We start from the raw sequence: 72,089 nt of genomic DNA, 5'->3' as shown, positions 1-72,089 counted from the left end.
AGTGATGATCCTTCTTTCTTTTCTCATACTGATAATTTGTATCCCTTCTTCATTATTCTTGTCAGCCCGGAGAGACGTTTATCAATATTATTAATCTTTTCAAAGAATCAGCCTTTGGGTTTTTTTGCTTTTCTCTATTGTTTTCTGTTTTCAATTTCATTTGTTTCTGCTCTAATCTTTGATTTTTTTTTCCCCTGCTTGCTTTAGACACTTAATTTTCTCTTCTCTTTCTAACTTCCTAAGGTAAACTAAAGTATTAATTTTTAGATGTTCCTTTTATAATATATGCATTAAGTACTGTGAATTTTGCTCTAAGTAGTACTTTTGCAACATCCCACAAATTTTAGCAACTTTAAAATTTTTTTTTAACCGATGTATAATGACACATAAATGTTACATTAGTTTCAGGTATAAGACATAGTGATTCAACAACTCTTAGTTAGGCTTTGCTCACCACAAGTGAAGCTACCATTTGTTACCATACAATTCTATTACAGTACCTTGACTATATTCCACTTTGTACCTTTCAGCCCCATGACTTATTTATTTCATAACTGGAAGCCTGTATCTCCCAAACCCCTTTACTCATTTTGCTCATTTACCCATTCCCATCCCCTCTGGCAGCTCTTAGTTTGTTCTCTGTATTTATGGGTCTGTTTCTGCTTTTTTGTTTTTTGCTTGTTTATTCATTTGTTTTGTTTTTTAGATTTCACATGTAAGTGAAATCTCATAGTATTTGTCTTTCTCTGTCTGATTTATTTCACTGAGCATAATATCCACTAAGTCCGGGGCGCCTGGGTGGCTCAGTGGGTTAAGGCCTCTGCCTTCAGCTCAGGTCATGATCTCAGGGTCCTGGGATCGAGCCCCGCATTGGGCTCTCTGCTCAGCGGGGAGCCAGCTTCCTCCTCTCTCTCTGCCTGCCACTCTGCCTACTTGTGATCTCTCTCTGTCAAATAAATAAAATCTTTAAAAAAAAAATCCACTAAGTCCATCCATGTTGTTGTAAATGGCAAGATTGCATTCTTTTTCATGAATGAGGAAATATTTTTTGTATATATCTACCATGTCTTCTTCTTTCATCTGTCAGTAGACACTTGGGTTGTTTCTGTGTATTAGCTATTGTAAATAATGCTGTAATAAATAATTTTAATAAATTTTTGTTTTCGTTTCATTTAGTTTAAAATATTTTTAAATTTTTCTTGACACTTCTTTGACTTATGGGTTATCTACAAGTGTCTTATTTAACATTTATATTTCCAAATATTTGGGGATTTTCCAGCTATCTTTCCTCTTTCTGATTTCTACTTTAATTAAACTGTGGTCTGAGAACATACTTTATATAAATTTCATATTTTTAAATTCGTTCAGATGCGTTTTATAGTCAAAATGTGGTCTATCTTGGTGAATGCTTCCTAGGATTTAAAAAATTTTGATTTTAAAAATGAATTTTAAAAATGAGGCAATGAATTCCTCAGTTTTTATTTGTCTCAGAAAGTATTTATGTCTCTTTCTTAGACTTGAGAAGAATGTATATTCTTCTGGATTGTTGGATGGAATATTTTATAAATGTCAGATTAATTTGATTGATAATGCTATTCAGGTCATCTATATCCTTGCTGATTTTCTGCCTGCTAGAATAATCAATGACAGAGGGAAGGTGAAGTTTGCAACTATAATAGTGGATTTGTCTAATTCTTCCTTTAGTTGTAACAGTTTTTGCCTCATGTATTTGGATATTCTGTTGTTAAGTGCTTACATGTTTAGGATGATTATGTTTCCTTTGAAAATTGACCCCTTTATCATTATATGGTGCCCTTCTTTATTCCTGAACATTTGCTTGTTCTGGAGTTGGCTTTGTCTGAAATTAATGTAGCTACTCTAGTTTTCTTTCATTCATTCTTTTTTTTTTCTTTAAGATTTATTTACTTAATTTAGAGAGACAGCATGAGCAGGGGGAGGGGCAGAGGGAGAGAGAGAGAGAGAGAGAGAAGCAGACTTCTCAATGAGTACAGAGCCCATTGTGGGGCTTGATCCCATGACATCCAGATCATGAACTGAGCCCAAATCAAGAGTTGGATGCCTAACCAACTGAGACACCCCGGCACACCTCCAGTTTTCTTTAGACTAATTTTAGCATGGTCTGCCTTTCTCCATTCCTTTACTCTTAATCTGAATTTTTATATTTAAATTGCTTTTCTTGTAGATAATATGCAGTTTCATATATTTTTTTAATTGATGTATTTAGATCATTCCCATTTAATAAATTATTGATAAGATTGGATTAATTTCTATATCTGTAACTTATTTCTTTGTTGCATTTGTTCTTGTTCCTTTTTCCCTCTTTTTTTCCCTGAATTCTCTAGTTTAATCAAGCATTATATGTGATCCATTTTATCTTCTCTATCAATTACACTGTTTTAAAATTTTTTTTTATTAACATATAATGTAGGCTCCATAGCTCAGGGGTTAGAGCACTGGTTTTGTAACATATAATGTATTATTAGCCCCCGGGGTACAGGTCTATGAATCGCCAGGTTTACACACTTCACAGCACTCACCATAACACATACCTTCCATTTTTAAAGTTTTCAAATAGTTTTCTCTACGCCTTAAGATGTATGTTAAACTGGGGTGCCTGGAAGGCTCTGTGGGTTAATCCTCTGCCTTCGGCTCAGGTTATGGTCTCAGGGTCCTGGGATCGGGCCCCGCATCGTGCTCTCTGCTCATCGGGGAGCCTGCTTCCCCACCTCTCTCTGCCTGCCTCTCTGCCTACTTGTGATCTCTCTCTCTCTCTCTCTATCAAATAAGTGAATAAAATCTTTAAAAAAAGATGTATGTTAAACTAATCTAAATTCACCTTCAAATAACATAATACCACTTCATATGTAGTACAGGTCCCTTACAATAGTCTTTCTAAGTCTTCTCTCAGTCCCTTGTGACATTGCTCATTTCATTTATCCATCTGCTCTAATCACCTAATACATTGTTACTATTATTACTTTATACAAACAATTATTTATTAAAATCAAGAGTAAAGAAATAAAAGCCTTCATTTTACTTCCATTTATTCCTTCTTTCTCTTCCTTTCTTTATCTAGATCCAAGTTTCTTACATATATCACCTTCCTTTTGCTTGAAGAATTTCTGGTAACATTTCTTTTAGGTCATGTCGGGTGGCAATGAATTCCTCAGTTTTTATTTGTCTCAGAAAGTATTTATGTCTCTCACTTCTGAAGGATAAATCTGGTAAAGTTTAAATTTGGCTGGATATAGAATTCTAGAATGGTAAACTTTTTTTCTTTCAATGCTTTTAAATTTTCACTTCATTTTCTTCTTGCCTACTTGGTTTTTTTGAGAAGTTCACTATAATTCTTATACTTGTGCTTCCATAAGTAAGGTTTATTTTTTCCCCTCTGGCTTCTTTTAAGATTTTCTCTTTGGCTTTGGTTTCCTGAAGTTTGAATATAGCTTGCCTAGGTGTGGATTTGTTTGTTTGTTTGTTTAATATTTATTCTGCTTGGTGCTAACTATACATCCTAGATTTATGGTTTGATGTCTATTAAATTTCTGAAGTTGCCGTAACAAATTACCACAAACTGGATTTCTGATAACAGAAATTTATTCTCTCACAGTTCTGGAAGCTAGAAGTCTGAAATCAAGGTGTCAATAGGGCCATGCTCCTTGTGAAAACTGTAAGGAAGAATAATTTCTTTCTTCTTCCTAGCTTCTGGGAATTGCTAGCAATCTTTGGCATTCCGTGGCATGGGGCTACATCTCTTCAGTTTCTGCCTCTGTCTTTATGAGGCCATTTTTCCTCTCAGTATGTCTGTGTCTTCATATGAACTTCTTACATGGAGAGTATTCATTGGATTTGTGGCCACCCAAATTCAGTATTATCTCCTCTTGAGTAATTCCAGTCACCAAGACTCTATTTCCTTTTTTTTTTTAAGATTTATTTATTTATTTGACAGATAGAGATCACAAGTAGGCAGAGAGGCAGGCAGAGAGAGAGAGAGAGGAGGAGGAAACAGGCTCCCTGCCGAGCAGAGATGATCCCAGGACCCTGGAAACATGACCCGAGCCGAAGGCAGAGGTTTTAAACTACCGAGCCACCCAGGTGCCCCAAGACTCTTTTTCCAAATAAGGTCACATTCTGGGGTTCTGGATGGAAATGAACTTTGAGGGAACACTATTCAACCCAGTAGAGTGTCCATAATTAGTTTTGAAAAGTTATTGGCCAATATTGCTTCAAATATTTCTTTTGCCTTTCTTTTCTTTCTGGTGTTCTAATTAAATGTATATAACCCCTTTTGAAATGATCCCATGGTTCTTGGATACTCTGTTGATTTTCCCTTTTTTTTTTTTCTCTTTGCGTTTCAGGTTGGCAAGTTTCTGTTGATCTAGGTAAAACTCACTGATTTTTCCCTAAGCCATTGCAATTACTTTTGAGCCCATCAAAGGCATTTTTCATTTCTGTTACAGTGTATTGGGATTTCTAACATATTCTTTTGATTCTTTCTTATATTTCCCACCTTTCTATTTACATTACCCATGTGTTCTTGCATGTTGTCTACTTTTTTCTATTAAAAACTTAAGATACTAGTCATAGTTATATTAATCACTATCTGATAATTCCAACATTTCTAATATCTGAATCTGATTATGATGATTTCTTTTTCTCTTCAGACTGTTTTTTCTTGGATTTGGCATGGGTTGTAATGTTGTTGTTGAAAGCTGGTTATGTTGTTTCAGATATTAGAGACTGGGGTAAATAGGGCTTTCCTGTGAGGATTTCTATTAATATGGCTAGGAGTCAGGCTGTAGCTGTAGCTCTTAAGTGTTGGAGGCTTTGAATTCCTCTAGTGTCCTTACTTTTGCCTCCCCTCCTGACTTTGGGCGTCCCTAAATATTCCTTCTCAAAGAGAGTCTATGTCTTGCAATTCTTACAGGCTACATCCACTGGTACTATACTGAAGCCCTGCTGTGGTGATGGTAAGTATAGTGGGGGTGGGGAACTTTCCATAATCTGATTAAGTCTCAGTCTTTTAGTGGGCCTGTGTCTTGAGGCTGGGCTGTGACCTTCACCAATATTTCTCCTGTGGTATAGATTTTCCTCCCTGTTCCCTAGTTCCTGCCTTGGCTGCCAGGGCTCTGATCTGTTTTCTTAAAGCCCTGTTGACTATGTTTCCCCCCCTCTGAGGTGAAACAGCTGAGATAAGAAGGCTAGAGTGGCTGTCTGGGAGGAATGCCCTTCCTCCAGCTAGGATAAAGCTCTGGTAAAGTCTTCTCCCCTTTATTATGGAAAATGCTCTGAGTGGATTATTTTATAATGACTACTTATTTTGTCCCCTCCCTCCCTCCCCCTCCAGGAGCTATGAGACAGTGGATCTTCATAATGACACCTTGATGGGGTTCCTGGAGTTAAAGTCCACCAAAGCAAGGTGGGGGCTATTTAAGATAGAGTTTCTCATTCTCATACTAGTTCATCACTGACATCCTCCAGGAGTTCATCAAAATTACCATTTCAGTGTTCCTACAAGTCAATGGCTCCAGCATCTTCTGATCCAGGTGAACAGATCTTGACTGTGACTTTCAGGATGTGCTTGTCTTTCAAGTGATGGTTACCCTGTGATCTCAGGTCTCTGATGGGTCCAAGAAAAGTCACCGAATTTTTGTTTGCATAGTCTTGTCTTAAGGATGTTTGGAATGATGACTTCTAAGTTTCTTATGTCAGAGTGGAAACCAGGAATCCATTTGGAATATATTTAATAATTTGTTCATAGTCTAAATTTCTTTGTTGCTTATTTGCAATAGGAAATTTTGAAATCTTTAAAAATATGAAATAAAAATTTAAAATTCCCTTGACATAATTGGTCTTTTTTGTTGTTGTTGTTTTTGGACACTAATGCACACCACCAAGGTATGTTGTTGTTTTTTATATTTCCCAGGATTTCTATGAGGCAGATATTAGTTGTGTGACCTTGGAAAAGTTAATTATCCTGTCTGTGCCCTAGTTTTCTCACTAGTCATATAGACTATAAATAGTACTTTCTTTCAGGATTATTATGGAAATTAAATGAGATAATGTATACATGTATACTTAGCCCAGTAAATATTTGACATAAAGATGTTCTCAATAAATGTGAATTTCTTATTAACACTTTTGTTATCAGTCTTATTCTTCTGGCCGAGCAAATGAAGTACATTTTTTTAAACAAATTGATTCTCACTTCTAGATTCTTTATTTTAGAATTTTCTGCACTTTGAGCTGCAGCTGGTGGTATAGATGTAGGAACTGCAGGCTTGGCCACCCTGGAACTTGGTCAGAGGAAGTGCCATCATCCTAATTGTGTGCAAGGGCCACAGTTCACTGCATTAGCTCCTCTGAGCTCTCCTGTCCCCTCCCACATGCTGGCAGCATAATTCAGCATACACAATAGCTTTGGATCAATCCAACATGAAAGTGGCCCCTGAAGAAAGGCACTAAGTATTCTTTGCTAGTCTCCTGCAAAATTTTAAAATTTGAAAAATGAGAAGGAGCTCTTTAGTCTTCCATTATGATAGAAATGCTGTATTTTAAAAGATTTCAACTGATTTATTTTAATTTTCTTTTCTTACAAAGTCATCCTCTTTTTCTCAATTTTGCTAGGATTATATTATCCTGAGGTATTGGTGATAGAAGGAAGATGGGGTGAACAATTTCAAAAAGGGTCTTGCATGATTCAGAACTGCATAACCATAAGCTCATTTCTAAAACTCCATTTACAGCAGGGGCCAAGGCTGGAAGTTCTGACAATACCATAGGGGAGCATTCTCCCTGGAAAACTGTGGCATTGAATGATGATGAACACTAGTGCAAACCAGGGCACATTTAAAGAAATTCAACTTTAAAGAGATGCCTGAATCTTAAGAAGTCTCTGCATGAACTTTCAATAGTCAGGTTTTCTGTATTGATATGTAGAAGAGAGAAGAAATCTAGCCCCTGTGTCATAATTTCTTATCATTTGTGTTACATTTAATTATTTGAGTCTATTTTACTTGGTTTATAATGCTATCATTTTCTCCCTCCTGAAATTATGGTAAATTTTTATACACATGCAAATGTTTTAGTATTTAATACTTTTATACTACTAGTGGGATACTTGATGGGATAGTAAATGTTTGTCTAGTCCCATTCCTAGTAAGTTCCAATCTATTGTATATCAAACTGTTTTATAATCTTTCTTTTAATATAGAGAAGAATGGAATTCTATTACTTCTTTATTGTTTCAGTAAGTATATAGCATCTTTAATTTTGACAAATTATTTTTTAAATCCAATAACACTTGGTATAATCATCTTTGAAGGCTACAATGTTTGTAACCATCATCTCATTGGACCCTTATAACAACACATGAACAAGGAAGGACAAGCAGCTGTTGCTAGAATTCTGATATAACCAAATCTACATGCTTATCTAGAACTGTGGGATACCAAGGCAGTCCTCTAAGAATGTTTTTTACGTAAGGTTCTGGTATTTCCTTGTAAGTTGGGTAAAGGATTTTACATCCTTTGTTTCTAGGATTCTCATTCCTGAAGGGAAAAAGACAGAGTTTACTGCTAATCTCTGATACCAGGCAAGTGTAAGGATGTCTGGATGCAGGGTACTCCAGAAAGCAGGGAAGTGACCCTGAAGTAGGAGAGAAAAATGACATCAGTCACCATTTAGGAAGGTATTTCCTAATTAAAACTAATTCCTACTCCAAAGTAATTCCTTCAATCAATCTCTATTATTCTACATCCTTTTATGTTCTTTAAAGCACTTACCACTCTGATTCTTTTGGTCATTTCCTTCCTTAGCATATGTCTTACTCCTATAGAACTTGGGATTTTGTAGGGAGGGGGACCTGGTCTTTTTTGGCTATCACGGAATCCGTGGCATCTAGAATAACACTGACAAACAGGAGGAGCTCCATAAATATTTCTCTCTGTGATATTAATTGCAGGTCTCATATGGATAAGCTTAAGAGTAATGTTCCTATATGAGCTCTATCCTGTTCATATAAGAGTACATTCAGGCTGCTATAACAAAAATATTATAGGATGAGTGCCTTAACAACAGATGTTTATTTCTCACAGTTCTGGAGGCTACGAAGTCCAAGATCAAGGCATCAGCAGGTTTGATACCCGATGAGGAACTGTTTCATGGTTCGTGGATAGTAGTCTTGATGTATTCTCACATGATAGAAGGAGTGAAAGAGCTCTCTGAGGTTTTTTGTGTAAGGGCACTAAATCTCATTCAGGAGTCCCACCTCCCAATACCATTGCACTGGAGGTTAGGATTTCAACATATATATTTGAGGGGACACAAACACTCAGTCTGCTACACGGAGCTTGCTCTGATTCCTGTATTGGCTACTATACTTTTGCATATGACAGAAACTGAACTTGAACCAATTGAAGCAAAATGAAACTCATTTCTGTTGGATAGATACCAGAGTGGATCAAAATTGGAAGAACCAAAAAAGTGGACAGGAGAAATGAGAGTGGTTCAGATGAGCTTTCAGGTTAGAATACTGGTTTCAAATGCCCTGAGAACGTTCTGGTCTCTTCATTCTCTCAGACTGCCACCATACACTTGGATTCTTGGCTAAAAGCAGCTCCTGAGCTTAAATTCTCACAAATGAGGCCAGAGGGGAAAAAAGGGCTATTCCTCCTAGCTACACCTATCTCCAAGGAAGTGGTACATGGAAGAAAAAAGACCATATAACTAAAGCAGTGGAAGACTGACTCATATAGAGAATGGAGAGCAATTCCCAGAAGATGAGAAGGATGCTGGACCCAAAGAAGACAGTACAAAGTAACTGTACTCAGTTCCAAGTAATAGAAAATAGCAAAATCATGGAGAAAAATAAAAGTTTTGTTTGCCTCATGTAAATGAGAAACCCAGAGGTAGGCAGTCAAAGGTACTTGATAAACTTCTAAATCACTTCTAGAACCCAAATTACTTATTTATTTCTTCTAAGCCATCCTTAATATGTACTCCTCATTCTTGGTCACAAAACGGCTGCTCTAACCGTTAATACCATGCTTGTGTTCCAGGTCATTCTAGTCAGCAATGTGCTGTGACACTTGATTTGGATGACCCCTACATTGTTTTGTTTAAACCTCATGAGCAGTGTTACCAGCTAGTTACAGTCTTGATGTAAAGCATGACATAAGCCAAGGAAGGTAGGGCACCAGGAGAAGCATATGAATTTATGTCAGTCAGAATGAAACAAGGTTTTGTCAGTGTGTGTGTTTGTATATATTTGAGAGGAGTCAGATTTGAAGCTGCTCTTGATGGCACCATGTACAGCAGAATAGTTTGGGGTCAACCAAGTCCACATGAGTTTTTCTGTTTTCATAGCACACAGATGGGAATGATGAGGCAGGAGTGGCTCAGTTTGCCAGTAGACTGTGGTACTGGATGCAGGAGACAAGGAGAGCATTAAATGTTTTCCAGTCCAACTTTAGTGCCTCCTCAGGTATGAGGAGTGCCCTCTCCAAGGGCCGACATTGTTGTTCTTCTCCCATAGTTATGAAATTGATGTATCCACCCCAGTATAACATCACCTTTCTTTAATCGGCTCTGACTTGGACCAGACCTTTTGCTTAAAAGGGTAAGGTACATGTGAGACAAGGCATTTTTATAAAACTTACAGAGACCCACAATGTCCTTCATTTTGACCCACATGTGCCATGAAGGAGAGCTCATGTATGAAACCAAGTGGTCATCATCCTTATGACTTAGAACTTTGTCAGTCCTGAGAGATATTCTGGGTGATTGAACCAGAATTATGTTCAGTACCCTACAGCCACTTTTGTCAGGACTATGATCCAAAGAGTAAGCCACATAGAATGGTCCAGGATTGATTTTGAGGAAGGGAAGACTGGACATGCCCAAGAATGGTCAGTGTTGGATGCTGTGCATGTGGTGGGTTTGGATGGTGGGTGAAGAACCTTGAGTTTGGAGACTCACTGCTTTTAGAACAAGCCCAAAGTAAACTCACTCTTTGTTTTGGAGGGAGACATTATTTCATCTTTTACAGTTTGCTTGTTGTAGACATAACTCAGAGAAATGGCCTGGGTAAAGAGTGGGCATTGCATTCTTAGCCTGTTTTACATGACATAGGAGAGGAAGAGAGACCAGGGTGGAGTGTCTCTTACAATAGAAACTTTAAGAAACAACCTCTGAAACTTATTTCTGTCCTGACCAATGGGAAGCATGGTTTGACATTGCTCAGTTTTCTTGAGAAGAGAACCCCCCACTAAGGAAAATTTTCTATTTGGTCTTTTTTTTTTTTTAAAGATTTTATTTATTTATTTGACAGAGAGAGCGATCACAAGTAGGCAGAGAGGCAGGCAGAGAGAGAGGAGGAAGCAGGCTCCCTGCCGAGCAGAGAGCCCGATGCGATGCGGGCCTCCATCCCAGGACCCTGGGACCATGACCTGAGCCGAAGGCAGAGGCTTTAACCCACTGAGCCACCCAGGCGCCCCATCTATTTGGTCTTAATATGAGTAATAATAACTGGGCTTCTCCCTAACAGTTGGATATACGGAAAGGGAGCCTTTTTCTTCCTTCTTGGCTGTTGGAGAGCCTAAGTGCAATCTCTGGCAAAAGGAGGTCTTTGATAAATCATGTGAATGAAGGCTCCAGAACTAAAAAGTAGGATGTGTATTTTATGGGGGACTCACTCCTGGTTCCATTTTTTCCCTGCCTCTTTATCCCTTTATCTCATTTTTCTTACTTTTATTTAAATCTGAATCAAAGATCCATACCTTTTATTTTTTTGTAAGCTGGGATTCACATCTAGGTCTATAAATTCTGGTGCCCTATATTGTATCTAGTTCTATTCTCTTTGAAGTTGGAAAATAACTGGTTAATATTTTTATCTTAAACAATTTGTGGAGAAAGTTATTCAGTCTGTCTCCTCTGTCACTACCATGTTGGTTCTGTTTCCAGTGGTTTAGTCAGTTTTGTTATCTCTCTGTACTCCAGACTCTCATGTTTTGTACACGTAGACCCAGACCCTCTGATGTTAATTTGAGACTTCTCATCTTTTTTTAAGCCAACATGTTCAGACCTTTTAGCTATGTATATTACCGATAACCATATTAAAGCTATTTTTTTTCCCCACACAAACAATACCACACTCACTATGTCCATTGTTCTTCATCCTGTTTGGATAGATCATCTCATTTCTTTTACTTCTTTTTGGACTGAAAATTTATGAGGACTTGTATGTTATAATTCCCTGCTATAGGCAGACAGAAAAATACATTGTTCATCCCAGCTATGCCCAGGTAAACACTCAGAATTCAGAAGCTGCCTAGAAGAATCAAATGTTTTTATTATATAAATGCTTGATCACTTGTTTATGCAATAAAAATTAAAAGCTGAAAAATGAATGGACATATTGCACAATCAAAGGAGGGTTTAAAAAAACTGAAAGTGGTTGTGACCAAATCTGACTACTGGGGTAGTGATCCAGTTGGTTACTCTGTCCCGGAGCAAAGTTACCTGGAAAGCAGACATTTTGAGAACACAAAACAATGTGCAATAATTTAACATTTTCTTTTTAAAATCAACCTGTGAATTAAATTCTAAGTTTGTATAAGTGTATCACCATCAATGAGAAGATGGGGGTAGATGTCCCAGATACCTAGATATTTAACTTATATTTACTCTCTTCAAATAATTTACTGGGATTTCAGTAAGAAGGCCATTTTTTTTGTGATTGTTTAAACCATCCTCTTCATTTTATGTGCTTTTATGTGCTTTTGTTGACCTTTCATTTTGTGAAAATGAGAGAGTGAAAACTCTCTACCATATTTCATGTAAAGTATAATGCAATTGGTAATACAGTACCAAAAATTTGAAAAGAAGTTACAAAAACAAGAGTCATCATGAATTCAGAGACCCAAATATCTAAACCCTACTGAGACTCAAGCTTGATATTTTATTGCCTTGTTTGACAATGAGTTACTAAGTTAGCAAAACATATCTGTCATTATCCTTTTCCTTATAAATAAAACCATGGATCTCATTGTAGGTAAACCTCTATACATTCATGACTCAAATTATGTAGCGGTAGAGAACAGAGAATATACTGTGAAAGCTGGGCCTGAAAGAAATCCACATATTTTTAAAAAGACAAACAAACACTACTTTTACATGTTTAAATCCCCTCATACTGTATGCTTATTATTTAAAATTAAAGGACAGAAGTCAGATTGAGAAACAGTAAATTAAGAGACAAGATGTGGAGACTACAACTATTTCACTTGAATAGAACCAACCTCGTTCATTTTTTTTTTTTTTCTGGCAGGAAAGGAAAATTTAACAATCAGAATAATGAACAGGCTTCAATAATGGGGGCAATGCAACTGTTCTTTTGGCTGTGTGAAGTATCTGGGTTTTATACATTTCTTCCCCTTTTCAAAACTGTGGCTGAAATTTTTAAAAAGTTCATTCTAAATACTTTCCAAAATAAGAAAGCTTAAAAAATGAGAATTCACTTTTATTTACTTATTTATTCATTTATTTTAGAGAATTCACTTTTACATATATATGCCACATCACATTTCAGTCAACTTCCAGCAGCAAAACCAGTGTTGGCAGTTTTACCAACTGTCTGTAACCAGTTCAGTTGGGTCTGGCTCTCAGTTGTTAATATAGTACTACCGATCTTAATTTGTAGGACCACAAGGGAACGTTTAAATAAAAGAACACTCGCTTTCATAGTAGTTTTTAAATGAAAACATATGTATCTGTAATAGGGCTTTAAAATTTTTTTCAGTAAGTACTTAATGTGTGGCATCTGCTAGGTATAGAGTGTCCCTTTCAGTTTTTCTGAGGAGACACATCAAACTCAGTAAAATTAATATTTTAGATGTTGGTATCTTGGGAGTTATCAGAATTAAGCATGCCCAGAGAAGGAAGATTGTTGTTCAGTTAATTTTCCTTTCATACATAATCCTTTATATTGTATTTAGGGTGAGAAGAAGATGAAGAGAAGAACGCCTCCAAATACCTTTTCAAAGATGGTTGACTTGAAGAAGTTCACTTCTAAAATTTGATATGCACAGTGTGTTTGGTGGAACAGGTAAAAAAATAGACATGGGATTAATCACTTGTGTACTTGGGATTCTACTTTTTTAAAAAGATTTTATTTATTTATTTGACAGACAGAGATCACAGGTAGGCAGAGAGGCAGGCAAGCAGGCTCCCTGAAATGGGCTCGATCCCAGGACTCTGGGATCATGACCTGAGCTGAAGGCAGAGGCTTTAACCCACTGAGCCACCCAGGTGTCCCTATCTGGGATTCTTATCCAATACTTCAAGTTCCTTTGAGTAGTTGCAGTGTTTCAGTCTACAGTCACTAAACTTAAATTACCATTTTATAATACACTCTTATTAATGGAGTGAGGATTGATAAATTACATTAGTTTTTAAAAATTGATAATAACCATTAAAATGATGTTACGTTTTGGGTCTCTTGCATCACCCACCTTTCCCTCCACTTCTCAGGCCACAGATTTTCATGTTTATTAGTATCCCTCTCATCTTCTTTAGGATTCCCAAGTACCCTGTCTTTGCTATTTTTAACATAAATGACCAAATAAATCCAAGATGAGCTTTGTGCAAATCAGCTAGGGTGAAATATTGTATCTTCCTAATATGTATTAGCATCCCCTCAATATCTCTAAAGATGTTAGAGGGATTAAGATTGCCTCAAACATTTTTAAAGATCTTGAATACATTGGACAAAAATAAAGCCCTCTCCCATCAAGGATATTTCTAGATTATGGGAATATAGACTGATACAAATCTCAGTTGATTTGCCTTAAAAATTTCCCCATATTTTGAGAGCCATAGATAATATATATCCGTACTTGAATACACATATATATTGTGTGTGTACACTTTGGTTTGAGTCCAGGCTCCTTCGCCTGCTAAGTGTATAAGCTTCGACAAGTTATATAACGTCTCTGTGACTCAGTTTCCTTATTTGTAAAATAATATAATAAAATTATGTACCTTATGAGGTGGTTGTGAGTTCATGCACGAAAAGCACTTTAGAACATGCCTGTAAAGTTACAGAGATTCAAAAGCTTGAGTCATTATTAAATATAAATCATATGAATATATACTTATGCATATATAATATAGAATTGCCTAGTCTACATAATAAGATGACTTTATGTTTTTATATACCTTGCTAAATGCATTTTATTTGTAACATGTAGTATATGTTTATATTCCATATATGGCACATTTTGATTTTCTTGAAAATTTCAGGTATCTAATGACCAATATGAGAATACCAACATAGCTTATGTCTGGACTATACATAGTGTAAATTTGGCATTTTAAATGTACCCACTTAATGAATTAATATTTCTCGCTGAAAACTGGCTCTCATCCACGTGTGAGTGGCATCAAGGTGAAGTGGAAGAGCACAGGTTTAAAGCAGGAGCACTTGGGATGACACAACGGCTTAGAAGCCATATGATTTCCGGCAAGTCATTTAACCTCTCTGAGCTTTAGTTTTTTCATCTGCAAAACAGGGATGCAACATTTCTTGCACGTTTGGGGTGAGAAGTAGAAGCTCATAAAAGAAGTCCTTGGCCAAGAGTCCGGCACATAGTAAATGCTTGATAAATGGAAACACTGATCTTTAATGTGTCAGTCCCACTTCAAACGTGGCTATTTTTTTAAAGCCCAACACAAACAAACATCGCACTGCGAGTGTTTGATCAGCTATGCTGTTGCTCTATGATGATCAGGAGGTAGTCTTAAGGGCATGTGGTTTCAATAACCATAAGGGAAGTTCTGCTGCCTGGTGGAGCAAAAGGGAAGAGGTTGGTGTAACTCAGGTTTCACGAGTATCTTACCAGGCAGCTTGCAACTTTGCCCCTTCTCTGGCTCTGCCCAGCCTCACCTCTCGTGCCAGTAGGAAGCCCCAGAAGCAGCTGCACTGAAAAAGCTGTAGAATCGGAAACCCGGAGCGCTGGCAGCACTCTGCTTGGTGGGGTTAGGCCATGCAGGCACGTTTGTCCCCCAATGGCCGGAGACCCAGGGGAAGAAGACTCACTCCGTCCCTTTATTTTCACTGAGTCTGAGAGAAATGGATTGAAACCTCAGGCAATTCACTGTAAATGGCAATTTATTTTCAAATGTTACATATGTTCATATAATTGGTAGTAAGGGGCCATTGCTTTTTTGTAGTTGGGCCTGATTCACCTCTTGCACCTTCTATTAGGATCTGGGTCTGACCTAGTAATGGCTAATTGTGAAAAGCAACTACATATGTACTGTGAAAGTAAACCATTTAACGTATGCCAAGAATACCTTAGAATAAAAAGAATACTTAATAGTTCAAGGGGTAGTGCCATTATTGATAAATTCTTATGAATTCCTGTTACTGGGTCTGACATGAAGCTGGCGTGATATAAGAAATGTGAGGAAAGGTGGCATATAGGAAAGGTGTTTCATGCACACGTGCAGAGAATTTTTTCACACAGTTGGTGAAGCCACATTGATCCAGCAGTTTGAATGTTATCATTATCCCTGGTCTCTCTCATCAAATACTTAAGAAAACATAGTAAAATTGTTTAAGGATACACATTTAGAATGCCATATCCAGAGCTATATCCAAATAGCCAATGATTACACTGCTTATAAATGTGAGGCAGATGATAATTTAGAGTCCCCATGAAAGCCCCGAGTTTATTTGATCGTTCTCTTAATTACTGGGCTCTATGCTATCAAAAATTTGTGGAAGAGGAAGCTTTTCCTTGTGGGAATGGATAATAACTAGGCTTACACTTTGAAAATTTTGTCTTGAGTTATTAAGATTTGCATTTCTCACTTTTGTTCCAAGGAAAGGTGTTTTGCCATTTTTAGAAAGCAGGTACCAAATAATCAATCATCAAACACCCCAGAAAGTTTCCACTCCAGACAAGTGCAAAATCTCAGGTATTAGCAATCCACCTCCAGAAACAAATCTAGGAAGGGTGGAAACAGGGAGAAAGGATATATCACTTTTCTAGGTGAATATATTGTGATTGGTATGTGTTGCGTGCATTAAGATACTGTATTTGCTTACTAGCTGCCATTGAGAAACCAGCCAGAAAAAGTCCGAGAGAGACCGCACAGACAGGCAAGTCGTAAGCCTCCCTCCCATGCTGCTTCAGTGCCCTGCTCTTCCAGGCGCGTGAAGAACAAACAGACTGTGGTCATTGATCTGCTGGTGGCGGTGTTGCACTCTGGGAAATGCTGGCGGGTGCCCAGGGACGCGGCTTAGTCAATAGAAAAGCAGCGAGATGAGGAAAGAGAACATGCAAATCGGCTGGAGAAGAGGAAGGGAAGAGCGAGAAAAAGAAACGTGTTGCTTGTATTGCGTCTTAATCTCTTACCCGCTGTTTCCCTCGTGACATCTCCCTTCTTGGACGCCAGTTCTAGGAAGGTCATTCGGGACCCCAGAGTCCCCCCGCCACCCGTCCACCCTAGTGTGAGATTTCATAGGGTTCTTCTCCCCCCCCCCTTTTTTTTTACCCCTGGCAACCCCGCAGTTGTTCTAAGTCAATGAAAGTAAGATTGGAAGAGATAAGCGCCGGAGCAGCCTGGGAGCTGTCAGAGCACACACTTAAATCAGCCCCACAGCTTCGGCCCCAGCATTACCTACGGAGTTTCTTCCCGTGATGATGTCACTCTGAGGGTCTCTCCCTCTCTAGCCTTCACGCGCTGTCTCCAAAGCCCAGCGCCCAGCCTTTCCCCCCCAAACATCATTCTTTGGTTCTTGGGCATCGGGTCACTTGGGTTCACCCCCACAAAACAAAACCAGTTCAACCACCCGGAGGCAGGGGTGAGAGCGCCTCAAAACTTTTCTCCCCGCGCACCCCAAGGAGTAGGTGGGCTCAAAGTGCCGGCGGCGGGACCCGCAGGCGCACAGCCGGGCTCGGGGAGGTACTGGTCGCTTTAAACACCGAACCTCTCACGGCTCCAGCCTTCGCGCCGGGCAGACGGCGGCTCGCCTCCCAGAAGGTTCCGCGGGCGCCCGCAGACCCCCACACGCACCCCCCGTGCGAGCTTTACTGTGTGCTAACGGGGGCGAGGGGCAAGCAGGGGCCCAGGTAATGGTTCCAGGGCAGCGGGTGAGGTTCCAGCGCAGGGAAGAAGTTGACACAGGGGACCTGACTAAACAGGAATGCGGATTTATAGATGCGAGCTCCGCCGAGATCCGGGGATAGCCCACTCTCCTTGCCTCCTTCCACTCCTGCCATTCCATTTTATCGCTCCTTTAAGTGGAGGGCAGATTTTTTTTTTTTTTTTTAAACATTCCTGCACCGTGTGGTTAATCACCGCGTTATTTACAATCTAGTTACTCTGCAGCAGACGGGGAAGCCAACTCTGGGGCTCCTTTGCTTCGGATGGACAGAGAGGGCGGCCAGGCGGTGAGCTGCAGGAAGGAGGTCAGGGTGGGTTTATGGGAGCTCGGGTGCGACCTGGAGGGAGTCAGAGCCCCCGGCGCCGCCTCCGCCGCACCCCCCGGGGCGGGCGCCGGGCCGCGGTGACCGCCGGCTGGTGCGCTGCCCTCGCCTCCCCCATTGTTCCTACTGTCTTTTTGCCTTTCGGTATTTGCACTCGCATTGTGTTGTTTGTCTCTGAAGCCGCCTCCAGACCAGCAAAGGGATTTCACCTCGTCCTTGAAAGCCACACGGGGAGCGAGAGCGAGCGAGCGAGAGCCGGGGGGAGAGGGACAAGCGCGCGCGCGCGCGCACACAGACACACACACACACACACACACACACACACACACACACACACACACACACACAGTGAAAAAGGCGAGCCACCAAAACCCATCTCCAGTCTCCTCCCGGGGGCCCCCAGCCCGCCACTGTGCCACTTTGCATCCCACGCCAGAGGAGACTTTCAGGAGACCCGGTAAGGTGCGTGAATCTCAGCGTTTTAACTTTGTTGTTGGTCCCGATGTTGCTGTGGGCAGACCTCCAAGGCGCAGAGCTCCCCTCAGCTGCTCGCCGCGCCGCCACTCAGCACTCGCTCCGGGCTCCGGCTGGAGAGCCGGCTGAGGGGGGGGGGGGCGCCACCGGAGTTTCCTCAAGTAACGAGGGAGGGGGACTGGGCTGGGGATGAAGGGGAGGCGGGAGGCGGCTTGAGACTCGAGGTGGCCCTGTCATCCTCGGGGGGTGGCCGGCCGGCCGGGGGGACCCCGGAGCGTGGGCTTGGCCCCCGTTCAGGAAATGGGATAACTTTGGAGATGTGTTGGGGAGCGCGCGTGCCGCTGCAGGTATTGTTTTGGAAGTGGTGGCGGCGGAGGTGGTGATGCGAGATGAGGGCAGGAGTGCAGGGGAAAGCCGGGGCGAGCCTGTGCATCTCGGCTCCCGCTCCAGCCGCAGACCCTCAAAGTTGGACAGAGCTCTTCACCCTTCCTACAATATAACCGTGGCCCCCAGCCCACCCCGCGATCTTAATATCCCCCCTTTTCGTCTTTTTGTTTCGCTTTCTGCAATCTCTCTCCCTACTCGTCCTCCTCTCTCCCGCCCGGAATTTTCGGAGACAAGTCTCAGCCTTCAGAATTCTAGGAATCGGGCGCCTGGGTGGCTCAGTGGGTTAAGCCGCTGCCTTCAGCTCAGGTCATGATCTCAGGGTCCTGGGATCGAGTCCCGAATCGGGCTTTCTGTTCAGCGGGGAGCCTGCTTCCTCCTCTCTCTCTGCCTACTTGTGATTTCTCTCTGTCAAATAAATAAATAAATAAAATCTTTAAAAAAAACAAAAAAGAATTCTAGGAATCCAGAGACCGGAAGCTTTAATTTTCCTCGCAACTACCCCCCCACCCCCCTCAGTGTACGAAGCGAAACCGCTAACGTGTTGTGTCACTCTAAGCGCGGGTTCGGGAAATCTCGCTTGCACTTTGGGCTACGGTCATCAGCCAGGAAAAAGAGGTTATACGACTTGAAATCAGGCTGGATCTGGAAATGTTTGTGTTTCATAGTAGCAGTTTCTTGAGTATTGATCTGCTGGCATCGGGTGCACAGGGAGGACTTTGATATATTTTAAGTCATTTTCTGTACACCTTGCAAAGCAAATATATTAATATATAGATTGACCCTGGTGACTGTCTGAAGACGCTGGCCCCCGTGACTAAAATCAGAGTGCGGTGCATGCGAATTCATTTTGATGTCTTCCCTTCTCAACTAAAGCAGGTCAAAATGAGGAATTCTATGAGTATGCAGAACCATAGTCTCAGTGTCAGCCAACCCAGGCACTCTGGGTGGCAGTCAACTGTACTTCTTCAAAAAAGTTTAGGGGATTCGTTCTATCCCACTTGAGAGCCTCACAATATCCAGATATCCAAAGTAGTTTATCAAGAAAGGCATGAGCCGATTTCCCCAGAGACTGCCTTGAGGCTCAGCACATTTCTTCAGTCCAGGGCAAGACCAAGGGAGATCTGTGGGATTTGGGGTAATAAGTGTGGGAATCTGCAAAGGGACTAAACAGAGTGATTGTTTCCTTGCTGCTCATAAATAATCGCCTCTAGTATCCTTAAAAAAAAAAAGAAAAGAAAAGAAAAAAAAAGCCCACGCAAACAAAACAGGCCAATGAAGTAGGCTCGTGGGAGATTTGTAGGCAGTGAACGTTTCATTCAGAAGAAAACACAGCAGAGTTTTTTATCAGGATTACAGGAGTGAGGCTCGATTGCCAAGAGTGATTAGGTTAAGGGCCAAATGGTTTTAAAGTATACAGAAATATTTTTTAAGTTTGACTTTTTTTACAGAACGAAAAGGAGGATGATTTCTTAGAGTCTTTACAGAACTGCAAAATTGTGATCTAATTTTGAAGGAATTCAGCTGTATGTGAACTGTTGTTAGCTCTGATAGGGAAAGAATCTCGTTTCAAGTGTAGATACGTGAGACAAAGTTTCCGGGGGTGCTTCTTCCCGATTTAAATATAGCTTCCAGGCTGAAGCCTAGATAAATTCCGTCACAATGACTTAAAATCAAAAGTACTTACACTGAAAGTTCTCTTAGGCATTGTGGAAAGTTCTCCTGCAAATTATGTCATCAACTGTTTATTCCTCAGAACTGTGTTAGATAAAAATCATAAGTATCACTTAAAACTGATGCAATACAGCTTTAAATCCTCAGACTAGTAGGGATTGCTTTTGTTTGCCTAAAAGGTAGATCTTTCATCACATGAGTTGTTTAAAAACATTTAATTGTGGGGGTGGGAAGGGACGTGCATATTTAGTTATTTGTGTTAATTATATAGTAGCATACTTGCTTGAAAATTTTTTTTTTCTTTCCAGTGGTCTTCTAACAATCTTGTACATGAAGAATTAATAGAGTTTTTTGTTTGCTGGTGGGTTTTTAAAAAATCCCTTTTTGTAGCCTTTTTGAACGGGCAATTTTGAATCAATCTGAGAGAGACTTGAAAGAGTAAACTTAGTCATTTGTCATTTATAATTGTTTTAATTCTCTTGCAAAATGAGTTTTGTCTTCAAGGAGATTCATATAAAGGACTTTCAGGACAAATACAGATATTTGATATACTTGAAAATCCTAAAACTGAAATGGGTAAGAATTTCCAGAACTAAATAAAGGTTGCATTCACCAGATTTAGTAACATGGGACTAAATGAACTAAAACACTATAATTTTGTCTTATTTTAAACATTGCTCGTTCTCTAATGTTTGCTCTTCCAGACTAGGGATACTTTTTCTCAAGTTATCTGTAACTTACAGAGATGTAAAAGTATTGATTTGTAAACAAATCAAAGCATTCAACTTTTCTCTCTATCTGAACCCTCTGAAACCAAAAGGTCTCAGTAAGTATTCTTTCTTCCATGACAATAGTCATTTGCATAAGTTCAATAAGAATCTGTTCTCCTTGTAACAGGACAGCTTGGAAACTGGTTATTTTACCAAGGCTTTGACTGGAATGTCCTAGTTGAAAAGACTCAGATATGACCAGACAGTTTAAAGGAACTAAGGTTGACTTGATGAAACCTGGAGCCATAAAGCCCCTTGGAACTGTTGGCCTGATACCCTGCTTACAGAGTTCCCAGCAGCCTCGGCAGGTGAGTAAAGAATGTCACTCCTTGGTAGGTGCAGAGTCTCAACAAGGAGAATACCCCCAAATGGACAGGTATTGCAGGCATGCCCGATGGTAAGTATGTGGCTTGGCTTCTGGCCTGGAGAGGCTACTAAAAGTTCAACCTAGAGATTCCTTATAAGAAGTTCCAGCAAAGCAAATTCTAAAAGATCTGTATGATCACACTCACTGTTCTTACTGAGCTTATGTAAATAATAGGCCAAGTTTGTTAAAACTGGACTTCTTTCTCAAGTGAATTAGTCCTGATTTGGCTATCTCTAGAAATGAGGGTTATTTTAGAGAGAAAAATTAGTTTTACTAACACACCTTTATGGATGTTAAATTCTAGATTTGATTGCCTTTAAATGTTTGTTTACCTAAGCTAAACAATTTGAGGTAAACTTCAGAAAAGTTGCACAATAGCTCATTTAGACGATCTTCTCGCTTTTTTATTTCGTGGGGATATTAGCAGACCCCATGGCATGTGATTAAACAACTGGAAAAATGGGATTGATTTCCCTACAATTGTATAACTTAACTATCACCTTGTGTGTGACTGGAATAATGAAATTGCCTAAAAGCCAGCATACCGCACTCCATAGGATTAACTATGGACTTGTGGAGATAATGGATGACCCCACTTTCTTTATGATTGGATTGGATGATGCATGGGGGACTCCCCTTATCTCTTGACAAGTTTTCTTCCACTTGCCAGTGATCCTCTGTATTCAGGATATTGTTAAGGCTGGACCACTCAAAGGGCTACTTAATGGTTTCATCCCTTAGTCATATTTATCCTAGAAGCCACCTCTGTTGAGGTACAAGTCCTCATAAAAGAGCCTCAAAGCTCACTATGGGACAGTCCCTGACTCTAATGACTTCACATCAGGTCCGGATTTGTCTTAGAAACCAAAAGCCACCAGTGGATGATGGAGGCCGACTTATTAAATACTGGGCTATACTTACAGATATGCCAGAAATAATACTTAAAACTTGTCAAACTTTAAACCTAGTTACCCTTATGCCTGAACCTGACCACTGTACTTCTTTCTCTGTAGAGCAAAAATGTTCAGAGGTTATTGATCTTGCTTACTCTATTTGGCCAGATTTAAGATGCCCCTGTTAAAAATACAAATGACAGTCGGCTTACTGATAACAATACTTTTCGTAAAAAGAATAAGAAAAGCTAGGTATGCTGTAGTGCTCACTTGCACTTTGCAATTGCCAAAGCCTAAAAATAAACATTTATACTGACTCCAAATATGCCTTCCTGGTACTACATGGGCACATGGAGCTATTTGGAAGGAAAGGGGATTGCTGTCAAGCCATAACTCCCCAGTCAGCTATGGGCCGAAGTTACAAAACCCTCCTTATCGCTATACTGAGGATGGTGTATATCAAATCTGGGATACATATTTGTGGCTCACACCCACTATTGGACAGCTCAGTCAAAAGGCAGTTTGATGCTGGGAACAAAGAAATCTTACATATGATACTTGGGCAAATAACACACGACATCTAGGATGGCTATCATTAGAAATGTGTTTCCAAATAATAGTACTCCAGGCTACTGACCGGTTTGCTATGGATTGGGTAAGGCGACCTGGCATTAGATGGTCAGCTCCAAATGGAATCCACTGGATATGTGGAACCAACCTGTGGCCCTGGCTTCCTCCAGGGTGGATAGGTCGCTGTACTCTAGGATTTGCCTAGATTCATGGGCGCCTTACTAAAACGATCACCACTCCAGCTAATCTCCCCAATTTCAAACAAAGATGGACACGATCTGTTTTTAAATGGTATGATCACTTAGCATCCATTTTTGTTCCACCTGCTGGACTAGAAGATGTCATGTGGCATGTAGAAGCCCTTAATAAATATACTACAAAGGCACTCAATGATTCACTTAATAGCATAAGGCAGTCCTACAAAATAGGATGGCCTCAGATGTCCTGACAGCAGCGCAGGGTGACACACGCGCAATTATCAAAACAGAATTTTGTGTGTACATCCCAGACTATCACAAAAATGTCACAGGACTAATAAAAGATATGAATACCCAGATCAAGGCTCTACAAGATCCTTCTCTCTCTCAGTGAATGGTTAAGTTCCTGGTTTGAAGGAGGACTGTGGCCAACAATTAATTAATTAATTAATAGAAAGCAGTCTTTGATTGGATTCTTGAACTCAGTTATGTTTATAATTATTAATACTGTGAATCCTGCTTATTTTAATGTAGTGATGAAGAAAGAAAAATAAGAGAATCAAGTATTAATAGAAAAGCTCAAATGCCAAATGTTTTCACGAACTGGTGCTAGGATGCTGATGCTGGGATAGTTTTAGAGTCCGTTCTTAGATTTCTTTGAACCTTAATTATGGGCCAGAATTTTAAATTTCTGTGCAAGGGATTCCAAAAACAAAATTTATTTACCGTCTGAACTGTATGAAGAAATCATTAGAAGCCTCAGTATGTTCAATATTCTAATTTATTTTAACTCCACGTGATGAGTTAATAGTTTTATCACAAGTAACCTTTAAAAAAAACGGTAGTAGCTCTGAACTTTTGCCCCTCTGCCGTGTCTTTGCAAGGAGAGCTTTCAAAGAGAAGAGTCTTAAATCTGTTTGATGGTAAAATATCCTGCTCCATTTTCGTTTCCCTCCTTCTCCAGGCTCTGTCAGCTGTTAAACTTGTGCTAGCTGACTGCTGGCTCTCCATGCTGTGCTGATCCTTTTGTTTAACTGGCATTTCTCATAGCTTCTGCACTTAAACTAGCTATCAGAATCCTATAGGTCAACCAGATAGTTTGCCTTATCGCAAGCTCACCTGAAACATCTTTTGAGGCAGGGCCTGTGATTTCATGACAAATAGTCACCTCAGTGGGGAGCTGCAGAGCTGCAGATAGATAACCCTCTATCTTCCAAGGGTTAACCATAACCTATAATAATAATTTGGTGACACAAAATGCTTCTTTTTATGCATTACCTATATTCCAGAGGCCTAATTTAGGTTTGTATGAAAATGGATCTCACAAACAGTACAGCTTCCCGCTGAGAAGCAAAAAGCTACTGAGAGACTTTCTGTGATTCTTTTGGTGGCATCTGGGAGGGGTGAGGAAACGCTGGGGGAGTGAAGCGATTGTCGGTGGCTGATAGAGTAGCTGGGACAAACCCTGGTGGAGAATGGTTTTCAAAGGCAGAATAGCTTTATGGAACTGTCATATCAGGAACAGAACTTTGTTCTCTCACACTTGCGACGAGGCAAATTTTAGAACAAGGAAAACAGAAGTGGTTACAACAGATACCTTATATTTCTGTATGATTTTCATACTTCATGCTCTAGCAACAACGACTTACCCAGGTGTAAATACAAACATAATACAGCACTGGGAAAGTTTTAAACTTTAAGTGTCCGTTGAGAGTCTTAATTCCTCATCCCAGAATCCCTGGTCATCCCAGGGTCAGTCCCAGTCGGAAAAGCAAGCAAAGTTAATCTGTCAGTGTGTCCCATCTTTAACCATTTTTAAATCACCTAGTATCTGCCCCAAACATGCTAGGCTCCTTTATGGTCCTAGTTCTTTTCACAAAAGAAAGCAAATACAAATTTATCATTTCTTTCTTTCTTTCTTTCTTTCTTTCTTTCTTTCTTTCTTTTTTTTTTTTTTACTTAACTGTACCCAGGAGTATTTGTACTTTAAATAGAAACGTATGAAGGGTTGTTTTTCAGAAACGTTTACTAGACTTAGAATTTCTGGCTCTTTTGGTAGTTAGGGATGGGAGAATATAGCAATTTTATTTTGCAGATGGGGTCTCCCAGCGAGCCCTCCCTTCACACCATCTGGGCGAAATTGCCATTAGAACTTCTGGGAACTGATTTGAGCCCGAATATGGATGGTAAATGACCTGCGGTTTACAATTCCGTGATGGGGATTTCTCTTCTTTGCCACACTTTAGGTTCTGCGGCAGCTTCCGACTGCAGCCGTTTGCCTTGACTGTGCCCCGTTCTTGCACCTGGAGAAGGGATGGGGAAGCATCAGGGAGCCAGGCAGATTGTCCAGAACTCCATCCCCAGAACTTTAACTCCTGCTCCCACTTTGGCCTTTTGCTCTTGCATGTTTTCTGAGAGTGAGGCTTTTTCTTGGCCTGCTGCTTCCCCAAGTGGCCAGCCTTTGCCTCTTCACTGTTCTCTGGGGATGTGTTCCCAGAGTGCCCATTTCCAACCGCCCTGGGAGCACCGCGAAGGAGCAGCTGTCCTTGCTTTCCCACTCCTACTCCGAGGGGAGGCTTGGGTGCACAAGCTTCTGTCACATACTTAATTTGTGCATCTCAGGCACAGCTTGCTCAGCTCTGCATTTTTGGCTCGTGAACACGTTGAACATGTCTGTAGAGGTGTTCGTCTTGGGGTACACCCATCTGGGGATAAAAGACATGGTTTCTCTTTTCAAGGACTCATTTGTTAAGAGTATTTAATGACTATTTGGGGAAAAAAAACCCCACTGATTTTTAATGTCCTGCAAGTGACATGCTCATGGCATTCTTTTAGATTCTTTATAAAGCTGTGTAAAAACTGGAATTTTAAGGATTTTTTTACCCTAAAGACTGCTTTCAGACACATTATATCTATTTCCTTATTTAATTGGGTATAATTCATTTTGTAATCGTTTCTCATTCAAAGCAGGAGAACTTTCTACCACCATGATCTAAGAGTTTGGTCACTTTCCTTCGGATTGCTTAGATCTTCCTTGTAATAGCAGCTCCCTGAAGAAAACCAGAGAAAAGAAATAACATCAAACCCTCAACTGCAGCTTTTGTCCCATTTAAATTGCAATAGATAATTTTGAAAAACTGTAAGTGGGGTGATGATGTAAGATGGACTTTTAGTTCTCCTTTCAAAGTTTTCTTCTAATTTTCGTGCTTATTTCAAAAGCTTTACCTAGAATGAGAGTGCATTCATGTTGTTGAATGTCCTTTGTTTTCATGGTATTGTTTTTTATAATGATTGGTGGATAGAAATGTGCCAGGGCCATGCTTTGGGATCTGAGCCTCCTTTGGACCCCATAGGATGTCAATGGACTCCTTAGGACTTAGCCAAGTTTTATGCATTATTCATAATATACATTCACAGCGTGCGCACTAACGACCGTCTCCTGTGTCTGCTTAGTTAGAACCATTTGCATGCTGAATTATGGGACCATAATACAGAATGCATTTAGCCACATTTTCTGTATTATCCTTAATACATATTGTCATCGCTATTCTGTTAGGGGGTATGTGGTGAATGTGTTTAAACAATAGCATGCACTCGTGCATTATGATTCCATAAAAACAAATGTATAATAAAAGTCTTGATGGAAGTAATTATTGCATATGTGCAATAATAGTTTCTAAAAAAGCCTTCATATTATTTCTAGTTTGCTTTTATTGTTTGATTATCTAGTTATTTGTTTTATGTTGTTTTATGCCTGCTGGACTGATGTCCTGAAATTTTTAATTTTAAAAACAACATACCTTCTTTATCCCTCTCATATCTTCCCTCATTAGTTTCCCTTAATGAGTATTTAAAAATATAATATTTTAAAAGAGACTTGATGATTAGGAAAAGCATGTTTCCTACCAATTGAAGATCTGTAGGGTATTTGTTATAAAGAGCCTGAGCTCCATGTAGCAGTGAGAACTGTTTTATATATGTGAGAAATTAACATCGAATTATTAACATCAAATTATCTTCCATATTCAGGATCTAGAGGTTCTGAGTTCTAAAGTCAGCAGTGACTCCCATACATTTAAAGGGTTGGCACTTTATCTTTTTATCTTGGACATCTTGCTTGCAAAATGGAAATGACCACTGTTTAATTGCAGTAGAATACCAGATTCATTATATCTTTTTTTTTTTTTTATGTTGATTTGGAATAGACAGAAAAAAAAAAAACCCTAGAAATACATCTCTGTGTCACATGTGTGAAAGAAAAAGGAATTTATATAAAACTTTAAAATGATAACTTATTGAAAAGTTAGGCTAAAATGGAAATCTTAAGTGCACAGTATAGTAAAAGGATTCATTGGAATTGTTAAGTCTTTTGTGAGCATTACTGGTGGTTTTTCAGTAGTTTGAAGTCATCTGGTTTCTGGTGAGCTACTAGTGAACTCATGTTAGAATGTTCACTTTGAAAACTCTGTAATTCATTTAGTGTCCTCCAAATCTAGTGCTTTTACAAACGACCACTTTTAATTTCATTATGAAACCATTTAGGGACAGATTGGGAGTTAGAACATATAGAAGATGGTAGTTTTAGTTGGAAGGGCCATTTGTCTTTTTATTGATAATGACACTTTTAATAGTAATCTGTTTTACTCATAGTCTTATGAAGTTTATCTGTTTTGCTGGACATTATTGGTGAATTTATTTCAGATAAACAATCTCACTGAAAATTTGAAGTGTACCCATGGTAGTTGTAAGCCATCCTTCTCGTCTCCTCTTTTCAGCAAGTTTGTTACTATGCATCCATAAAATGGCTCTTTCAATACTGTCCTTATTCTTTGGGAATCTAAAGAAATTCTTTGGGAATCTAAACTTGGGGTGTATGTGTGGCTCAGTTGGTTAAGTGTCTGCCTTTGGGTCAAGTCATAATCCTGGGGTCCTGAGATCAAACCCCATGTTGGACCTTCTTCTCCTTCTCCCTCTGCACCCCCCTATGTTAGCTCTCTCTCTTAAATAAATAAATAAATATTTAAAAAATTAAAGGCTATATAAACTTGATACAAAATCTGACTAGCAATTTTTCTGCCTATCTCAATGTACTATTCTTTATTTCTGCAATGGCTTTTATGTAGTTGTTGGGGTCATGTGTGCATGTTGAGAAGTCAGTAGATAGGCTCTCTTGGTTCTAGATATAATTCCAAATATGATGGATTGAATTACAAGTAGCCAGACCTCAAAATAGGACAGAGGAAGATATGCTACTCACCCAAATCTAGATATTTTGATTGTCTGGAGTAATATGAATTTGCCAGATGAAGAGAGATAAATTGAATATTTGAGAGGTAGATAAAGGGGTACATCCCCTTGAATGGGAGTTTTTCTTCATACAGGGAGAGAAAAGACCTCAGTGACTTCTGTCTTAACAAGCTATATTCTTTCTACTTTCATTTGATATTTCCTCCCAGTGGGCTTACTTAACAAAGTTGATCACTTTGTTCAACTTTTATTTTCAGTTTAAATATTTCCTCTGCCCAAAAAGTCTTCAGGTTAGTTCTGGCTTTTTTTTTTTTTTCCCCTCACATTTTTAGAGAAACTGTTGATCCTCCGTGTATGTCTGGATGAAATAGAATACCTAAAAATGTTTTGTTTGTATTTTTACTTATTAAGACACATTTATAAATCAAATGACTAAAAACGGCTTCAGTTGTTCTTTTTAATTAAAAAAATTTTTTTTAATTTTATTTATTTATTTGACAGAGAGAGAGGTCACAAGTAGGCAGAGAGGCAGGAAGAGAGAGAGCAAGGGGGAAGCAGGCTCCCTGCTGAGCAGAGAGCCCGATTTGGGGCTCGATCCCAGGACCCTGATATCATGACCTGAGCCCAAGGCAGAGGCTTAACCCACTGAACCACCCAGGCACCCCACGACTTCAGTTTTTTAAAAACAGGTTCCAGGTCCTCTGGAAACATTTACAGAATGAACACTGGCATAAAACTTTGCCCACCTACTGTGCAATGCCTACTGTGATCTTGCCAAATGCTCTTTTCTGGAGAAATCATTCTGCTTCTGAAATTTCAAAGAAAAAATTCAGAATGAGCTCTCCCCATTTAAATATTTGTGTTTCATATGCATGGACAATGAGCTTCTTTTAAAACAAAATGGAAAATACTCCCTTTTTTAAAACTAAGCCTTGGTTATCCATAGAGAATGTTGCTGAGGCTGTGAATGCCTCAGTAATCAGTGTTTTCCAGATGTCTGCTTTTAATTATTTTTAAGAGGCCCCACAGCTCCGATGTGTGAGCTGTGTGAAGCTCACACTTTGCATAAATCTGGGAACCCACTGTTTGCCACCAACCAAGGTGCTGCATGATGGCGTCAGTGCAGAGGGTAGTGTTCCCTTGAGCACCTCACCAACAGACCTCTAAGGTACAAATAACCTCCATTGCTAAGAGTCTCTCAGGCCACAGTTGTTGTGTTTTTTTGTTTTTGTTTTTTTTTTTAAATATAAAATATGTAGCAAAGGGAAGGTTTGCAGGTGGGAGCCATTTTCTCAAGCCATGAAGCCACCATCATGAAGAACTTGATCATACCATCATTACCACATCCTTCATTGATGCCAGGCTCTGCAAGTGTGAGCTGCTTTTCTTTTGAACACTTGCTCTACCAAACAACACAAGCAAAATCACCCTGCAGTAAAGCAAACTCACATTATGTGGCTTCAAACAACATAGCCACTATGAGTCCCTGCATTCTTCTCATTAAGGACCTGAGCCTACACTGTGGCCAGTCTTTGCAGAATTGCTGCTAACTGTGGCAGTGCGGGGAGAGTCTTCAAGTGCCCCTAGGAATGAACATGACACTGCCATTCACATTTTATTTGCCAAAATAAAGAATAAGGGGATTGCCACTTTCACCCCTTCCTAGAAGACAAAGATTTGGGAATACTTTAATAAACAGCACTAAGGTGTGTCAAAATTGCAGCTGATAAATAAAAATTTATCTTAAAAAGACTTCATTCCGATGTAGTCTAGCTGTATTAACCGTCTCTCAAACACATTTCTAAATAATATTCTCTACAAAATACAAGGAAAAGATTTGTATTCGCATTTTGTTTCTATTACTTTTGCTTGTATTTGCCATAATTTGTCTTGTTCACTGTCTGACATTTAAACCACTTGCCATTATTGGAAGATTCACCAAAGATCCTGTTTTAGGGTCCCCTATTATGGGAGGTCGTGGTTTATCTCCCCAAGAAATGTGTAAAATTTATGATAGACACTGTGAGTTCAATAAAAATGAATAATTATTATCATAGGAAATAAGATATTTAATTTTTAAAAAAATATGTGAAATCTGGATGGATCCTAGCTGTTGGCAGAACATAAAACCTCTCAGTCATCCAACTAGTTCTTATCCTGTACACTAGTCATAACCTTCATACAGAAATCCGCTCATAACAAAATGAATTAATTAATTAAAAAAAAGAAAGCTACTCAGTCACAAGTTGCATTATAACGGTGGCTGGAAAACCGTTTGGAGCTCTTTTGCTGATCATCCTCGTTTTAAATTAATCTCTGTTCATGCTTGCCTTGACCTTTACACAGAAAGGCTATGGCCTTGTTCTGCATAACCCAGGCTACCATAATAGATTTTCAGAGGTGAGGGTTAGCCCACCTGAGCACTGGCAGAATATGCCTAGCCTGGAGGAAGCTTCAGAATTTCTCGTTCTTACTCCTGGTTGTAGCTCTGGAGTGAGAGTAATTGCAATGTTCCTCCACACTGTAGAATTCCAAGAGGCACTGCCTCCTCTTCAGATTATCCCCTTGCTTTTTTGTCCCCATGGGATGCAGTGGCTTCCAGCAGTAGTTCATCTCTGGGTTCTCAGACCCATGCTTGCTCCCCTTCAATAAATTCTACTCATTGGAATGATTCCAGGGAATCCAGTTCTTTACTGGACCCTGAAGGATACCACTGTGCAAATCGAGGCATCATCACTTTCTCCGTGTGTGTACTCATTTACTGAAAAATGGGTCAAATCAGGAATACAGTCACCCAAAGATCAAACTGCTTCTGCTTTAAACAGAAAATATCTGAGCTCTGAAAATATAAAAGCAATTACTGAATTCAACTCTCTTTCTCAACTTCTGGAAGCCAAGTCCTCAAACTTTATATCTCACAATAATTTCCCAAGATTTCCTACTCTTGTGAAGGTCTACTGAGCTGTTGTTGTTTTTATAAATTTGGCATAGTGTAAGGAGATTTTATACCACATTTTGCTAATTGCAATTAGCTTGTTAATGGCCAAGTAACCTTGGACTTCCATCAATGATCTTCTGCTGTGGATAGACACCCATCTAGGCACTAAATGGTCTGTTGACTTTAATAAAACATGGGGGGTGCCTTTTTTTTCCCCACTGAAGTGATATATTCTCTGCCAAGTATTATGTTGTTGTCCTAAGCTTCAACCCATACTTCCCTCTTTGGGATTTGTGGGTCATCTCAGACAACTACATTCCCCCTTGATCTTCCAACTCTATCCTTGGGGCAGCTCAAAGTGAGCCCCAGAGGGATATGTCTTGGTGAGAGGAGTGGTACAGGATGGCTCCTGCCCATTTCTGCACTCCCTGCAGTTACACCAGCAATGACTCCATGATCTGAGGTCAAGATGGCAGCCCTGTGATCCCTCTGAGCCGCAGAAGGACTTACACTAAGTGCACAGCTCTTTCTATGCCAAGCTCAGCTCTAGCCACATAGGCCAGCCCTCAACCCCTCTGCAAGCATCCATGGTTTAAAAATTATAATCACTTTCTTGGGGCACCTGGTGGCTCAGTGGGTTAAAGCCTCTGCCTTCAGCTCAGGTCATGATCCCAGGGTCCTGGGATTGAGCCCCGCGTTGGGCTCTCTGCTCTGTGGGGAGCCTGCTTCCTCCTCTCTCTCTCTGCCTGCCTCTCTGCCTACTTGTGATCTCTGTCTGTCAAATAAAATAATAATAATAAATAAAGATAAAAATTATAATCACTTTCTTTTGTTCCCTGACCTCTGAGGGTAGCGGCTGCTTTGTACAGTTCCTATTCCATAATGTCTTTGTGCTCTTTTTGCTCCTCCAATTCTGAAATACGTGGTTAACATTCCATACAGCAAATGCATCTGTTTAAATCACTGGCGTGTTCTCTTTTTCTCTGACTAATATGTATGCCAAATACATAAAATTTATGCAATTTATTTTAAAAAACTATAGATCAATGTACCGCCCAAGAACAACTCTTATTAACATTTTTACCTCTTCCAGCATTTTCTATTAATTAAATTAATAATTTCTGTTAATTAAATTCTCTTAAATAAATAAATATTATTTGAGACTGACATTTGTTGCTAGGACTGCAAAAATAAGACTACACATTCTTTCCTGTTATATCATAAAATCTTGGGCAGATATTGACCAAATTAGAGTGGTATGTACAGGATATATATTAATATATTTGCTTACGCGCTTTACTCAAAATTTTAATGGGAAACCCAAGAAGGCAACTCACAGGTACAGGCAATTGTACTTCAGGGCACCCAATACTAAGGTTTCTGGAGATTCAGCGAGATTCTGGTTGGGATACCGTGCTGGGATCAGGGGAGCAAACAGAACCAAAAGCAAAAACTACCATAGCAAATAAATGCTCCGAGTTGTTGGCTATTTTTGGTCGCCATCAAGATGCTACTCACTTGATTCCTACTAAGCAGTATTTTCTGGTTTGAGTATCAGGCAGGACTGAATCACTGAATGACATTTCATGACCTGAGAGTCAGGATGTGGGCAAGATGTGTGTCAAATGCTCAGACTTGGAAGCTATTTGTCACCAGCAGTATCACCTAGGGCCTCTGGGAGCAGATGGCAGACAGGACGAGATCGGTGAGGCCACTATCTCTAAAGGATGTATTACCAGGGAGTGGGAGGAGGTGGAGACAGTTTTGTGCTGTGATGCAGGGTGACATCTGGGCCAAGAGAAAGGAAGGACAAAGGGCTTTGTAAGGAGCACCTTGAACTCATGCAGTTGCAAGGAAACCCCGGTCAGGCCGATGGGAGTTTTGAGTAAGTAAAATTTTAAAAGTCAAGAAACACATGACACCTGGCATATGACCCATACCCAATCAGTATGGATGAAACTCTGAACAAGCCACCGGATGAGCACAGCTCTTTGAATGAAAACAATATATTTCCTAGCTATCAGCACATGTTTGTTATGAAAGATTAGGCTATGTATAATTTGAAACGAAGAAAGAGAAAACAACAAATGGCAGTAACACTTCGGTGCGTTGTATGGAGAGCTCCGGCCCTTGTCCCTCTTGACTTTTGCACAAGGTACAAACACATCACTGGTCTCTGTTCCTCTCACTTCAGCATCTCCGTGGCTGTGTCTGTGCTGGACACATAATTCAGCATATTCTCTTATTCACATTCTGGAAACGTACACTCTTATTCATGGTGAGCTATGCAAAACTTACTGTGGATTTCACTGAGGAGATGAATGCAGTTGTTTACACCACACATCCCACAATTTAAAAAAACATAAAAATCCCCATGACAATTTATTTTGTATCAACCCGGATCACAGAGCTACCTACATTTTCTTCCCCTACTTCCTTCGCCAATATCTGGCCTCTTCGTAACAGATATCACTCAGATATCTACTTTGTTACACACAATAATTTGGTTGGTTCTTCCTGAGCTGACACCCCATCATCAATGTGTCCAAACCCGTCCTGATGAACTCAATGCCTGTGTTCACAATCTCTGCCCTCTTTTGAAGACAAGCACCTGCTACATGAGTATGGCCCTCATGGCTCTACAGCACTCTAAACCATTTTTCCTGAAATATACATGAAACTCTGTCCCAGGGGACTACCAATAGATAAAATTTCCTCATCTTATAAAAAAATCCACTTTTGCATTATAATGTCCATAATTTTTTCACTCCCTTTTTCACATAAAATATACTGTAGATATTATTCCAAGTCAGTTAATGGATAATGATGGATGAACTCTCTTTGTGGCAGTGCTAGATAATTCCTTTAATGTGTCTGGTAGGAAAGAGCATGATACACACACACACACACAATGGGATTAGAGGCACCAACACTCCCCACAGTCAGACATCCGTGTATGACCGTTGGCCTCCCCAAACACTAACTACTCATAACCTACTGTTGACTGGAAGCCTTACTGACATCATAAATAGTCAATAGCACATATTTTTGTATGGTATATGTATTATATACTGTATTCGTATAATAACACCTGTTTAATTTTTTCAGTAAGCCATGAAGTTTGTCTGTGAGTTTTTAAAATTTCACAAATCTGTAAAAACTTTTCCAATATATTTTTTGAAAAAAATCCACATTATAAATGGACTCAGGTAGTTCCAACCTGTGTTGGTCAAGGGTCAACTGTATAGCCAATTGCATCTTTAGGTCTTAAATAATTGTCTTAAATAATATGTTGGCTTAAAATATATTATTGTCTTAAAATAATATGTCATATATAATAGAAACTGCATATATTATACGTAATAATAATATATAATATAATATATATAATTGCCTTGAAATCTGTAAAGAATTGTTTTTATGAATTGGTATGTGTATGTGTTAGTAGGATGCTCTATTTACAAACTTAGTTTTTTTGTTAGGCTAAATATTTGGATTTATAATTTCTAGATATCTTTCCTCAATTTATACTCTCACCAACAAAATGAAAGTGAACTATCCCTTTTCACTCTCAAATCAAGGTGACTAGTCTTCATACTCTAACCTCTCACATAAATATTAAAATGTTATTTTCAAGCGCCAAATATAATATGCTCATATATTTATTTTTTATCATTTTAACATGATTTTTTTATCATTTTAACATTAACATATAATGTGTTATTAGCCCCAGGACTACAGGTCTGTGAATTGTCAGGCTTGCTCACTTAACAGCACTCACCATAGCACATACCCTCCCCAATGTCCTTAACCCAACCACCCTCTCTCTGCCTATCTTCCCAGACAACCCTCAGTTTGTTTTGTGAGATTAAGAGTCTCTTATGGTTTGTCTCCCTCCCGATCCCATCATTTTTCACTTTTTCCTCCCCTACCCACCAAACCCACCACTTTGCCTCTGAAATTCCTCATATCAGGGAGATCACATGATAACTGTCTTTCTCTGATTGACTTATTTTACTAAGCATAATACCCTCTAGTTCCATCCATGTCATTGCAAAGGGCAAGATTTCACTTCTGTTGATGGCTGCATAGTATTCCATTGTCTATATATACACATCTTCTTTATCCATTCATCTGTTGATGGACATCTAGGCTCTTTCCATAGTTTGGCTATTGTGGACATTGCTGCTATAAACATTCGGGTGCACATGCCCCTTCGGATCACTACATTTGGATCTTTAGGGTAAATCAATCAGTAGTGCGATTGATGGGTCGTAGGGTAGCTCTATTTTCAACTTTTTGAGGAACTTCCATGCTGTTTTCCAGAGTGACTGCAACAGGTTGCATTCCCACCAACATTGTAGGAGGCTTCCCCTTCCTCTCCATCCTCGCCAACACCTGTCGTTTCCGGACTTGTTAATTTTAGCCATTCTGACTGGTGTGATTTCTCATTGCGGTTTTGATTTGTATTTCCCTGATGCCAAGTGATGTGGAGCACTTTTTCATGTGTCTGTTGGCCATCTGGATGTCCTCTTTGCAGCAATGTCTGTTCGTGTCCTCTGCCCATTTCTTGACTGGATATTTGTTCTTTGGGTGTTGAGTTTGGTAAGTTCTTTTTAGATTTGGGATACTAGCCCTTTATCTGATATGTCATTTGCAAATATCTTCTCCCATTCTGTCAGTTGTCTTTGGGTTTTGTGGACTGTTTCCTTTTCCATGCAAAAGCTTTGATCTTGATGAAGTCCCAATAGTTCACTTTTGCCCTTGCTTTCCTTGCCTTTGGCGATGTTTCTATTTCTAGGAAGGAATTGCTGCAGCTGAGGTCAAAGAGGTTGCTGCCTGTGTCGTCTTCAAGGATTTTGATGGATTCCTTTCTCACATTGAGGTCTTTCATCCATTTTGAGTCTATTTTTGTGTGTGGTGTAAGGAAATGGTCCAGTTTCATTTTTCTTCAAGTGGCTGTCCAATTTTCCCAACACCATTTGGTGAAGAGACTTTTTTCCATTGGACATTCTTTCCTGCTTTGCCAAAGTTTAGTTGACCATGGAGTTAAAGGTCTATTTCTGGGCTCTCTATTCTGTTCCATGGATCTATATGTCTGTTTTTGTGCCCGTACCATGCTGGCATCAAGCTGTCTTGATGATGACAGCTTTGTAATAGAGCTTGAAGTCTGGAATTGTGATGCCACCAACTTTGGCTTTCTTTTTCAACATTCCTCTAGCTATTCAAGGTCTTTTCTGGTTCCATATAAATTTTTGGATTATTTGTTCTATTTCCTTGAAAAAAATTATGGTATTTTGATAGGGATTGCATGAAATGTGTAGATTGCTTTAGGTAGCATAGACATTTTCACAATATTTGTTCTTCCAATCCATGAGCATGGAACATTTTTCCATTTCTTTGTGTCTTCCTCAATTTCTTTCATGAGCACTTTATAGTTTTCTGAGTACAGATTCTTTGCCTCTTTGTTTAGGGTTATTCCTAGGTATCTTTTGATTTGGGGTGCAATTATAAATGGGATTGACTCCTTAATTTCTCTTTCTTCTGTCTTGTTGTTGGTGTATAGAACTGCCACTGATTTCTGTGCATTGATTTTATATCCTGACACTTTACTGAATTCCTGTACAGATTCTAGCAGATTTGGAATTGAGTCTTTTGGGTTTTCCACATAGAGTATTATATCATCTGCAAAGAGTGATAGTTTGATTTCTTCTTTGCTGATTTGGATGCCTTTAATTTCTTTTTGTTTTGTCTGATTGCTGAAGCTAGGACTTCTAGTCCTATGTTGAATAGCTGTGGTGCTAATGGACACCCTTGCCATGTTCTTGACCTTAGCAGAAAAGCTCTCAGTGTTTCTTCATTGATATTCACTGTGGGTTTTTCATAGATGGCTTTGATAATATTGAGGTACGTACCCTCTATCCCCACACTTTGAAGACTTTTGACCAAGAAAAGATGTTGTACTTTGTCAAATACTTTTTCAGCATCTATTGGAAGTATCATATATTTCGTGTTCTTTCTCTTATTTATATATTGTATCGCATTGATTGATTTGTGGATGTTGAACCATCCTTACAGCCCTGGAATGAATCCCACTTGGTCATGGTGAATAATCCTTTTAATGTACTCTTGGATCTTATTGGCTAATATTTTGGTGAGAATTTTCACATCTGTGTTCATCAAGGATATTTGTCTATAATTCTGTTTTTTGATGGGGTCTTTGTCTGGTTTTGGGATCAAGGTAATGCTGGCCTCATAAGATGGGTTTGGAAGTTTTCCTTCTTTTTTTTTTTTTGGAACATTTTCAGGAGAATAGGTATTAATTCTCCTTTAAATGTTTGGTAGAATTTCCCTGGGAAGCCATCTGGCCCTGGGCTCTTGTTTGTTGGGAGATTTTTGATGACTGTTTCAATCTCCTTACTGATTATGGGTCTGTTCAGGTTTTCTATTTCTTCCTGGTTCAGTTGTGGTAGTTTATACGTCTCTAGGAATGCATCCATTTCTTCCAGATTGTCAAATTTGCTGATGTATAGTTGCTCATAATACGTTCTTATAATTGTTTGTATTTCTTTGGCGTTGCTTGTGATCTCTTCCCTTTCATTGATGATTTTATTTATTTGGGTCCTTTCTCTTTCTTTTTTATAAGTCAGGCCAGGGATTTATCAATCATATTAATTCTTTCAAAGAACTAGTTCTTAGTTTCATTGATTTCTTCTACTAGTTTTTTTTTTTTTTTAATTTCTATTTCATTGATTTCTGCTCTGATCTTTATTATTTCTCTTCCCTGGCTGGGTTTAGGCTTTCTTTGCTGTTCTTTCCCCAGCTCCTTTAAGTGTAGGGTTAGGTTGTGTATTTGAGACCTTTCTTGTTTCTTGAAAAAGGCTTGAATTGCTATATACTCTCCTCTCAGGACCGCCTTTGCTGTCCCACAGATTTTAAACAGTTGTGTTTTCATTTTCATTTGTTTCCATGAATTTTTTCACTTCTTTAATTCCCTGGTTGACCCATTCATCCTTTAATAGGATGCTCTTTAGCCTCCATGTATTCCGGTTCTTTCCAACTTTCCTCTTATGATTGAGTTCTAGCTTCAGAGCATTGTGGACTGAAAATATGCAGGGAATGATCCCAATCTTTTGATACTGGTTGAGACCTGATTTGTGACCCAGGATGTGATCTATTCTGGAGAGTGTTCCATGTGTGCTAGAGAAGAATGTGTATTCTGTTGATTTGGGATGGAATGTTCTAAATATATCTGTGATGTTCATCTAGTCCAGTGTGTCATTTAAGGCCCTTATTTCCTTGTTGAACTCTTGCTTAGATGATCTGTCCATTTCAGTGAGATGGGTATTAAAGTCCCCGACTATGATTGTATTATTGTCAATGTGTTTCTTTGATTTTGTTATTAATTGGTTTATATAGTTGGCTGCTCCCATGTTAGGGGCATAGATATTTAAAATTGTTAGATATTCTTGTTGGACGGACCTGTTGAGTATGATATAGTGTCCTTCCCCATCTCTTATTATAGTCTTTGGCTTAAAATCTAATTTATCTGAGTAAGGATTGCCACCCCAGCTTTCTTTTGATGTACACAAATGCCCTTCAACTGGTGAGTGGATAATCTGTGATACTGTTATACAGTGGGATACTGCTCAGAAGAAAGATTAATAAAAACACAATGAACTACTGATCCATGCAATAACATAGACAAATCTCAATTGTAGTATGCAAAGTGAAAGAAGCCAGCCTCTAAAAGTTACATACTATATAATCTCATTTCTATAACATTCTAGAAAAGGTATAGATAAATAGTTGCCAGTTTCTGACTTTGGGCAGAAGAAAATGACTGCTAAAGAAAATAAAGAAAATTTGTCATATGGATATATGCTATATCTTGATGATGTGGTGGGAATATTCATGCAGCTGTATACCTAAGAGTATATTTTTTTTCAGAAAGTACACCTCCTTGTTCTTGATTCATTTATTTATTTTATTTTTATTTTTTAATAAAATAACCCTGGGATCCTGACCTGAGCTGAAGGCAGAGGCTTTAACCCACTGAGCCACCCAGGCACCTGTTGTTGTTGTTGTTGTTGTTTTTATTTGTTTATTTGTTTTTGGCCCTCTGTTAATGCTCCGTGGAGTAGGAATACAGAGATGCCAGTGCCAAATATGGTTTTAGACTTCATTTTCATTAATGGCATCGTTTCCCTATTTAAAGAAAGTAACAAAATTGCTGGGAAGAAAAGGGCTGACCAAGGTATGTGGCATGTTCAGCAAACTTTTAATTGATGTATGATAGTGTATTAAAGACACTGAGTATAAAACCTTGCACATTTCCTTTTCTGTAACTATAAGAGCTAACTTCAGACTGACACAACATTCTCTTCCAAGAGATCTGAGGCTGAACCTCACATTTTCCTAGCAACTCCATAGGGTGAAAGCAGTTCTTCTCCTGTATCTGGGTATGTACTTAAGTAGGGTGACCGTATGGTTATGCTCAAATAGAGACACTTGGGAGAGGAAAACAGAACACCATTAATAATTAAATAAGGCATAAATAGAGGTGTTTCATGAAAAACAAGATATAAAATGACAGTAGAAATCAAAATAAAGTAGGCCAAATGAGTCACTGAACTTGAATTCCTATTTAAATTGAAACCTTAGCTTTGTGATCACCAGATCTCTCTAGAGATCCTCTGTATAAATGTATGTAAATATATTTCAGAATTACTTAAGCAAAGCCCCAATTTATCATTGCACACTTTCAACAGTGAAAAATATTTTCTAAAGTTGTTAAGGAACATATCACACTTTTGCTTGACTCTCATGGTTTTCTCCTTGCTCTTTTCCAGTAAGAGTCTTTGTTTTGTATGCTTGTTTTAAATCAAGAACATGGGGACACCTGAGTAGCTCAGTTGGTTAAGCATCTGCCTGTGGCTCAAGTCATGATCCCAGAGTCCTGGCATTGAGTCCCATGTCAGGCTCCTTGCTCCTGGGAAACCCACTTTTCCCTCTGCCTGTGGCACCCCCTGATTTTGCTTTCTCTCACTTGCAAATAAATAAACAAATACAAACTTTAAAAATAAATAAATAGGGGCACCTGGGTGGCTCAGTGGGTAAAGCCTCTGTCTTCAGCTCAGGTCATGACCCCGGAGTCCTGGGATTGAGTCCCGCATCGGGCTCTCTGCTCGCCAGGGAGCCTGCCTCTCTGCCTACTTGTGACTTCTGTCTGTCAAATAAATAAATAAAATCTTTAAAACAACAACAACAAAGGGTTATGAGGTCAGTCATGAGCTCTTCTCCCATGGTTTAACGAAATCAAGTTACAGAGTCTTCCCTGTTCTTGTGTCATTGCTCCAAGGGCAGAAAGAAAGCACAAATTAGGGCGGTATTTGAACTATTCACTAAAAATTCCATTGAGAGGGAGGCATGGCCCCTTTTATATCCTACTTTGTGCCTTAAAGAAGTAAAATGAACTCGGAACCATTACTGAATTCCAGTGAAGCAGCTCTGAGATTCACAAGGAAGATGACAGGGCTACTACTTTCTCCCAACCACGGGGCCCAAAGACAAAGTCCAGTGAATGGATTAGATATTGGCTTTTTTGATAAGTGGCTGAAAGATAAAGCAAGTTAAACTATTGAGGAAATTGGAAATCAAACTATAATGTTTAAGACTATTCCTTTGAGACTATACATAGTTACTCATTTCCCCTCTTTGGGTCTTATTAAACCACACAAAACCATTAATGTATTTCCTCTTCTAGGATACAGTAAATCTTTTTAGCTTGGAAAATTAATTCTCCAAATCCCTGTGTGAAACATCTGAATTTTTCCATCTGTAGGTCTAAAATAACCATAATTCAAACTGCAATTTGAAGAATTAGACAATTCAAAGAGCAGTTAATATTGAGGAAAAGCTGGTGTAGCTCCAAAGCGGTGTTCACGTTGTAAGCTCCATTTGGAATATTATGCACAATGTTCAGTTAGTCCTAGTCATAAAGTAGGAGAGGAAACATAATTTACCCCAAGAAATAGGTGAGTCCTTTTTAATTGAGGAAGCAGATCTTGGCAGAAAAATATAAAAGAGGGAGTTGGCTAAAGTCTGTGTTAATTCCATCAGAAGGAGACTTACTTCATTACTTGGATTTTAATACCTGTTTGGGATCTGGCCTGGTGGGGCAGAAAAAAAGAGTACATTTTATTCTATTAAAAAATGCATGGAATAAACCCAGTAAGTTTATGCCATATCAGCTGAGGAATATGAGTATTTAACAGGAGGATCAACATTCCTTCAATAAATAAACCTTGGCCCCAAATAAGTTCTCCCATTAACAAATATTCCATGTTAACCTAAATTTCTCTAAAGTGTCACTGTAGGATTCAGTTAAAATATTCTTTCATCCTTTATATAGCAACACAGTATCAACTTGTTTTCTAGATTCCTTCACTTCCTTTTGCATTATTTGAATTTCTTTTTTATGCATTGGACTATATGACTTTGCTTTGGATCTTGGTATTCCACTTTATGTGTATTTTAAATTTTAAACTCTATTTAAATACGGAGCCCATCTTTGTAAAGTGTAGACTGTTTGTATTCAGTCAAAGAGATAAAGAAAGAAACCCAAGAAATATGCTCTTAACTATACAGAACAAACTGATGGTTACCAGTGGGGAGGTGAGTGGGAGGAGTGGGTTAAATAGGTAATGGTGATTAAGGAGGCCACTTGTGATGAACACCAGGTGGTGTATATAAGTAATCAATCACTAAATTCTTCACCTGAATCTATTGTTACAATGTATGCTAATTAACAGAAATTTAAATAAAAAATTGGTAGATAGATAATGAATTAATTTTGAAAAATATTTTAATAAAATATGAACAATATTATTATGATTTTATAACCTGCATATTGACCAGGTCACCAAGTGAGTCTTTTCTCCCCTTCACAGGTTAAATTCATAGTTATTTCATTTGGTCAAAAAGTAGCAGTAATAAAAAAATAAATAATTTAAAAAAAAAAGCAAAACAAAGACATTGGCACCATAGTCTTAACAGTGTCTTAATGAAAAAGCCATCGGCCCAGAATCAAGTACTACTAGACTCATTATAAGACACTGAAAGGCTTTCCTAGAGTGTTAACTATGTGTGAAGCTAAATCTAAAGAAAGATCCAATGATACTTTAAATGTCAACATTGTCAGGAAATAAAATGTTGTGAAGACTGAAAAAAAGAAGTACCAGTAATAATGAGATATCAGATTTTGTATCAGTATATTTATTTATCAAAGCATCAAGTGATTTCAAAATCTTCCTGAAATCCAAGATTTTAACATTTTTACCTCAATTCAATGCTAGTCCTCTATGTGACTGTGAATATATATGTATATTCTTGCTGTATGGCTTGTGACAGAATGCTTTAGGAGACCTTCCAAATTTTCTATATTGGGTAAGTATCATCTTAATCAGATCAAAAGAAACAGACATAAAATTCCATGAGCCCTGCACGTGGGAACATACGCTCCATAAGAAAATGAATAAAGCCAACCGCTCCAGGATCAGGAAAGAAAGCAATAATAAAGACATAGAAATTAGGTGGTACCATGGAATGGAAAACCAGCCTAGCAAGAACTTAGTACCAAAAGTATCAGCAGGAATCAAGGACACAAGCACCAGGCATGTATCTCAGATTTGCCTCCATTTTTACAGGGAGTGAGGACTAGGTAAAACAGGACCATCGTCCAAAGAATTACCCAGAGATAGGCAAATTTCAAAATCGTCAAACTGCTAAATCCTGCTCCAGCTGAGAATTCTAGCATCTCTACAGAAATGACAAATAACCATAAGTTCCATAAACCTATATGGAAACCCTGACAGTGAGAAGCCGAGCTAGAATTTACGTGAAAGGATATTTTGGTTTGTTTCACCTGCAGTTTCCACTAGACTAATTCCCTAATCTTGGTCTTACATCTCTTCTTTCTCTCATAGAAGAAGAGGTTATTCTAAACCTTACAGCAATGGACCTTAGCAAATGCCAATACCTCCATCCTGGTACTACACAAATGTCCAGGTTTGTCTCTCACTATACAGAGTCTGTGAACATATGAGAGGGAAGAACTTCATGAGTTAATTTAGTAATCATCCCTATTGTTACATAATACCAAGAAAAGGAGGGTCTAGGGCTATAATATATGTTAAGTGTCCAAAGAAATAAATTGGTCCCTGATTTGAGAGTAAGAATTAATGTCTAGGTAAGATGTAAATTGTTCCAACAGTGATAATTGGAATAACTCATACATTCCTTCAATTGTTACTCCATTAATGAGACAAAAATTTGAATAAAAGCAAACTATTTGCAAAGTTATTGCAGTAGTTCAGGAGATAGATGAGTAGGGGAGAAATGATGACTTCCAGTGATGGGGAAGTAGAATAGTAAGACATAATAATGTTGTTTGGGGAAACAGTGTCAAGAAAGACTTCCATATTTCTGACTTGAGGAACTGTTTGGAGTCCTCCTATATGGGACATTATGGAAAACAAGAAGACTTAGGGGAATAAGTAATCATGAGTTCAGTTTGCACTGTGTAAAATGTGAAATGTTGGGACACCTGGGTGGCTCAGTGGGTTAAGCCTCTGCCTTCGGCTCAGGTCATGATCCCAGGGTCCTGGGATCGAGCCCCACATCGGGCTCTCTGCTCTGCAGGGAGCCTGCTTCCTCCTCTCTCTCTCTCTGCCCGCCTCTCTGCCTACTTGTGATCTCTGTCTGTCAAATAAATAAATAAAATCTTTAAAAAAAAAAATAAAATGTGAAATGCTTCTAAAAGTCCAAGTGTAAATGTCAAGTAGGCAAATAATTGTGTAGATCTATAACTCAAAAAAAAAAAGTCTTGGCTCAATGTATAAATACAAAAACTTTCAGTTTATAGCTACTGACTGATGTTCTGGAAATGGATGTGTGTGGGGAGGTTAGGCTAAGAGAAGAAAGTAGGAAAATACTTAAGAACTATGATATTTAGAGATCTTGTAGATAAAAAATGTGAAGAGACAAGGCTAAGTAGTAAAGAAATGGTAAGAAGAAAACTGATAGGAGTGTATTCTGGAACACAGGGTCATACTACTGAGAAATTAAGTAACATATTAAATTGAGATTCCAAAGGTTTCCTTAGCCAATATAGTTTTTTATAGCAATGGTTCTGCCACTTTTAATTCAATAAATTGGATTGGAGTGCGTTAAAGAGTGAAGAAATGTAAAGAAAATGGAAATACTAGGCATCTCTTGAGAATGTTTTCTCCATTTTTAAGAAAGATTTATTTATTTATTTATTTATTTATTTATTTGACAGAGATCGCAAGTAGGCAGAGAGGCAGGCAGAGAGAGAGGAAGGGAAGCAGGCTCCCTGCTGAGCAGAGAGCCAGATGCAGGGCTGGATCCCAGGATCCTGGGATCATGACCTGAGCTAAAGGCAGAGGCTTTAACCCACTGAGCCACCCAGCCACCCCTGTTTTCTCCATTTTAAATGTGGGAAAAAGGAGGAGGACTGGTGATTCAGAGAGGTATTTATGTTTAGCAGATGGAGGTTGAAGGAGTTCCAGAATGCTGGCTTTTACTTCCTATGGAAAGTAAGAGACTTCTGAAACTGCTTGGTATGGTGCAGTGGGAGAAACTGGGAATCTGCAGAAACTGGGAAAGAACTGAAATTTTTATTGTGGAATGTAAGACAATTAGCCAAATAGGAAAATGTCACTTAAAATTTAAGTAGTGTTTATTTTGGTGGACAAAAATTGTGGAGAGTCTCATTCCAATCTGGTTGTGTGGTCTCCCTCAACAATGGTCACTTGCCCAGGTAGACACGTGTAGAACAGTTGGGCTCATTATGATAGAGGCAAAGAGTTTCAGGTTTGGAAGACAGTGACTGAAATAGGGGAATATGGAGTCTAAGCCAAATATAGAAGGAAGTAAAGGAAGGAGGTGGTGATGGGTAATGAGAAAAATGAGAAACCTATGAATGGAGAAGCTCAGTGAGGCCAAAGAAAGAAAAATAGTTAAGCAGTCTGGAAGTTAGTATGTTGGGGTTGGAAGATGGGAAGTTTCCAATGGAAGTGGAGGAGTCAGGGGGCATTAGGGTGACTGCAAGAAGGTGTGATTAGATGGATGAGTGATACTGGAGAAGATGTTATTCACACTGAGATGCAGCAGGAATGACGGAGTCTGTGGGCCACGAACTCAAGTCTTCCCTGAATGTGGATTTCATAAGACAAGTTAATACTCTCCAGAAACAAGCAAGGAGGGCAATATAGGTGGGGAAATAAAAAGGGATTTCACAAGCTCATAGGTGAGAATTAGTCTGAAGTGGAATCTGTGTTTTGTAAATGACTTCCTTAAGGGGACTGCAGAGGAAGCAGTGTCTTTAAGACAGCAAGTTGGAGGAAATAAGGAAATGGAGTAACTACTTAAAGTTGAGGCTGACATCAAAGAGTGAGAGGATTTTGCAGCATAGGAAGTGGCAGAAAGTTCAACCTAAAGCATTTGGGTCTAATTTGCCATATTTAACCTTTGTTTATTTATACATTCAAAATATAGGATAAGAAAGCCAAAATCTATGGGGTGCCTGGGTGGCTCAGTGGGTTAAGCCACTGTCTTTAGCTCAGGTCATGGTCCCAGTGTCCTGGGATCGAGCCCCACATCGGGCTCTCTGCTCTGCAGGGAGCCTGCTTCCACCTCTCTCTCTATCTGTCTGCCTCTCTGCCTACTTGTGATCTCTGTCTGTCAAATAGATAAATAAAATCTTTAAAAAAAAAAAAAGATTTATTTTCTTGTTGAATTATACATTTAATTTCTCTCCAAGTCAACTTCATTTGCTAGAAAGTCTGGAATTACACTTTATCAGGAAAATAGAAGCAACCTAAACTGTATCAGGAAAACAACTTGATTAGTTCATGAATATTTAAAAAAATAAAAGGAAATTATATCTGATCTTAATAGGTTGTATGCTAACTGAAGAACCAAGCAAGTTACATGAATCTTCACACAAACAATATATATCCAGCCTATAAGACAATCATCTATATTAAAATTCTGAAGTGCAAATATTTCAGCTATACTCATCCATAGATTCAGTATTTGCCTTTTTCTTCTCATAATCATATATCTATTGCATTAAAAATGTCATTATAGAAGGAATCACAAGCATCATATCCTTCTTGAAAGATGGTGCCTACTTGAGAACTGAAGCCCCACATAGCTTTATTGAAATGTTGAAATATTTCAGAAGTGAATCTAAAACTAAAGACCACATAGCACTAAAATGTTGGGGTCACCTGGATTATTTTATATTTCATATTTGAAATCCTCATGCCAACGAATTGGAAAATCTGAAAAAGTGGCATTACTGTGTACTAACAGATGACAACGGGGACTTAGAAACATCAGAGAGATTGCCCAAGGCTAAAGAGTGGTTAACGGCAGAATCAGGGTTCAAAGCCAAGTGTGCTTGCTTCTAAAATCTGTTATTCTCCTATGACACAGAGTATACCATAGCCAGGGATTTGGACTATTTCTTACTCAGGCCCTATATTTCAATAACACACACACGCGCGCGCACGCAAACACACACACCTGACTGTATATATGTGTTTATAACTATTGCTATGTGAAACACTAGCAATATGAATATATGTACATGCATATGTGTCCATAGGCATACATATATATGTATATGTATGTGTATACATATACATATATATGTATTCACAGAGGTTTATTGATTCATTTAACAAATACTTCTTTGAATAACTGATGTGTCTAGGCAAGTTGAGCAACTTAAAAATGTGAACCTAGCTCCATCGTTTCTGTTAGCTCCAAGTATCAAAAATTGGGAACCAATAAACTTCAGTGCTAATCTTATGAGTATCCAAAGTCTTTGTTTGTGAAAAGTAACTAAGCATAATATAATTCTAGGGGTTTGAAGTGTTTGTTTATGTGTGATCTTATTACAATATTTATTTTATTTTTCTTCCAAGTATTTTTGGTTAGAATTTAAAGTAACACATTTTCCAGAAAATTGTTTTATTGCCAACCTTAATTAAAACTTATAAAATGGAATAAAAGGAAAATTAATACCAGAGATCCTTCAGAAGTCCATTCATGTATGATACCCAATTTCCCCCCATTATTATTGTTTGCCTTCTTGTACAGAACTTCCTGCAACGTTTGCCAAGTGCCTTTAAAAATCACAATAAAAAAATAAAAGTAAACCTCAGTGGTTTTTAGTTCATGTAGAGTGTGCTCAGTAGCTCATGGCTTTGATTTGCCCCAATGGAATGCTGTTTCCAGAAAGAGGGTGCATGAATCATTTTTATGGGCACATCACCTGGCATTCTTAATGGCTGATTGAGTCTGGTGGCTAGAATTCGAGTTCTTTCTAGGGTAAGGTTAAATTTAAGTAGCTCTCTTATGATTTCCTATATGGCCAATCATTAGTATAATTTAGATGCAGAGCAATTCATTTCTCTTTTTTATAAATTTGAATATATTCTTAATTTCAATGTGAACATCTGGAACACACTTTTTCTTCTTGTGAGGTAGTACTTTAAGACATGGGCTTTGGAGTCAGACACAACTGGATTTGATTCCTGGATCTATCATTTAAGCTTTATAACCTTGAACATGGTAATATCTCTAAAGTATAACTTCCTTGTTTCAAAAGTAAGGGATGAAATGACCTATCTTATTGGAATTAGTGTAAGGATGAAAAAGATAGTAAAAGCTCCTAGTAGTGTTCTTGGCGATGTAGGAAGCTTTTAATAAATGATAAGTATAATAATTTGTCAGACATTGTTGCAATAAGTAATCAATAATAAACAGGGTAATAATTCAAGTTCAAAAATACCACCACAGGTCTAAGCTGACATTGAACAAAAATTTGTTTTTACTTCCTTACTTTCTTACTCTTTCAAGTTTACTGTTCTATTTTATTATCGTACACAGTGAACAGTTGCTAATTGGACAACTGTTATATGTGTGGCAATATGATAAATATTTGCGGGCTTTATGATTCAAAACAGTAAAGGGTTTAAATCTGTCTGAAAAGGAAAGATCAGAACATATTGAAGCTGTGAATAATGCAAATGATACATACACACATGCTGCATTGTATAATAGGGAAAGTGAATATAGGAATTAAAAAGAAGAAAATGAATAAAGATGAAAATTTAATATAGTCAGAAAAGGCTTGATAAAGGTCTTAGGGACCTGAGAATGATCTTGAAAGGCAGTTATAATCTCTGTAACAGTTGGGAAATGGTTAATTGGTACAGTTTATGAGGGAATGAAGATGTTTATGTCTCATTCACAGACACTTGGACTTAAATACACACACACATATATGTATATGTACACACACACACACACACACTTACACATACACACATACAATCTCTCTCTCTTTCCCTCTCTCTCTCTCTTTAATATGGAGACCATGAAGACCAGAAAATTAGGTTGCTTGCTCAGATTTTTAACTACTAGCCTTAAACTGATGTCTAGGTCTTCCTCTCTGGTTCCAGTACTTTTTTACTGCAATATGTTGAGTGGGCAAGCCTTCAAACCCTTCTTGAATTATTCATATAAATACGGACAATCCTATCTTATTGCATGAGGCCATCTTCATTTATAGATATTAAGACTATAAGACTTTTCTTATATTCAGCCATCTCAATGACTAATGTCTGCACCATCAGTTCCAGTAGTGTGCTACAGCTGGATTCTACAGCTTACTGAAAGTCTCATAGCTGTGTTGTGATTCATATTGGTAGCCTGAAACAGACCACGGTGGGAGTATTTGCACCATGGAAGCAAACGAATGTTACAAATTATGGCTTCTTTTTGTTGTTGCTGTTCTGAAGAATCAACAGATAAACATTTGCTAGCACACCACTCTTCATAATAGTGAATTCTATGCAATTCTGTTATTAAAATGGCTAAAAGTATATTATTATGTTTTTAATGTATAAGTGGACTTCAGAGTGAGATATGGAAAAGTCAAAGAAATAACAATCCTTGAAATAAATTGATGAAAATGGAAGAATTATTATTTTCTACCAGAGGATTTTCTCATAAGTAGAGGAAGAATTTTGATATATAAGGCATATGGAATGAGCCATTGTAGTAAATTTTGTATTGTATGTATGTAAATTGACACAAAATAAAGAGAAGTAACATACCATGAATAGATAAATTCTGTTCCAGGAACACACGGGCATTCCTGTTCCAAAAAAATACATAAATCTACTCTTATTCATCAATTGGTGAAATGTGAAAATAACAATTATTTCAATAGATGAAGATAAAGCATTTAATTAAGTGTTAGTAATTAGATACAATAGATAATGCCATATGCAAGCTAGATATAGAAAAACTCAATAATTTCTTTTACATAAGTAAATGATAGTTACAAAATGTAATCATTACATATGACCAACAAAAATGCTTGATTTTATAAATATAAACATAAACCTGAAATATGCTGCAAATATTAACCAGGTAACATATTGTGAGAGATTTTTATTTACTCCTTAGAATTTTCTCTATGTTTAAAATTTCTCTGCAGTGAAACATCAAGACTACATAGATTATGAAAAGGAACATAGAGACCAGACCTCATTCACAACAGCAACAAAAACTTAAAATATCCAAGAGTAGCTTTATTTTTTTTTATTATAATTTTTTTATTTTTTTCAGCATAACAGTATTCATTATTTTTGCACCACACCCAGTGCTCCATGCAATCCGTGCCCTCTACAATACCCACCACCTGGTGCCCCCAACCTCCCACCCCCCACCCCTTCAAAATTCTCAGATCATTTTTCAGAGTCCATAGTCTCTCATGGTTCACCTCCCCTTCCAATTTCCCTCAACTCCCTTCTCCTCTCCATCTCCCCTTGTCCTCCATGCTATTTGTTATGCTCCACAAATAAGTGAAACCATATGATAATTGACTCTCTCTGCTTGACTTATTTCACTCAGCATAATCTCTTCCAGTCCCGTCCATGTTGGAGTAGCTTTATTTTTTTAAAGATTTGTTTATTTTAGAAAGAAAGAGTGTGTGCGTGTGTGTGTGTGTGTGTGTGAGAGAGAGAGAGAGAGAGAGAGAGAAAGTGGGGTGGGATGGGCAGAGGCAGAGAATTTTCAAGCAGACTCCCTGCTGAATACAGAGCCCATTTCTGGACTGGATCCCAGGAATGAAAAGATCATGACCTGAGCCAAAACTCAACAACTGAGCCACCCAGATGCCCCTTCAAGAGTAGCTTTAAATGAGAAGAAATTAAAATTAGATCAATCTTGGGGCGCCTGGGTGGCTCAGTGGGTTAAGCCACTGCCTTCGGCTCAGGTCATGATCTCAGGGTCCTGTGATCGAGTCCCGCATCGGGTTCTCTGATCAGCGGAGAGCCTGATTCCCTCTCTCTCTCTCTGCCTGCCTCTACTTACTTGTGATCTCTCTCTGTCAAAGAATTAAATAAAATCTTTAAAAAAAGATTAGATCAATCTTAAATATGTAAGAATAAAAAGGAAGAGTAGGAGAAGGAAGAGAAAGAAGAAAGACAGGAGCAGAAGAAGAGTAGTCAAGGAGTAATACGAATTTTACTAAAGCTGGCGTGGGACAAAACTAGAAAGAAAGAAATAACTTCATTAGTAGTATCTTTGTGGTATGACCAAATGTGGTTTGTTTTTATTCTACATGCTTGAAAAAATATCTTCCTATTTTTTATTTCATTTTTAACTTTAAAGATTTTTTTTTTTTTATTTGACAGATAGATCACAAGCAGGCAGAGAGGCAGGCAGAGAGAGAGGAGGAAGCAGGCTCCCCGCTGAGCAGAGAGCCGGATGCGGGGCTCGATCCCAGGACTCTGAGATCATGACCTGAGCCGAAGGCAGTGGCTTAACCCACTGAGCCACCCAGGCGCCCCTTCATTTTTAACTTTAATATTTAACACTCAAAGAAATATTTTGGGACTTCAGGCAGGAATTTTCCTCAACCACACTGCATTCCCAAAGTTTTTCTATGTGGTTGATCCCCCACTATATCTTAGGTCTTGGAGATGATCATTATTTTCTCTAACATGAACCAGTAATAATAGACATTCCTGCATCGTGTTTGTTTCTTTTATTGTCCTTACCACAATGATAAGTCCTTATTAACTTAGTTATGTGCATGTTAATTGTCTCTTGATCTCTCACTTATCATTAACTCCAAAAGGGCAGTCATCTTTTCTGTTTTCTTCACCAATATATAATCAATTGCCTAGCCCATGACACATTAGGTAGGAACTCAATAAACACGTTTGGATGAATAAACAATGAAAATGAGGAAAGTGAAATTGTAACAGAGTTTGGAAATTTAACTGAAAATCTATAAGTGCAAAATAAAAATTGATTTGCTGGACAAATGGTTGCAAATTTGTCATGACAAAACTGGCCATCTGTATCTAGATTTTGTTTTCTGTAAACAGACTCTGTAAGTCTGTAAGTGAGTGACTCTGTAAGCGAGTGACTCCTTAAATTTTGCACCCTCGGGAACAAATGTGTCTCATTCTGATATCTCTGTTAATTTATCTATTATTTATTATTTCTATAAACTTATCGTTGAAAGAGAAAAGAGGGCATCTCCAGGCTATTTCATCTTCCCAACTACAGGCTCCTGAATGCCTTTCCTTTCATACAAAGAGTATTATCTGTGTTTGGACTTTGTTCCTCTCCTTTAATATGTTGGCTATTGTTGGTCTTCTTCTTTCAAGTAAATTTAGAATCAGTTTGCTGATATCCATAAATTAACTTGATGAGATTTTGACTGGGATTGTCTTGAATCTACAGACCCAATTTGTGAAGAACCTGCATCTTGACCATATTGAATCTTTTTATGCATGAATAAGGAGACTTTCTCCCGTTCTTTTGCTCATCGATACTTTCCATCAGCATCTTGAGGTGTTCTTATATAGATAAATGGTTATGTTTCCCTTTCTCCTGCTAGAGGCATGAGGAAATTTTTCTCCACTATTAACTATGAGGACCTGGTAGAACCCCTGGAGGTAAAACTCACAAATGTATAGAGGCCCCCTATGGCTGGGTCCCCTTGGAGTTTGTTTTTGTTTTGTGGGGCTTTTCCCCACTTAGAGTTCTTATGAGAGTCATATCCACACTAAACCTCCAAGCAATTCACTAATTACGGCTCAGGTTTCCCAACCCCAGGACTGGTTTCTGTGGAAGTTTCTGCTCTGGAAAGTTGTAATTCCTGTATCTGCCTGTCTGTCTCTCCAGTTTTAGAAGCAGTGGTTTGTCCATGAACTCACTCTCTGAAATATCTAAGGAGAATTGCTTATTTTTCAGTTTATTCAGCTTTTTAGTTGTTGGGATGGAGTGACAATTTCTAAGCTCCTTATTTCTCAGACCAATTCAGTTGTGCTTATTTTCTTTTAAGATTTATTTATTTATTTGAGAGAAGGAGAGAGAGAAAGAGGCGGTGGTGAGGCAGAAACAGAGGGAGAGGAAGAAAAAGTCCTAAGCAGACACCCCACTGAGTGTGGAGCCTGACACAAGGCTCCATCTCATGACCCTGAGATCACGACCTCAGCCAAAACCAAGACATCACCACCCAGGAACCCCCAATTTTGCTTCTTTTTTAATCAACATCTTCAGGTGTTGCAAACCCTTATCTCTCTTTTCTACCTTGCCTTTCCAATGATTGCCAATTAAATCACTCACTGAACAAAAGTTACAAAGTACCTGCTAAATTTTTTTTTTAAGATTTTATTTATTTGACAGTGAGAGAGAGATCACAAGTAGGCAGAGAGTCAGGCAGAGAGAGAGAGGGGGGAGAAGCAGGCTCCCTGCGGAGTAGAGAGCTAGATGCAGGGCTCGATCCCAGGACCCTGGGATCATGATCTGAGCCGAAGGCAGAGGCTTTAACCCACTGAGCTACCCAGGCACCCCAGTACCTGCTAAATTTAGATAAGACCTCTGCAAACTGAAGGGAATTATACAATAATTTGTAACCAAGATGTACCTGCTTTTATGATTTTATAACCCAGTGGAATAAACTTCAGTGAATTTCTTCCATTTCTATTACCTGACTTTTCGATCTAGTTAATAAACCATTTGGCCTCAGGATTATACCTTTTCCATGTAGATTATGATATAATATAAGGATATTTTTAAATATTTAATGAAATTTATTTTCAGTAATAAATGAAGCAAACACAAAGTTAAAATTGTTGTGGTCCCTGAAAGTAATTTCAGTCATGAACTGCAAAAAGTTTGTCAATAGTTACAAGTGGGAAATACATTAGCAATGGAAAGACTAGGCACTGGGGAGAGGTGATTAAAGAAAATTGGATGTTTCCTCCTCTCTCTCTGCCTGCCTCTCTGCCTACTTGTGATTTCTCTCTGTCAAATAAATAATAAATAAAATCTTTAAAAAAAAAAAAAAAAAAAAAAAAAAGGCGCGCCTGGGTGGCTCAGTGGGTTAAGCCGCTGCCTTCGGCTCAGGTCATGATCCCAGGTCCTGGGTTCGAGCCCCACATCGGGCTTTCTGCTCAGCAGGGAGCCTGCTTCCTCCTCTCTCTCTGCCTGCCTCTCTGCCTACTTGTGATTTCTCTCTGTCAAATAAATAATAAATAAAATCTTTAAAAAAAAAAAAAAAAAGAAAATTGGATGTTGGTACTGGTAAAATGTATTTTCTTTTAAACGGAAAGTCACTACTTCAAGTTAACTCTAAGTTTTAGGCAAAACAGTCTATGATATTTTTTATTTATGTACTGCGATTTAGGTAGAACAAAAAGTAATTTGAGATTTTGCTATGGTAACAAATGTGAAATTGCCAAAGTAGTAGAATGACACACTCAGTAAAAAACACTCTCTATGTTTGCCAAGAGGATCTGCACCGCGACTCACTTCAAGGATTTTAAATAAGTCTACCTAACCAAGTGGGAAGTTTGCAAAGAGGAAAGCACTTGTAGCCTTTCCAGAAATACAGTATTACCTTGTTTTATTTATTTTGCAAGTAAACACATTCCATAATTCTTTAGGAATATTGTAAATTTGTCCTAACAAAAACCTAGGTGGTAAAAATATTCATCATGTGATTTAAATAAATACTTCTCAAGGAAGCAAAAGCGAAAATGAATTTTTGGGACATCATCAAGATCAAAATCTTCTGTACAGGAAAGGAAACAGTCAACAGAACAAAGAGGCAATCCACAGAATGGGAGGAGATATTAGCAAATGACAATACAGACAAAGGGCTGATATCCAGGATCTATAAGGTACTCCTCAAACTCAACACACACAAAACACATAATCATGTCAAAAAATGGGCAGAAGACATGAACAGTCACTTCTCCAGTGAAGACATACAAATGGCTAACAGACACATGAAAAAATGTTCATCATCACTAGTGATCAGAGAGATTCAAATCAAAACCACATTGAGATACCACCTGACACCAGTTAGAAGGGCCAAAATGAACAAGACAGTAAGCAACGTGTGTTGGAAAGGTTGTGGAGAAAGGGGAACCCTCTTACACTCTTGGTGGGAATGCAAGCTGGTGCAGACACTTTGGAAAACAGTGTGGAGATTCCTTAAGAAATTAAAAATAGAGCTTCCCTAGGACCTGGCAATTGCACTACTGGGTATTTACCCCAAAGATACAGATGCAGTGAAATGAAGGGCCATCCATACCCCAGTGTTCATAGCAGCAATGGCCACAGTCACCAAACTGTGGAAAGAACCAAGATGCCCTTCAATGGACGAATGGGTGAGGAAGATGTGGTCGATATACACTGTGGAGTATTATGCCTCCATCAGAAAGAATGAATACCCAACTTTTCTATCAACATGGACAGGACTGGAAGAGATTATGCTGAGTGAAAAAAGTCAAGCAGAAAGAGTAAATTATCATATGGTTTTGCTTATTTGTGGAGCATAAGGAATAACATGGAGGACATGGCGAGATGGAGAGGAGAAGGGAGTTGGGGGGAATTGGAGGGGAAGACGAATCATGAGAAACTGTGGACTCTGAGAAACAAACGGAGGGTTTTGGAGGGGCGCGGTGTGGGAGGTTGGGTGAGCCTGGTGGTGGGTATTATGGAGGGCACATATTGCATAGAGAATGTGGTGTGGTGTGGAACACTGAAAAGACATTTTTAAAACTTTAAAAAAATAAATAAAAATTAAAAAAAAAAAAGAAGTGGGGAAGAACACCAGGTGTTGTAGGAAAGTGTTGAATCACTAGATGTTTACACCTTAAACTAATGTTATTCTGTACATTAACTGAGATATAAATAAAATCTTAAAAATAAATAGATAAATAAATATTGTTCTTAGCCTATGTAACAGATTGTTCCCATGTTTGGTTTTTTCCCCCTACATGAATTTTTAGTTCCATATGTTTCCATCTTCTTATGTCAAGCCTTCAGCACTTTTGTGTTCATTCAGAGTTCAAGTAAAAAATTTTAACATTGGTTATTATGAAACTAGCAATTAATTGTGATATTTAATAGAAATCAATAAGACAAAACTGCTTGTAGGTTTGAGAACACATTGATAAATCAAATTAATGAACAGCATATTATGGAAATACAAAGTATAACAAAACTCAAGGAAGTACATGATTCATCTATGACTTCCAGCTTCCTGAAATGTATACGTGACCCTCTGCAAATAACAAAACTCTCCCTTATTTATTATTTCCAAATGTAAAAAAGATATCATCACTTATTAACCTTGCACTTAACATGTACTCCATAATTTCCAGCTCCTGTGGATTCAACAGCAAATTAACAAATCAGATCCCAGCCCTTTCCCTTTTGAAGCTTTGAATTTGTGGTCCCCACCTGAGGATGGCAACTCCTCTGGTTATCATTCATTTGCCTCCTCTTCATTCAGTTCTTAGTAAAATATATCTCTTTAGGCCCTCTGTGATCATCCTGCTGAATGGTCTACTACTTTATCCCCATCATCTTCTTCTTCTTTTTTTTTTTTTTTATTTCTTTTCAGCGGAACAGAATTCATTGTTTATGCACCACACCCAGTGCTCCATGCAATACGTGCCCTCCATAATACCCATCATCTTCTATCACAAAACTGGCTGGTTTGCTTAATTAGTTTTTGAAATTAATTTATTCATATTTTTTGGTTCTTTTTCATACTTTTCTACCACAGTATAATGAAAATTGCATAGAGTAGACTTTGGCTGCACCTCCAGCAAAGTGACCAATACATTCTACATAGACTTGTCAATAACTGTTACTTGAATTAACTAACTAATTCATCAGTGAGAAGAAGTCAGAGAGGGAGAAAAACCATGAGAGACCCTGGAGTCCAGAAAACAAACCGAGGGTTACAGAAGGTAGGGGCATGGGCGGATGGGGTAATCGGATGATGGGCGTCAAGGAGGGCACATGTTGTGATGAGCACTGGGTATTATACAAAACTAATGAATTGTTGAACACTACATCAAAAACCAATGATGTACTCTGTGGACAATCCATTAGTCTCCTCCAACTCTTCTGAGGTTGTTTCTGCTCTCCCATAGGCTCTTTATTCATATTCTCAAAGAATGTGATGACAATTTTGTGTGGGTTGGAGATTGTCGAGCAGGAGGTAATTATGGGATTACTGAAAAGGTAAGGAGTAAGGTATGGCCCTTTTTCACTCCATTGATATTTTGTCCCATTTTCTTCTCCCACCCATAGCATGAGGGGTGGAATCAACTATTCCCAAAGATCTTGCATATGTGCTAAAGTATTGCAAATCTAATTTAAAAATGGGAAATGGTTGTTTAAAGTCCACTCACAATCTCTGGTATATCCCTAGAATAATTAATGGGTTTAAATTAATTCAAACTACTATTACCATAATAAATTTACAATGTTTTAATAAAAATTCAGAGATGGGTATTTGCATTTTTATTGTGTTATTTGCAAATTTATGTATATTAGTGAAATGTCATCCAAAAAAGAATAAAAATAGGCTCATTGCAACTTTACATTGCCACTTTCAGTCCTTGAATTTTTATAGTTCCCTAATATCTTCTTTAGTTGTCTACTTTTTTTATGCTTCCATGATCATGGCTAATGCATGTCACATAGCTCTTGGGACTGGAGAGTCCTGAAAACTGCCCACGTCATTGAATTAAGGGTATCTTTGCAAAGACAGTTAAACATCAGACTTTTTCTCAGGCAGGGTCAAGTTAAGGTCTTCCACAGTGTTTTTGTAAATTTAACTGCTCTTGGCATTCCAGTGTCACCTAACTTTAAATATGGCAAGGCATACAAGCTATTTCCTGTGCATATTTTATTCAGGTTTTTTTTTTTTTTTTTTTTTTTTTACCAAAACCTTCTTTATAAATATGTTTATATTTTGGTGTCTTAGTTTTTGGGAGCTAGCTTTGGTTCTACTGGTGAATTATTTACATAATGGTTTTCTTATCTCTAAAGTGAGTAGGTTGCACAAGATCACCATGATGTTCCAACCTCCTGCAGAGCTCTGGCTGCTAAAATGTGACTACACTCATGCTATTCCCTTGCTCAAGAAGCTGTGCTGGCTCCCAAGTACCTGTGGCTATGAGATCAGATTCCTCTGTTAGAATTTCTAGGCTCTCCACCGTCTAGGGTAGCTCTCCCTCATATTAACTCTTGGTTCTCTGATACACGAATACACTGCACCTCACAGAGGTTGTCTAGGATTTAGGTGCTGGTGCCAGAATATTTTTAATCTCCACATTCCTTACTTCACTGAAATGTTTTTTTTTTTTTTTAAGTAGAATACATGAAATAGTGTATTTAGTGATATAGTACGAATTGTGATTCTAAAGACTGAAGGGTCAAGGGGGGAGGAGTCAAGATGGTGGAGAAGTAGCAGCTGAGACTACTTCGGGTAGCGGGAGATCAGCTAAATAGCTTATCTAAAGATTGCAAACACCTACAAATCCAACGGGAGATTGAAGAGAAGAAGAACAGCAATTCTAGAAACAGAAAATCAACCACTATCTGAAAGGTAGGACTGGCGGAGAAGTGAATCCAAAGCTACGGGAAGATAGACTGAGGGGGGAGGGGCCGGCTCCCGGCAAGCGGCAGAGCAACAGAGCAAAATCAGGACTGTTAGAAGTCTGTTCCGCTGAGGGACATCGCTCCAGAGGCTTAACTGGGGTGAAGCCCAGGCGGGGTCAGCGCGGCCTCAGGTCCCGCAGGGTCGCAGAAGGATTGGGGGTGTCTGCATGTCGCAGAGCTTACCGGTATTGGAGCGGGGAAGCCGGCTACAGAGACAGAGCCGAGGAGTGACTCTCAGCTCGGGGTTGCCTTGAACTGGTCGCAGGCTCGGTCAGCTCGGAGTGCGGCTGGAGTCCAGGGTGAAGGGAGTCATTGGGCGCTGTTCTCCGAGGGCGCACTGAGGAGTGGGACCCCAGGCTCTCGGCTCCTCCGGGCCAGAGACCGGGAGGCCGACATCTTCACTCCCGTCCTCCGGACTCTACGGAAAGCGCTCAGGGAACAAAAGCTCCCGAAAGCAAACCTGAGCGGATTACTCAGCGCGGCCCCGGGTAAGGGCAGTGCAACTCCGCCTGGGGCAAAGACGATTGAGAATCACTACAACAGGCCCCTCCCCCAGAAGATCAACGGGAAACCCAGCCAGGACCAAGTTCACCTACCAAGGAGTGTAGTTTCAACACCAAGGAGCGCGGCGGAATTCCAGAGGAGAAGAAAGCAAAGCACGGAACTCATGGCTTTCTCCCCATGATTTTTTAGCCTTGCAGTTAACTTAATTTTTTTTTTCAATTTTTTTTCTTTTTCTTTTTCTCTTCTTCTGCTAAATTTTTTTAACTTTTACCGTTTTCTTTTTTAACGTTTTTTAAATAGTTTATCTAATATATATTTTTTTTTCCTCTTTTTATATTTTTTCTTTATCGGCTTTCTGTTTTTAAATAGTTTTTTTTTTTCTTTTTGAACCCCTTTTTATCCCCTTTCTCCCTCCCTCACAATTTGGGATCTTTTCTGATTCGGCTAAAGCATATTTTCCGGGGGTTGTTGCCACCCTTTTAGTATTTTACTTGCTCCTTCATAAACTCTTACCTGGACAAAATGACAAGGCGGAAAAATTCACAACAAAAAAAAGAACAAGAGGCAGTACCAAAGGCTAGGGACCTAATCAATACAGACATTGGTAATATGTCAGATATAGAGTTCAGAATGTTGATTCTCAAGGTTCTAGCCAGGCTTGAAAAAGGCATGGAAGATATTAAAGCAACCCTCTCGGGAGATATAAAAGCCCTTTCTGGAGAAATAAAAGAACTAAAATCTAACCAAGTTGAAATAAAAATAGCTATTAATGAGGTGCAATCAAAAATGGAGGCTCTCACTGCTAGGATAAATGAAGCAGAAGAAAGAATTAGCGATATAGAAGACCAAATGACAGAGAATAAAGAAGCTGAGCAGAAGAGGGACAAACAGCTACTGGACCACGAGGGGAGAATTCGAGAGATAAGTGACACCATAAGACGAAACAACATTAGAACAATTGGGATTCCAGAAGAAGAGGAAACAGAGAGGGGAGCAGAAGGTATATTGGAGAGAATTATTGGAGAGAATTTCCCCAATATGGCAAAGGGAACAAGCATCAAAATTCAGGAGGTTCAGAGAACCCCCCTCAAAATCAATAAGAATAAGTCCACACCCCGTCACCTAATAGTAAAATTGACAAGTCTTAGTGACAAAGAAAAGATCCTGAAAGCAGCCCGGGAAAAGAAGTCTGTAACGTACAATGGTAAAAATATTAGATTGGCAGCAGACTTATCCACAGAGACCTGGCAGGCCAGAAAGAGCTGGCATGATATATTCAGAGTACTAAATGAGAAAAACATGCAGCCAAGAATACTATATCCAGCTAGGCTATCATTGAAAATAGAAGGAGAGATTAAAACCTTCCAGGACAAACAAAAACTGAAAGAATTTGCAAACACCAAACCAGCTCTACAGGAAATATTGAAAGGGGTCCTCTAAGCAAAGAGAGACCCTAAAAGTAGTAGATCAGAATGAAACAGAGACAATATACAATAACAGTCACCTTACAGGCAATACAATGGCACTAAATTCATATCTCTCAATACTTACCCTGAATGTTAATGGGCTAAATGCCCCAGTCAAAAGACACAGGGTATCAGAATGGATCAAAACAAAACCCATCTATATGTTGCCTACAAGAAACTCATCTTAAACCCGAAGACACCTCCAGGTTTAAAGTGAGGGGGTGGAAAAGAATTTACCATGCTAATGGACATCAGAAGAAAGCAGGAGTGGCAATCCTTATAGCAGATCAATTAGATTTTAAGCCAAAGACTATAATAAGAGATGAGGAAGGACACTCTATCATACTCAAAGGAACTGTCCAACAAGAAGATCTAACAATTTTAAATATCTATGCCCCTAACGTGGGAGCAGCCAACTATATAAACCAATTAATAACAACATCAAAGAAACACATCGACAAGAATACAATAATAGTAGGGGATTTTAACACTCCCCTCACTGAAATGGACAGATCATCCAAGCAAAAGATCAACAAGGAAATCAAGGCCTTAAATGACACACTGGACCAGATGGACATCACAGATATATTCAGAACATTTCATCCCAAAGCAACAGAATACACATTCTTCTCTAGTGCACATGGAACATTCTCCAGAATAGATCACATTCTTGGTCCTAAATCAAGTCTCAACCGGTATCAAAAGATTGGGATCATTCCCTGCATATTTTCAGACCACAATGCTCTAAAGCTAGAACTCAATAACAAGAGGAAATCTGGAACGAACCCAAATACATGGAGACTAAACAGCATCCTTCTAAAGAATGAATGGGTCAACCAGGAAATCAAAGAAGAATTGAAAAAATTTATGGAAACAAATGATAATGAAAACACAACAGTTCAGAATCTGTGGGACACAACAAAGGCAGTCCTGAGAGGAAAATATATAGCGGTACAAGCCTTTCTCAAGAAACAAGAAAGGTCTCAGGTACACAACCTAACCCTACACCTAAAGGAGCTGGAGAAAGAACAAGAAAGAAACCCTAAACCCAGCAGGAGAAGAGAAATCATAAAGATCAGAGCAGAAATCAATGAAATAGAAACCAAAAAAACAATAGAACAAATCAACGAAACGAGGAGCTGGTTCTTTGAAAGAATTAATAAGATAGATAAACCCCTGGCCAGACTTATCAAAAAGAAAAGAGAAAGGACCCAAATAAATAAAATCATGAATGAAAGAGGAGAGATCACAACGAACACCAAAGAAATACAGACAATTATAAGAACATACTATGAGCAACTCTACGCCAACAAATTTGACAATCTGGAAGAAATGGATGCATTCCTAGAGACATATAAACTACCACAACTGAACCAGGAAGAAATAGAAAGCCTGAACAGACCCATAACCAGTAAGGAGATTGAAACAGTCATCAAAAATCTCCAAACAAACAAAAGCCCAGGGCCAGACGGCTTCCCGGGGGAATTCTACCAAACATTTAAAGAAGAACTAATTCCTATTCTCCTGAAACTGTTCCAAAAAATAGAAATAGAAGGAAAACTTCCAAACTCATTTTATGAGGCCAGCATCACCTTGATCCCAAAACCAGACAAGGATCCCAACAAAAAAGAGAACTACAGACCAATATCCTTGATGAACACAGATGCAAACATTCTCGCCAAAATACTAGCCAATAGGATTCAACAGTACATTAAAAGGATTAGTCACCACGACCAAGTGGGATTTATTCCAGGGCTGCAAGGCTGGTTCAACATCTGCAAATCAATCAATGTGATACAACACATTAATAAAAGAAAGAACAAGAACCATATGATACTCTCCATAGATGCTGAAAAAGCATTTGACAAAGTACAGCATCCCTTCCTGATCAAAACTCTTCAAAGTGTAGGGATAGACGGCACATACCTCAATATTATCAAAGCCATCTATGAAAAACCCACCGCAAATATCATTCTCAATGGAGAAAAACTGAAAGCTTTTCCGCTAAGGTCAGGAACACGGCAGGGATGTCCGTTATCACCACTGCTATTCAACATAGTACTAGAAGTCCTAGCCTCAGCAATCAGACAACAAAAGGAAATTAAAGGCATCCAAATCGGCAAAGAAGAAGTCAAACTATCACTCTTCGCAGATGATATGATACTCTATGTGGAAAACCCAAAAGACTCCACTCCAAAACTGCTAGAACTTGTACAGGAATTCAGTAAAGTGTCAGGATATAAAATCAATGCACAGAAATCAGTTGCATTTCTCTACACCAACAACAAGACAGAAGAAAGAGAAATTAAGGGGTCCATCCCATTTACAATTGCACCCAAAACTATAAGATACCTAGGAATAAGCCTAACCAAAGAGACTAAGAATCTATACTCAGAAAACTATAAAGTACTCATGAAAGAAATTGAGGAAGACACAAAGAAATGGAAAAATGTTCCATGCTCCTGGATTGGAAGAATAAATATTGTGAAAATGTCTATGCTACCTAAAGCAATCTACACATTTAATGCAATTCCTATCAAAGTACCATCCATTTTTTTCAAAGAAATGGAACAAATAATCCTCAAATTTATATGGAACCAGAAAAGACCTCGAATAGCCAAAGGAATATTGAAAAAGAAAGCCAAAGTTGGTGGCATCACAATTCCGGACTTCAAGCTCTATTACAAAGCTGTCATCATCAAGACAGCATGGTATTGGCACAAAAACAGACTCATAGATCAATGGAACAGTATAGAGAGCCCAGAAATGGACCCTCAACTCTATGGTCAACTCATCTTCAACAAAGGAGGAAAGAATGTCCAATGGAAAAAAGACAGCCTCTTCAATAAATGGTGTTGGGAAAATTGGACAGCCACATGCAGAAAAATGAAATTGGATCATTTCCTTACACCACACACGAAAATAGACTCAAAATGGATGAAGGATCTCAATGTGAGAAAGGAATGCATCAAAATCCTTGAGGAGAACACAGGCAGCAACCTCTTCGACGTCACCTGCAGCAACATTTTCCTAGGAACATCACCAAAGGCAAGGGAAGCAAGGGCAAAAATGAACTTTTGGGATTTTATCAAGATCAAAAGCTTTTGCACAGCAAAGGAAACAGTGAACAAAACCAAAAGACAACTGACAGAATGGGAGAAGATATTTGCAAATGACATATCAGATAAAGGGCTAGTGTCCAAAATCTATAAAGAACTTAGCAAACTCAACACCCAAAGAACAAATAATCCAATCAAGAAATGGGCAGAGGACATGAACAGACATTTCTGCAAAGAAGACATCCAGATGGCCAACAGACACATGAAAAAGTGCTCCATATCACTCGGCATCAGGGAAATACAAATCAAAACCACCATGAGATATCACCTCACACCAGTCAGAATGGCTAAAATTAACAAGTCAGGAAATGACAGATGCTGGCGAGGATGCGGAGAAAGGGGAACCCTCCTACACTGTTGGTGGGAATGCAAGCTGGTGCAACCACTCTGGAAAACAGCATGGAGGTTCCTCAAAATGTTGAAAATAGAACTACCCTATGACCCAGCAATTGCACTGCTGGGTATTTACCCTAAAGATACAAACGTAGTGATCCGAAGGGGCACGTGCACCCGAATGTTTATAGCAGCAATGTCTACAATAGCCAAACTATGGAAAGAACCTAGATGTCCATCAACAGACGAATGGATAAAGAAGATGTGGTATATATACACAATGGAATACTATGCAGCCATCAAAAGAAATGAAATCTTGCCATTTGCGACTACGTGGGTGGAACTAGAGGGTATCATGCTTAGCGAAATAAGTCAATCAGAGAAAGACAACTATCATATGATCTCCCTGATATGAGGGAGAGGAGATGCAACATGGGGGGTTGAGGGGGTAGGAGAAGAGTAAATGAAACAAGATGGGATTGGGAGGGAGACAAACCATAAGTGACTCTTAATCTCACAAAACAAACTGAGGGTTGATCCGGGGAGGGGGTTGGGAAGGGGGGTGGTGTTATGGATATTGGGGAGGGTATGTGCTATGGTGAGTGCTGTGAAGTGTGTAAACCTGGCGATTCGCAGACCCGTACCCCTGGGGATAAAAATATATGTTTATAAAGCTGTAAAAAAAAAAAAAAAAAAAAAAAAAGAAAGGATGAATCCCCAAGTTTTGTAGCAACATGGACGGGACTGGAAGAGATTATGCTGAGTGAAATAAGTCAAGCAGAGAGAGTCAATTATCATATGGTTTCACTTATTTGTGGAGCATAACAAATAGCATGGAGGACAAGGGGAGATGGAGAGGAGAAGGGAGTTGAGGGAAATTGGAAGGGGAGGTGAACCATGAGAGACTATGGACTCTGAAAAACGATCTGAGAATTTTGAAGGGGTGGGGGGTGGGAGGTTGGGGGCACCAGGTGGTGGGTATTGTAGAGGGCACGGATTGCATGGAGCACTGGGTGTGTCCAAAAATAATGAATACTGTTATGCTGAAAAAATAAAAAACTAAAACTAAAAAAAAAAAAAAAATTGTTGTTTAATGTAGACCAGGAAAACTATGCTCACTGAGTCACACGGATTGTAGTATTTTATTGTCATCCATTCTTATGGCATAGACATTAATTTCTCCATTTTGTAGGTGAGAAAAACAAGTCAGGTGTAAAGGAATTCTCCGAGTGTGGGTGGCAAAGCACTAGTTTTCAATGTGTACTGCCTATTGGGGTCTATGGGAATAATGAGGTTTCAAGACTGGAGGACTTTTCGGGCTTCACAGCAGTGGTCCAGGTGGTGAAAGTTGAGCTACCCCTTGCAAGCATGACAGCGTGTTGCCATCCCCTGTTGGGGGCTGAGGGCTTCGGTGCCGGCACAGTTGGAAAGACTAGATGGAGAGTCATTTCCCCAGTTCTGCAGGTAAGGAAGGGGTCTAGAGAGCAGAAAGTATTTACACACACAGTACATTTGCAGGGCAGTTACAGGATGTGAGCTCTGCAGGGGCACTGTTGAGAGCACTGCCAGCTAGAGGGAAGGAGGTCTTATGGGGATGACAACCAGGACCACCAGGGTCCTTAGGCGGGGGGAAGGGCTGGAGGAGGAGCTGTGTGTGGAGCCAGGTGATGCAGAAGGAGCTATAGTACAGAGAGGCCAAACCATGGGGAACCTCTTGTCTGTGTACGCCAGAAATCATGAAGACCTGACAAGGGATCAACAGGGAACTAAGAGAAAAGAATAAACTCTAAACATACTTAACAGGCAATATCAATTTTCTCTAATTTTGAAAAATGTAATATATTCTGTTGTTAGTGTTAGGGTGACCGGTGATGCAGATGGCAAAGAATTGCACTAAGAAAAGAGTCTTAAGAAGGATAGAGTTGATTCATTCTCCAAGGGAAGAGAGGGGTCAGAGAGCAAGAGTTTCTATCAGGCTGGGCCCTTTAAGTGGTTTTTAAGGATGTAAGAGGGTTGTAGTTGTGTCCATTGGGGGGTGATGGGTTGATTCTTGGCTAGGTAGAGCAGGAGGTGGTAGGTTTTTCGAGGTGCTCTGACCCAGATGTGGGCTATGGTCAGTCCAGAGAAGAATTTATTTTGTCGTTGGTGTCTACTTTCTGAGGTTGTAAGGCACTGTGAGGTAGAAAACAAAGAGTTAGGATCAAGAGCAGACACTGGTGAGGGTCACCAATTATCAACACAGTGAAAAGACAACATACTGAATGGAATAAGATATTTGCAAACTATCTAACTGAAAAAGGTTTAATGTCCAAATTATTAAGGAACTCCTACAACTCAACAACACAAAGACAAATAGCAGTTACAAAATCAGGAGAGTTCAGAATAGACATGATTTCCAAAGAAAACACAAAGATGCCCAACAAATACATAAAGAGATGTTCACCACCACATATCATCAGGGAAATGCAAATCAAACCCCAAAGAGATGGCACCTGATACTGTCAGAATGGCTGGTATTCAAAAAACCAGAAATAACAATATTTGGCCAAAATGTGGAGGAAATGGAACCCTGTGCTGTGTTGGTGGGATTGTAAATGGGTGCAGCCGCTATGGAAAACATCAAATTTTCTCAAAAATTTCAGCATAGTGTCACCTGACTGGCTTCATCAGGAGAGTGTGTGACGCTTCATCTCAGTGTCGTGTGTTCAAGACTCATGTTGGGTGTATGGAATGCTTCAGTAAAAATAATTTCAAAGTAGAAAGATCATATCATCCAACAATTCCCCTCCTAGGTATTAAAAGCAAAGAAAATGAAATTGCTAACTCACAAAGACACCTGTATTCATTGCCACTTTATTCATAATATCCAAGGGGGCTTGCTAAGTGAAATAAATCAGAAAGAGAAAGAGAAATACCACGTGAGTTCACAAATAAGTAGAACTTAAATCAAACAATAAAACCAGAAAACAAAAAACAAAATAACTCCAACGCACAGATACTGAAAACATAGAATTTGCCATGGTGAGGAGCAAGAAGTGAATAAGACAGGTAAGAAGATAGAAACTAATAACAACAACAACAAAAAGAATATCAGGGCACCTTATTGGTTAAGTCATTTGGGCGGCTGCCTTCAGCTCAGGTCATAATCCCAGGGTCCTGGGATGGGTCCCTGGATCAGGCTTTCTGCTCAGCAAGGAGTCTGCTTCTGCCTCTCCCTCTGCTCCTCTCGCTCCTGCCTGTGTGTGTGCTCCCTCATTCTTTCTTTCAAATAAATAAATAAAATCTTTAAGAATAAAAGGGTATATCAAGAGGGAAATTGGAGAGTAAATAGGACTTCACAATCTGTTAACTTCTGGATTCCTGTATTTCAAGTACCTTAGTGAACTCATTCTATTACATTAAATTCTTCTGACCTACCAGAATTCCTCATTATGATGTGGTCATTTTTTTTAGATGAGTTGTGTATTTAATAATTGTTAAAAATTGGTAAGTACAGAGGGCTTACCTTCATAGGTGTGTGGATCTTTGAATTTTTTTATAGCTTTTTGAAGTATAATTATGTAACCAAAACTTCCATAGCTCTAACTGTACAATTTCATGACTTGATATATGTACATACCAGTAAAAGAATCACTGTTATTGAGGTAATGTACATGTATCCATCCCCCAAAAATGATCCACCCCTTGTTTTTTAGCACACGATTAGCTTGATGTGTAACATCTATTATTCCCTGCAGAATCACTCTTTCCTCAGGGAGATGATTTCCAATAGAATGAAAGAATTGGTTGACTTGTTGCTCTGTATTGATAGGATCTCATAATAGAAGCTGAGCTAAAAATAAATGTTAAGTGTGACTGACTGGCTCATTTGGTTGAGTGTCTGACTCTTGACTTTGGCTCATATCAAGAACTTAGACTTGTGAGATTGAGCGCTCCATTGGGTTCCATGCTGAGCCTGGAGCTACTTGGGATTCTTGCCCCCCTCTACCCTTCCCACATGTCCTGGCTCCTAGCCACTCTCTCTTTCTCTCTCTAAAAGAAAAAATAATTCTGAAAATTAGCCAATTAGAAAGTTTCAAGGCCTTCCATGAAAGAGAGACCATACACTGACAGCTTATGGAGCCTGGCGCATTTGTGTTCACAAAAGCCTGAATGGCAGAGCTGGAATAAGTTGTGAAAGTGGCAGAGCAAAGGGACAAAGTAAAGATATGGGTTGGACTGAATTCATTGATAGGAATATGGCCAGTGAAGAGTTGGGAGTTAAAGGACTACCCTGACCACTTGCACGTGGTGTTGATAATCTGGACATTCTATTGTGTCATTAAGGGCCAAATGCTGGGATTACCTTGTTGAGGAAGGCAGGAAGAAACCAGGAAACATAAGAATCAAGAATGCTAAAATGGGTCCGAGATGTGCACTCTGCTCAACCACCACTAGTCATGCTTGCTGAGAGAAACAGCAATCAGTCCTCTACCATCATCAACACACTTAACAATGTGTTGGTACAGGAAGTAGCAGCGTCCTTAAGGAGCTCTGTGGGAGCTATCCTACACTGCAAGAGAAGATGGGAGGTGAGGCATGACAGGAGAGGATGGCTCAACCAGCAGAGTCAAGGTGTCTACAGTCACACAGCGGCCATGGAGACAGAATGGTAACCAGAGGATGGGAACCTCAAGGGTCTGTGCTGTTGCATCAGGATGTGTTGATCTATGTGTCTGTCCAGATTGCAATTGTTGGGCAGTCTATGAGAAAAATTAATATCTAGAAACAGTGCTTAGTATAGTGAGGAGTCATGGTGTCCTCCCCAGCTATGAGCCCTAAACAAGTGTGAGCCACTGAGCCCTTAGCCTGAGGGAGAGATTGGAGCCCTTTGGGGAATGACCCTACAACCTTCTAGATGTTCACCTTGCATCTCTTCTACCTGTGGACACCCATTCTCCAGTTAACAGCACAGCTTCTGCAGCAGAGTTCACTGTGCAGATGAAACGGTCAGTAGCATGGAACACTGGCATGTCACTTGGCTCAGAAGTCTCCCAGAGGAGCGAGGTCTGGTAAGCACAACCAGTGGACATCTCCATTGCCAAGGCTACAGATGTGTGCACAAAGCAGCGTAAAGGAACAGGGAGAAAACCCTGCAGTCCAAGGCCTGGGATACCACATGGGAAAGGGCCGCCTTGATTTGGTGTCCCATCTCCCAAAATTCTTCCTGCTTCCCTGGAGGATGGGCTAAAGGATGGGTGGTACATCTTCCTTCTGAAGAATGATGCCGCCTTTTGGATTTCCTGGGTAACCTTCCTTTATCCTTTGTTTACCCTGCTGATGGTGTCTGAGGGAGCAGTTAGCCCATCTTAGGGCTTTGGCCTGAGAGTAAACCCAAGACCATAGGGGCAGCTTTTATTATGGCAAAGCAGATAGTAGTGAAACTGATGCGTGAGTTTGGAGTCAAATGAGACTCCCTAGTGAAATAACCCACATGCGAAATGAAAGGTTTCCAGGATGACTTTTTCGCACCCAGAATGGAGTCCAACCTGGGGCTTGAACTCATGACCCTGAGATCAAGACCTGAGCTGAGATCGAGAGTCCCATGCTTAACCAACTGAGCTAGCCAGCTGCCCCTGCTATTTTAAAATCAATTGGACAAAAAGAGGAATAGATGTTTTCTCAACACAAGTTCTATCAACATATCATCCTACTTTCATCACTGATTCAATCACATGTCAATGAAAATAACTTATTTCAATCATTTCAGTGCATGAATTTCCCCATCAGGTTAAGGTGTAACTGTGACATACGTAGAAAGATTATCCTTAGGGCCAACAGCTTATTTGGAGACTGTACCAAACAAGGGGATAAAAGATTTAGACAAAGAAATGTGTCCCAGTTAGCCCAAGCAAACAAAAGGAAGGAAGGAAGGAAGGCAGGAAGGAAGGAAGGCAGGCTGGCCCTAGGGAGGGGAGGGGAAGTAAGGGGGAGAGTAGGGAGGGAGGGAGAAGGAGAGAGAGAGAGAAAGGAATGAAGAAGAAAAAAGCAAGAAAGAAAGAAAAGGGAAGAGAAGGGAAGGGAAACAAAGGAAAGGAAAGGAAAGAAAAAAAAAAAAGGAAATCCAAGACATGCATAATATGATGCAGATAGTAAGTATGGAGACATGCTAGATAATGGCCAGTTAGGACTAGCAGGTAAAGATAGGAGGGGATGTGGGATGCTATACCAGGAGAGACAAGTAGTGTGTTCCCAGAGTGTCTACACTGTGTCAACCAGCAGTGTTGGGCTGCCTTGGCTTACCAGGCCCATTGGGCTTAGTCGGGTACCCTGAACATGCAGAGTTCCCAGGACGGACAACACTCACTCCCCAAAAATCTTTCTGAGATGACAGCTTTAAACTGGCTCTGAATCTCCCCACTTAGACTGGCTGCATGATGGGGTCCTGTACTTACCATCATCAAGGCTCTTGGGTGTCTGTTCCTGGAGGGAATCTCAAGCCATCCTGCACAGCCTTGCCTGACCGGGAAGTCCAGATTTCTCTAGGGGTGTCTTCAGGGGGGATGAAAATGCACATTTGTGCAGATTAGCACTTGGAATAAGGCAGTGTCCTGGCACCTTACTAGCTTATTACTGGAACCCAGCCTCTCCCTACAGATGCCTTGGTTCTGATTCCAGGTTCCCCTGACCTGTGTCACCCACAAAGGTACAGTGTGTACTCTTTCAGCTGGCCTTTGGCTCTTGGGTCATGTTAGGCTCGGGCTGGTCCCCCAAAGTTGCATAGTATCCAGAGGGGACAGGGCACAATCACCCCAAATCTTCCTGAGGTGGCAGCTTTAAATGGGGAACTACCAATTCCCATTTAGACTGTCTGCCTGATAGTGCCCTGGGCTTACCAGTAAGCAAGTCTCTTAGTGAAGGGTAACCTAGGCAGTGTGCTGGGCTGATGCTGGCAGGACTATTTCCTCTACCTCTGCCTGCAGGGGGACTATGCACATATGTGCCAAGTAGAACTTCCAGTTGGGCACAAACTTGGTCCTGCAAGACCTGAATCCTGTGATCAGGACTCAGAGACCCTTGCCTGTTCCGGATCCCTCCCAACCCTGATCTTTGCAGTTGCACATGCCCAGCACGTGGTCCTCTCGTGGACCTCGAGCACTGGGGCCTCCAGGCCTGTGGAGTTAATGCCTGTCCCAAATGCCTACGTAGTGTAGGGGATGGTAGAACCCAGTGCCTCAGCAAGTGTCAGTTGGTGGCACTCAGGCCTGATTTGAAGCTGTTACTTATGAGTCTACATTGTGTGAATGGAGGTCTCAGTTCACATTTTCCAGCAGAAGATTTTTGTGGGGATCTGATCCATGTGGAATCAAAATAGTCAGCAGGGATGTAGCAAGCACAAAACAGTTAAACTGAAAGTACACTCTCAAGGTGGGAGGATGGGAAAGTTCTGGGAAGTGGGAGATTTAGGAAAGAATGTTAGGGCCAAGACAGAATACTTTTTTTTAAATTTTTATTTTTTCAGTGTTCCAAGATTCATTGTTTATGCACCACACCCAGTGCTCCACGCAATACGTGCCTCCTCAATACCCACCACCAGGCTCACCTAACCCCTCACCCCCCTCCCTTGCAAAACCCTGAGTTTGTTTCTCAGAGCCCAAAGTCTCTCATGGTTCCTCTCCCCCTGAATTTTCCCCAATTCACTTTTCCTTTCCTTCTCATAATGTCCTCCACGTTATTCCTTATGCTCCACAAATAAGTGAAACCATATAATTGACTTTCTCTGTGTGACTTATTTCACTCAGCACATAATCTCCTCCAGTCCTGTCCATGTTGATACAAAATCTGGGTATTCGTCCTTATTGGGGGCTGTGCAATATTCCCTTACATATATGGACCATATCCTCTTTACCATTTGTCTGTTGAAGGACTTATTTGTTCTCCCCACAGTTTGGCTGTTGTGGCCATTGCTGCTATGAACATTGGGGTACAGATGGCCCTTCTTTTCACTACATCTGTATCTTTGTGGTAAACATCCAGTAGTGCAATTCCAGGGTCATAGGGAAGCTCCGTTTTTAATTTCCTAAGAAAATGCCACACTGTTTTCCAAAGTGGCTGCATCAGCTTGCATTCCCACCAGTAGTGTAAGAGTGTTCCCCTTTCTCCACATCCTCTCCAACATTTGTTGTTTACTGTCTTGTTCATTTTGGCCATTCTAACTGGTGTAAGGTAGTATCTCAATGTGGTTTTGATTTGAATCTCTCTGATGGCTAGTGATGATGAACACTTTTTCATGTGTCTGTTAGCCATTTGTATGTCTTTTTTGGCGAAATGTCTGCTCATGTCTTCTGCCTATTTTTTGACGTGATTGTCTGTTTTTTGAGCTTTGAGTTTGAGGAGTTACATATAGATCTTGGATATCATCCCTGTGTCTGCAATGTCACTTGTGAATATGTTCTCTCATTTCGTGGGTTCCCTCTTTGTTTTGTTGACTGTTTCCTTTGCTGTCTTGAGACCTCTTTGGTACAAAAAGATGGCTTTATGAAAGCACAGGGACAGGAC

At 39.3% G+C, this 72,089-nt stretch overlaps 2 long non-coding RNA genes across 3 annotated transcripts; one reads left to right on the top strand and one right to left on the bottom strand.

Moving 5' to 3' along the window:
* The first annotated feature begins 14,100 nt into the window (after positions 1–14,100).
* On the top strand, positions 14,101–24,619 carry LOC125084694 (uncharacterized). Its single transcript, XR_007122671.1, has 4 exons — positions 14,101–14,112; positions 21,966–22,459; positions 23,746–23,749; positions 24,609–24,619. It is a non-coding gene; the product is annotated as an uncharacterized LOC125084694 (long non-coding RNA).
* LOC125084699 (uncharacterized) lies at positions 22,344–45,260 on the bottom strand. 2 transcript variants are annotated; one of them, XR_007122676.1, is made up of 5 exons: positions 45,250–45,260; positions 37,511–37,514; positions 33,005–33,017; positions 22,924–22,926; positions 22,504–22,707 (listed from the first exon to the last, which is right to left on the bottom strand). It is a non-coding gene; the product is annotated as an uncharacterized LOC125084699 (long non-coding RNA). The 2 variants fall into 2 exon arrangements; XR_007122677.1 differs by lacking the exons at positions 22,504–22,707; positions 37,511–37,514; positions 45,250–45,260 and adding an exon at positions 22,344–22,483 and having other exon boundaries at positions 33,005–33,016.
* Between the last annotated feature and the right edge of the window lie 26,829 nt (positions 45,261–72,089).

Source organism: Lutra lutra, chromosome 14 (assembly GCF_902655055.1).
Source record: "Lutra lutra chromosome 14, mLutLut1.2, whole genome shotgun sequence".
Classification (NCBI taxonomy): domain Eukaryota; kingdom Metazoa; phylum Chordata; class Mammalia; order Carnivora; family Mustelidae; genus Lutra; species Lutra lutra.
Note: the sequence above shows the minus strand (reverse complement) of the source record. Positions and strands in the feature narration are given on the sequence as shown.